A 72,089-nucleotide genomic window follows, 5' to 3' on the forward strand; every position below is an offset into this window, starting at 1 on the left:
CTCTCTCTCTCTCTCTCTCTCTTTCTCTCTCTCTCTCTCTCTCTCTCTCTCTCTCTCTCTCTCTCTCTCTCTCACTTTGATCTTTCCCCAATCATTGTCCATTTCAATGATCGGAAGTTACCACGAGGATCAGGGAGTGAATATCTACAAGTCCAGCGGAACGGATTCTCAAACTTGGGAAATAGGTAAGGGAATCTAGTTAAGTCAACTCTTTAATGATTTTGAACCGTACGAAATGTTTATAGAGTAAGTGTATTTATGTTTTTAGTTCAGGTTTCAAAAATCGACCGTTCAAAAGGTCATTTTTCAAACCTAGGATATATGGTATCCTACTTTAAGTACAAATGAACAGTGGGAAGGCCGGTTTTATGTTTTTAAACCATAAATACTATGTTTTCAGGGTTGCCTATGGGATATGTTTAAAGTACAGAAGATTGCATGGTAGGTGCATAGTATGTATGTATTATGTTATAATTGAAATAATGAATGTTTGTGAAGTACTGAACTGTTTGTGAAATAGACTGGAACTGCTTCTGAAAATACAAGATGATGTTTATGGCCGTGAGGGTCAGGTATATGTTTAATGGCTATGAACTGGGTATGATATGACGATCGAGGGCTAGAAGTTACATGTCAAGTTTTATATGAAATGATTATGAAATATGGTTTTATTATTTAAATTACACGATATGCTTTAGGAACTCCCATGAACCATTATGTCAGAAGCATGGTACCTTTGCTAGGATTTATATATGTGACCATGTGCACCACACTGTACTATAAGAGTGGTGTGGTGGTCTATGTCGATTAGCCTCGGTAGAGGGTGTACCATACATGGAAGGCCGGACTTTCAGGTCACTGTAGGGCAATTAGGGCATGCAAGTATATTGCGGATGCCTGCTTAGTTGGAGTTATGATGCGGATGAATGTTGACTTTGTCTGGGTTGATCACCCCAAACTTAGTCCAGCTTTCGGGTAGTACAACCCTAACCATGGGGGTTAAAACATGGCGTTAGTCCTAGGAGGTGTCTTTTATGCAAATCTATACATTTATGCAAATGATGATATTATGGAATGAATGAAGTGTTTATGTCAGGAAAACGAAACGAGTATTTCCAAGTGTATATGTAATAACCCAAAAAATTAGAAGGGTTCTTGTTAACAAACTCAAGGGATTCGTCGACGAGAATATAAGAGGAGCTTGTCGACAGGGATAGGTTTTGTTGACGAAAAAATACCGAGAGAGGTTTTTGGGCAATCCGAAATTCATTGACGAGGGAGGAAGTTCGTCGACGAAATTCCTTAAGGACTCGTTGACGAGATGACGTGTCTTGTCAACGAATCTGGGGCTATAAATAGTGAAAACTCAGATTTTTTAGTAGAAAACTAGTGTAAAATTTCCTCTCTTTCTTTCTCTCTCTCTCTCAATGCCTCTCTCTCCTTCTCACTTCGATTCCGTGTCCATTTCTTGCTAGATTGAAGATCTGAGACCACCATGACGCTCCTAAAAAAGTTCTTTGCAAGTCTGTTGGAGTTGATCATTGGTGGAGTTAATTTGGAATTCATCCCAAACTCAGGGTAAGGTGTTTTATATAGAATATGCTTTCCATGTAGTTATAGAAAATATTGTATGTAGAAAAATACTGATGTTTTGTTCTGGGGAATGTCATTTTTAGGGTGTTGAGTGGAGAACCCTGTGGGCATAAGGCCAGAGTTTTGTAGAGGCTTTTCAAAAACTAGGTAAAGGAAATATGCTATGCTAAGAGATTTGAATATATTAATAGAAATTTTACAAACATGCATGTATACCAGTTATTATGTAGTTTCTACAGAATATGTGTTTTAAAGTATGTGTGGCCTGAGTAGATAATATTTGATGTAGAACTTTATATAGTTTTTCTAGTATATGAAGTCATACAGAACATACAGATATAACCAGATATTCATAGAGATTATACAGACAGATATATGTGTATACATAGCTTTTATTCAGATAGTTTCACAAACATATATATATATATATATATATATATATACGCACACAAATATGTATATAGGTGTTTAATCAGATTAGTATGCATAGAATTTATAGTATGCCATGTTTTCCTAAATGCCATAACACTCAGAGTATACAGACAGATTATATAGTATAGCATCAAGATGCTACAGTTATACAACAGTATTTATAGTACAGAGTTATAGTGTTATGGTTATTTTGGAAACATGATGAAAACAGTAAAAGCGTATATATGTGTATATATATAGTATCAGATCCCTGTGAAAAGATAACAAACAGATACAGATATGGAATACAGAGCACGGTACTGTTGCTAATACAAATAGAGTGCAATCACATATCTCAGATAGTGTGTGGGTACCGTCAACTGTGCTCGGAGAGTATGCAACTCCCCAGTTCCTTGGGTTGAGGGGGCCAGTTTGTTGAGGTAGCAGCCAATCGTGCGCCTAGGAGAGTAAGCAGTTTGGTCGGGCTGAGGTAGTGTAGAGTTTAGTGACTTATTTGGATGGCCGACCAGATTAAGTCCCGCCTATGGGCTGCACAACCCTGTCATGAGGGGTCAAATCATGACATACAGAGTTCCAAGGATAAAGCATAGTTATGTATATGTATACAGTATTATAGTATTTGATAAATTTAGTATGATATTAGCAGTATGAAAAGTAGAAAAATTAGATGATATAGTTATGTTTTAAACTACGGAAAATGTAAGATATGCTTTACAAATTTATCCTTTATTACAACTCAGATGTTATTTAAAGTATATATAACTTAGTTGCCACACATTAGTAATAGCATATTTCCACTTATTGAGCGTCGACTCACCCCATGACTTTAACATTTTTCAGGTGGGTCAATTAGGCAAGCAGATCAGGCTCGTGGATAGAGAGTTTACTTGGTTACCCTGGTTATAGGGTAAGTTTGTATAGGGTGTTGTGTTTTTAGGATATATATTTTTGGAGAGAGATGTATTATATAACTATCGTTTAGAGATATAGATTTCTAGTTTTGTATGGTATTTACGGTTGTATGACTTATGTTTCCACTGCATAGGTATGATTATTGGATACAGGATTACCCCGGTGCCTTCCGAGGCTCGAGTTTCATAACAAGGGGTATCAGAATAGTTCATATGTAAATATATATAAAAAAAATGGTATAAATTTTGAGTTCGTTACAGTATATGTATGTATAATGTTAAGACATCTATTTTCGGTTATATGAATAATGAATATTTTGTGTAAGCACTAAAAGCATGTTGCCCACACACTGATATTAACTTAATCACCCTGAGAAGTGTCACACCCTAATATAAAAATCATCTTATTAAGAAACTACATGTATTGTGCTTAGCAGGATCAGGGGGTGAAAGTTAGATTAGTTCCTTTTTGAGAGTGTCTATAAGAACTCTGGTGTATGTAAGTTATGTTGCCAAGCTCAGGGCTTGTATTATGGTCGTATGGACCGAACTCGTTGTCCAGTTTTGGTCGGATTGTAATATGGATGCATAGAAACCTTTATGTATAAACGAACTTAGAACTCTGGTAATGTATGTATGGAGAATGTTTCATTACTTCCATTGCATTATTGTTTATGATTGTTGTATCAGGTATGCAGACGTCACTTTATTAGCACCTCGGGCCCACGTGGCATGTCAGGGCATTACAGATAGTATGAGAGCCTAGGTTTGCTAGGTTCTACAGATTTTGTCAGTGATAGTTACCAGAGTATAGGTTGAGATAAGTTAAGGATAAGAATGGGTAAGTTAGGTTGGGCTTTTGTCTGGGAGTTCTAGGATGATGATCTTTCGACGGTCTTATGTGCTTTTCCTAGAATGACGATTTCAGGAAAATCATGGTAAATCCATCAATGGTTTTGGTTCTAGATTGAAGAACTGAGGCTCAGAAATTTAGCTTGGGAACGATAGGATGGAAGAGTATGTATGTAGTGTCAGTGTTATGATTAGGGACCCGTACCTTGTCAGTTCTGCAGTTGAAGTGCATAAATGATTTCCTTTAACTACAAACTCATATGCTATGTTATTTAGTCATTCCATATTTGCATTGACCATGATAAATGTGGAATTTCTAAGTCGATTTCTATCCTATCTTCAGGATGAATCCCAAGGGAAAGGAAGTTATGACAGGAGGGGACAATCATGTAGATACCTCCAATGATGATGATGTTAAGGCCTTGGCCATGCTGCATAGTAAAGCACAGCAGGCTAGGAAAGAATCTCATAGGCATTCTCAGGAACAGAGTCAGCCAGCGGTTGATAGAGGTTGCACGTTCCAAAAGTTTTCTTAGATAAATCCCCTGGCATTCTCGGGAGGACCAAACCCGATTGCGGCAGAAGACTGGATTTAGGAGATGGAGGAACTGTTGGATGTGCTAGAATGCATAAAGGAGCAGAAGGTACGATTTGCCACCTTCAAACTGTTGGGGGAGGCAAAGAGGTGGTGGAGATCAGCTAGGCTAGTGGAGAAGCAGCGTCCAAGGCATGTATCTGTTACTTGGAGCTGTTTCAGGGAGATCTTCTTTAGTAGATATTTCCCTATTGCTACTCTGGAGATAAAGGTAGATGAGTTCTTATGCCTAACCCAGGGATCCATGACCGTTCAGCAGTATGCGGCCTGATTTGTGGAGCTATCCCGATTCGCTCCACATATGGTCCTAGATGAGCAGAAGAAGGGTTGAATGTTTGAGAGGGGGCTGAGATAGGTGATACACGCGTAAGTGGCGACGTTATTTGTCCAGAGCTTTACTGAGATGGTGGATAGGGCTATGGTGGCAAGGGCCAGTATTCAGGAAGGGGAGAGAGAGGAAAACCAGAAGAAGAGGCCCTTATCTCATAGGTCTCAGTTTAGCTTCAGTTAGAGTACATGGAAGCGGCCTAGTAATTTTACGGGTCAGCGGCAGGAGTCAGGATCTCAAGCCTCTCAAGGGAGCTCTCTGAGTGCCATTTGTCCTAGATGCCATAAGAATCATCTGAGCGAGTGTAGGGCTGAAACAGTTGTCTGCTACTGGTGTGGAGTAGCAGCGCATTAGGTTCGAGACTGTCGCGCGATGTTGAAGTACCCACCTCAGTTATAGCAGTATGGGAAAGGGAATCAGGCACCTCAAGGGGGTCACCAGGGGAATACAACCCAGGCACGGGTGTATTCTATGACATCAAGTGATGGCGAACACGTAGGAGATGTTGTTACAGGTATTATTTATGTGTTTTCCCATAAAGCTATTATGCTTGTTGATTCAGGTGCAACCCACTCATTTGTATGTAGGAGGTTTGTTAAAGTATGTGAAATAGAGGCTCAATCGTTAGAAATTAAGTTAAGTGTGACCACGCCGAAAAGGTCGGTTGTTGTATGCAGTAAAGTGGTTAAAGATTATCCAGTGGAGATTCAGGGGAGAAAGTTGTCTGCTAGTCTAATCGTATTCGATATGCATGGGTTTAACGTTATTCTAGGGATGGATTGGCTAGTATCCAGCTACACAAGCATAGACTGTTACAGGGAAGAGGTAGTATTTAGACCTCCAGAGGAGCAGGAGTTTAGATTTATAGGCTTATGTGTGCGCTTTGCACCACAGATCCTTTCTACGATTCAGGCAAGGAGATTTCTCTAGGAGGGTTGCCAGGGGTACCTTGCATATGTGAAAGAAGCACAAAAGGAAGGACAAAAATTGGAGGATATCCTAATGATAAGGGAGTTCTCGGATGTGTTTCCGGAGGACTTACCAGGATTACCTCCTGACCATAAAGTAGAGTTCACCATTGAGTTGACTTCAGGGATGGCGCTAATTTCCAAGGCTTCATACCGAATGACTCCGACTGAATTGAAAGAGCTAAAGGAGCAACTATAGGAACTTCTGGATAATGATTTTATTCGACTGAGCGTATCACCCTAGGGAGTGTCGATATTTTTCATGAAGAAGAAAGATGGGTCGATGAGGATGTGCATCGACTACAGGGAGATTAACAAGGTAACCGTAAAGAATAAATACCCATTACCACGTATTGACGACTTGTTTGACCAGCTAAAGGGTACTCAGGTTTTCTTTAAGATCGATCTGCGATCCGGGTATCATTAGTTGAAAGTGAAGTCTGAGGATGTGTCGAAGACAACCTTTCGAACCTGGTATGACCATTATGAATTTTTGGTTATGCCGTTTGGTTTAATGAATGCACCTGCAGCATTCATAGACCTGATGAATAAGGTGTTGCAAGCATACTTAGACCAATTCGTGGCGGTGTTCATTGATGACATCCTGATTTATTCGAGGAGTTCTATAGAGCATGAGACTCATTTGAGGCTAGTACTTCAGGTACTCAGAGAGAAAAGGTTATTTGCTAAATTCAAGAAATGCGAATTTTGGCTAGAACAGGTTGCATGTCTAGGACAGGTGGTGTCCAAGGAAGGAATATTAGTAGTCCCTGGAAAAGTAGAGGTTGTAGTAAACTGGGCAAGACTGAAGAACATAGATGAGATTAGAAATTTCTAGGGTCTGGCAGGGTACTATCATCGATTTATCGAAGATTTTTCTAGGCTGTCACGTCCTTTGACATAGCTTACGAAAAAGAACAGTAGGTTTGACTGGACTAGTGAGTGTGAGCAAAGTTTTTAAGAGTTGAAGCAACGTCTAGTCACAACCCCAGTGTTGACCATTCCATTAGGGGATGGTGATTACATGATTAGAAAGGGCTCGGGTGTGTTTTGATGCAACAGGGTAAAGTTATTGCTTATGCTTCTCGCTAACTTAAGGAGTACGAGAATAACTACCCTATGCATGACTTAGAGTTAGCAGTTGTGGTTTTTGCATTAAAGATCTAGCAATACTACCTATATGGTGAATGGTGTGAGATCTTTATGGATCATAAGAGCCTCAAATACTTCTTCTCCCAAAAGGAGTTGAATATGAGGCAACACAAATGGCTTGAGTTGATTAAAGACTATGACTGCACCATTAGTTACCACCCAGGAAAAGCTAATGTAGTAGCTGATGCATTGAGTTGGAAGTCAGTGAGTATGTCGATTTTAGAAGTTATGGTACAACATCAGATCATGATGGATCGAGAGAGGTTGGGAGTGGAGTTGGTGGACAAGGATCCATGGGCGTTCATTGCCAGTTTAGTTATTCAGCCAACTTTGCAGAAGAGAATCAACGTTGCTCAGAAGGAAGATGTAGAACTAGTAGAGGTTATGGAAGGGGTTCAGGATGGCTTAAAACTAGATTTCAATATCTCAGATGATGGGGTATTGAGATTCCACATCAGGATTTGTGTATCGAATGACGCCAAGATTAAAAGGTTCATTCTAGAGGAGGCACATCATTTGCTTTACACAGTACATCCGGGAGGTACGAAGATGTACAAGGATCTCTAGGAATCTTTTTGGTGATCTAACATGAAAAGAGAGATTGCGCATTTCGTAGAGTAGTGCCTAACATATCAGTAGGTTAAGGCAGAACACTAGAGACCAGTGGGACCGTTGCAACCACTCCTCATTCCTAAATGGAAGTGGGAGCACATCTCCATGGATTTTGTCATGGGGTTGCCATCAGCACTCCACGGACAGAATACGATTTGGGTTGTGGTTGACAGATTGATGAAGACAACCTATTTCGTCCCAGTGAAAGTCCGTTATTCCATGAATAGGTTGACATAGCTATATGTATAGGAGATTGTACGACTCCATGGCATCCCTGTTTCTATCATTTCAGATCGAGACCCACGATTTAACTCTTATTTCTAAAAGAGTTTGCAGGATGCTTTGGGATCACAACTCACATTCAGTACTGCATTCTACCCACAAACAAATGGTCAGTCAGAGAGGACTATGTAGATATTAGAAGATATGTTATGGGTGTGCGTATTGAATTTTGGTAGTAGTTGGATTAGATAGGTGTCATTGGTTGAGTTCGCCTACAACAATAGTTATCAGGCCAATATAGAGATGGAACCATATGAGGCTTTGTATGGTCATCGGTGTTGGTTTTCATTATAATGGGATGAGGTGGACGAGCGGCATATTTTAGGACCAAAACTGATTCAGCGGACCTTTACAAAGGTCGAGCTTATCAGGGAGAGGATTAGAGCAGCTCAGAATCGATAGAAGAGTTACGCAGATACACGGTGATGGGAGCTAGAGTTTGAGGTAGGTGATGCTATATTCTTGAGAATTGCTCTGATGAAAGGAGTGAGGAGGTTTGGTAGGAAGGGCAAGCTAAGCCCTAGGTATGTTGGGCCATTTGAGATTCTGGAAAGAGTTGGTTCGATGGCATACAAGATAGCATTATCTCCCGCGTTGTCTAGGATTCACAACATGTTCCACGTGCCCATGCTTAAGAGGTATATACTAGATCCTTCGCAAGTGATCAGTTACAAGTCATTGGAACTCGGGGACATATTAGTATATGAGGAGATACCAGTTCAGATCCTAGATCATAGAGAGTAGGAGTTACGTATGGAAAATATTCCTCTAGTAAAAGTATTGTGGTGTAATCACGTAGTAGAGAAGACCTCATGGGTGTCAGAATCAGAGATATTTCAGAAGTATCCTCATTTTTTTAGAGAAACTCAGAGCTAGTCAGATAAGTAGAGCAGTAGGTAAGTGGTTTTATGTATGTATGTTTTGTTCATGTTTAGAGTATGTATGATCTTCGAGAGAGTTTTATAAAAATATTATAATCTCCTGAGACATGGTATGTAACCACGGTATTCCTCCGCTATAAGTGAGGGTAGGTAATAAACTTGGGACGGGCAACTATGTGGGTGGCCATCGACTTTTACTAAAGTCGGCCCAACATATCAGTAGTAATCCAGTGGATGTAATGGGAGTGAGATAGAAAATTCCAAGGATGAAATTTTTATAAGGAGGGGAGAATGTAGTAACCCGAACAATATATATATATATATAAAATAAAATAAAATAATAAATAAATAAATATAATAATAAATATCTTAGAGGAGATATTTTTAGATATTTTTTAGATATTTATATATAAATATCTTGGAGGAGATATTTTAGTTACTTAAGATCTAAGTTAAGTATTTTTTTTATATAACTCTCTCTCTCTCTCTCTCTCTCTCTCTCTCTCTCTCTCTCTCTCTCTCTCTCTCTCTCTCTCTCTAGAACCCACGCCCACTCTTTCTCTCTCTCTCTCTAGAACCCACGCCCACTCTTTCTCTCTCTCTCTCTCTCTCTCTCTCTCTCTCTCTCTCTCTCTCTCTCTCACTTTGATCTTTCGTCGATCGTTGCCCATTTCAATGATTAGAAGTTACCATGTGGATCAAGGAGTGAATATCTACAAGTCTAGCGAAGCGGATTCTTGAACTCGAGAAAAAGCTAGGGTTTGGTTTTTGAGCGTCTCGTGTTGTTTTTCAGGAAATAAGTAAGGGGATCTAGTTAAGTCAATTTTTTAATGATTTTAAACCATACAAAATGTTTATGGAGTAAGTATATTTATGTTTTCAATTGAGGTTTCAAAAATCGACTGTTCAAAAGGTCATTTTTCAAACCTAGGATATATGGTATCCTACTTTAAGTCCAAATGAATGGTGGGAAGGCTAGTTTTATGTTTTTAAACCATAAATACTATGTTTTCATGGTTGCCTACGAGTTATGTTTAAAGTACAGGAGATTGTGTGGCAGGTGAATAGTATGTATGTATTATGTTATAGCCGAAATGATAAATGTTTGTGAAATACTAAACTATTTGTGAAATATACTAGATCTGCTTGTGAAAATACAGGATGATGTTTACGACCATGAGGGCCAAGTATATGTTTAACGGCTGTGAGCCGAGTATGATATAACGGCCAAGGGTCGAAAGTTACATGTTAGGTTTTATATGAAATGATTATGAAATATGGGTTTATTACTTAAATTACACAATATGCTTTAGGAACCCTGATGGACCATCATGTCAAGAGCATGGCATCGTTACTAGGATTTATATATGTGACCATGTGCGCTACACTATATTGCGAGAGTGGTGTGGTGGTCTATGTCGATTAGCCTCTGTAGAGGGTGTACCATACTTGGAAGGCTGAACTTTCAAGACACGGTAGGGCAATTAGGGCACGCAAGTACGTTTCAGATGCCTGTGTAGTCAGAGTTATGACACGGATGAATGTTGACTTTGTTTGGGTTGATCACCCCGGGCTTAGTCCAGCCTTCGGGTAGCACAACCTTGACCATGGGGGTTTATACATGGCGTTAGTCCCAAGAGGTGTCTTTTATGCATATATGTACATTTATGTAAATGGTGATGTTATGGAATGAATGAAGTATTTATGTCAGGAAAACGAAATGAGTATTTCCAATTATATATGTATGTATGATGTTAAGACAACTATTTTCGATTATATGAAGAATAAATGTTTTCTGTAAGTACTAAAAAATGCTGCCCACACACTGATATCAACTTGATCACCCTTACCGAGAAGTGTCTCACCCCAATATACAAATCATCTTTTTAAGGAACTACAGGTATTGTGCTTAGCAGGATCAAGGGGTGAAAGTTAGATTAGTTCCTTTTTGAGAATGTCTATAAGAACTTTGGCGTATGTAAGTTAGGTTGTCAGGCTCAGGGCTTGTATTATAATTGTATGGACCGAACTAATTGTCCAATTTTTGGTCGGATTGTAATATGGATGCTTGGAAACCTTTATGTATGAAAGAGCTTAGAACTTTAGTAATGCATGTATGGATAATGTTTCATTACTTCCGCTGCATTATTGTTCATGATTATGGTATTAGGTACGCAGACGTCACTTTAGTAGCACCCTAGGACCACGTGGCGAGTCGGGGCATTACAAAGTACCTGTCAAAGAACCACTCCTTGAATCGTTCCAAGGTCATTTCCACTTTCACTACCCTCTGTCCCTCTAGCAGCTTCGCAGAAAGCCACCAACGTTTCGCATCTCCAGTTATCTTAAACACAGCATCACGGACCTTCTGCTCGTTAGTGCAGCCAAGTACTTCCATTATCTCCTCAATTTCCTAAACCTAGTTCTCTGCAACAATTGGATCAGGTCCTCCCACAAAAGTTGGAGGGTTCAATCTTAGGAACTCCTTGATGCTACAGCCAGGCCTGCAAATGGACAGTTATGGTCCTAGGTTTCATCCTCATTTCTTCCCTGACTTGATGGGCTATACCCTTCAACATCGTGGAAGTATCAATATCCTCCTCACTTGAAGTCTCCGAGTCATCCCTTCCTACAACCTCTGTTGACCTTATTGGTTGCACCCAGTTTTGATAATGACAAATATTGATATTTGATGTTTGTCAAGTGCTTGTGCAGGCTTAAATCAATATCCCAAAGAAGGACACTTGAAGAAACAAGAAGACCGTGAAGTTTTGTAATTTTGTATTGTAATTCATATCGGTCTGTAATAATGAGGGTCTGTAATAGTAACTTAGGCATGTGGATGTATGCTTATCACTTGCACATCATGCACATAAGATATAGTGTAAGCTCAACTCGACCATAATAAGACCCTAGGCTCCAAGAATCACACACACATTGCATAAAATAAGAGTGTGAAATAATTGTGCTAGAATTGAATATATCTAAGCAAACTAAGAAGGGTCAGGCGACCGAACTTGCGGAGTACAAAACTCCTCGGGCGCCCGAACTTTGAAAGTCAAAAAGTTGACCAAGCCCTAGGGTGACCGAACTATAAATATACGCATCTTCTTCAGGCACCTGAATGCCTCAAAAGGGACCACTCACCAACTCAGGTGACCGAATATTTCAATTCAAATTAGCCCCAGGCAGTAACACCTGAGTTCGAGCACCCGAAATCACGTAGCTTTGCTACTGACTTTGATTCGGGCTACCGAACCAAGACATGGGTGACCGAATCAGCCTAGAACACTTTTATTGCTGTGTTTTCTCGGGCGACCGAACCTAGGTTTAGCCACCCAACCTCCAGTCAGTTAAAATAAATTAATCGCAGTAAAACAAGGTTATTTTGGGCTAATTAAATTTTAATCTTTTGGGACCTTTTTAATAATACCCATTATATCCCAAACAGTTATAATTTTTCACTTGGCTATAAATATACTTTCATTTGCAAGATTAGACATAGATTAGACAAGTGATTAGTAAAAATTCTCTCCATCTTGAAAATCCATTTTTTGCCCTAATACTCTCAAACTTGCATCCTCTTTATAAAATTCGAGATTATGAGAGTTTCATTTGTGTTTGTTTGATTGTTGCTTAGAGCTAATACTCCATTTGTTGTGTTTACTTGATATTTAATTTTTGGGAGCATAGCTTAGGTTTGTCTCGCAGATTTGCTCATTATAAATCTCGTGTGGGATCAAACCAAGAAAGCTTAGGATATTTGCATTTTATTGCAAGTTTCCAAGAGCTTCATTTTTGGTGTGCATAGAATTTTTCAAACAAGCAAATAATCCTTTCAAACTAGCTCTGTTCTTATTTCATTGAAGAAAATCATTTTGAAACTAGTTTGATTATCTGTCTAGTATACTTGGAATATTTTTGTGTTGATTAAGATATTTTGTTTAGATTCCAAGTTATTGCTTGTGTTGATTATTCTTGAGCATCATACTGATTGTATTGCGCAAACACTCTTGAGCTTCATATTGACTATACTAAGTTGAGTATTGGTAGAATACTTCTTGCATCACTAAGCTTACACTATATCCTTGCTTTTGATGCGTATGTGATTGAGCGTATTATTTGGGTACAAATCTGCTTTACATGAAAGCATTATTTCATTGTACCATTTGATTGTAAAATCTAAGTGATTCCAGGCATGGCCTGAGGGGGCGGTAATCCGGTCCGATAAGTATTGTTGTAAAGGTTGAGGTCATCCCTGTGCTAATTGACCTAGCTTGTATAGGTGCTGCTCCACACATTTAAGTGAGCAACTTATTGTGATAATCCCTGTGCTTGTTAGCCAAGGCGGGGACGTAGGCAATTAGCCGAACCTCGATAACATCTTTGCGTGTCACTCCTTCTTTACTTCTTTCTGATATTTGTGTGATTGATTAAATTGTTTTATTTACATTCTGGTATACATTCACTTTACTTACACTAGATTGACCATAGGGTTGTGAATATACTGATGTTAGGAGATTGTCCTAGGGTTCAAAGTTTAAAAATACCAATTCACCCCCCCCTCTTGGGATCATGGTAAAGCTAACAACCTCTACATCTTCACCCCTAGGATCCATCCTGAAAATAGGATAGAAAGGAGTTAAGAATTCCATCATCATAACCTACTCAACATAATCATTAACCTAAAATCCAATATATATCCAAATATCTAGGTTAAGGACCAGTTCCACAACTCAGAAACAAAATCATCTAAGGTTTGCCATGGTTTGTCTAAAATTGTTGACCGCTTTAGAAGAATCATAGAAAGCCGTCAACGTACTTCCGCCTCTAGGCTATAAGACAAAATCCTATAACTCTCAACACGTAACCTACCTATTTCCTATCCCCATTGTCATCTGATCATATACTCTAGTATTAATCATCCTTAAGTTTGCAGGACCTAAAACCTAATGCTCTGATACCAAATTGTAACGCCCCAAACCTGAAACTAGGGTCCGGAGTGTTATTTAAAATATATCTTTGATACCACCTTGTGATGCCCCAAACCTGTTGTTGACCTTATAGGTCATACCTTGTTTTGATAATGACAAATACCATGTTATTTAATGTTTGATGAGTTTGTGTGCAGGATCAATTAGAGGTTTCATTCTGGTGCACATGGACTTAAAGAAAACAAAGACCCAGAATGTTTATTCATTGTAATTTAATTAAGTTGTTATTTGGGTCTGTAATAAGCATTTATTCAAAGGTCTGTAATAATCTGCATATCATGCATGTACTATAAGCTCAAGACCTTAGAAAAGACCTTAGGGATCACCCTTCGGTTGATCAAAGGTCAACTGATGCCGAAATTTTTTGACAAGTAAAATGACCTTAGAAAGACCTTAGGTCCTTGCACTTGCACTTAGGTAGGTCCTTACTTTCATATATGCAAACAACGGAAAAATCTAGCATGAAATTGAACTTAAAATAAAAAAGTGTAAGGTGTTCGGTTGACTGAACCCAACCAAGCTTATTTAGCTTGGTCAACCAAACTGGTAAGTGGTCAACAATTTGACCACAATATGGTCGACTGAACCCAGCCAAGCTTATTTAGCTTGGTCGATCGAACCTCCCTTGGGTCAACAGTTTGACCTTTTGGTCAACTGACTAGAAATGTAAAGCAACGCTCTAGTCAACTGAATCCCCATGTGGGAAACCCCAACATTATGGTCGACTGACCAAACTAGTTCATTTTCATGCTAGTCGACTGAAGTTGGGAATACGGTCAACCGAACAAGTTTTGGTTAACCGAACTGTGGACACTTGGGAATTATCCTAAGTTTGGTCAACCATATATTCAGTTCAAAAATGAGCTAGTCGACCAAACTACCCAAAGTGTTTGACCAAACCTTAAGTACGGTCGACCGAACCTCTTGAATTGGTTCAAATTTTACCGCAATTAAACATGGTTAATTTTCTTAAGCATAATTAAAATATTTTTGAAAATTACCAGCGTGTCCCCAATGGCTAATTTTTCCCCCTTGCCTATATATACACATTCATTTTTCCTAATTAAGTGGGGATTAGAAAGATCATTAAGCCAAAAACTCTCTCAAATATTCCAAACCCATTTTGCTTATACTACTTCTATACACTCTAAAACTTCGATTTTATTGATTAGCTAAGTGTAGTGAGAGTGCTTGTGTATCATTCCATATTTCTTATAACTCTCATAGTGATTGTTTATTGATTTTGTTATTGAGAGTTAAGCATAAAGTTCACCACCGATTTAACTTAATAAATGCTGTGTGTGGAGAACTTTGAGGCTTGTGGGTCTTTGCATTGATATTGTAAGATTCCTTAACCAATATTTTTTGTGTGCAAAATGTTTTTATAAGCTTGCATTCAAATATCTCTTGTGCTAAGTACATAGAGAAAATGTAAGAACCCAAAACGTGATAAATGAGTTTAAATAAATAGGAGAGGGCTAAAATTGGTATTTGAACAGGCTTCGTCGACGAAACCAGAGTTCGTCGACGAAGGCCATGCATCTCTAGTCGATGAAGTTCAGAGGCTCGTCGACGAGGAGAAGCTGAGGAGTTTCGGGAACCGGTGATATCAAGATTCGTCGACGAATTCACCATCTCGTCGACGAGAGGACTATAGAGCCTTGTCGACGAGTACACCATCTCATCGACAAGTTCGCCCGAGTCAAAGGGCTACAAATATCATTTTTCATTGCTTAACCATTAAGAAACTCAAATATATTCTCTCACTCTCTCTAGAACTCTCCCTACACTTCCTCTCTCTAGATTTCTTCACCGATCGTTGCTGGAATCGTGAATCTGAAGTTACCACGAGGATCATGGAAGGATTCTCTACAAGTTCTATAGATCAGAATCCCGTTTCGGAGATTTTCGAGTTTTGGGGTAAAATCGAGATAAGGCTCGGTTTTCAATTCTGATTTGGTAGTTTTACAGGAAACTGTCTTATGAGTATATTCTGTACTGTTGATCATAGGTTTTGGAACTCAGTTCGCTGTTTAGGGGCCTTGGAGTTTGGGATTTGCTATTTGGGGAAAAGGTAAGGGGAACTGTGTTTATATCGGTTATTTTTGAAATCGAACTCAGTGGAACTGTAGTCCACGGTCCTATGTGTGTTTTGGCTACTCATTTGGGGGGATCTAATAGGGAAAACTATGGGTTTTTCATGATTACAATTTTGGGAAAAAGGGGGCGACGGGCTGCATCCCTGATTTTGTTGAAAACTGAGCGTATATGTTGATTTATACTGTGATATTGGGATGACCGTGCCTTGACTTGTTTAAACTGTATTTGATTGGAAAACCATGATTTAGATTACCAAATGGGTGTAGTTTGTTTGGTTATATGAGCATGGATGTATGTGTAATTGTTGAAATGCTAGTAGGAACAGGGTTCCGAATTGTTCTAGGTATTGAGAGTGTCCGGCTCTATATCCAAGGGCGTGTGTTTATAGCCTTCCATGTAGGCAAGAGTGTCTGGCTCTATATGCGAGGGTGTGAGCCTATTCCGGCAGATTAGGACGAAGGGTGTGGATCCACCAGTTAACGCCGGTACGATGCCATGGGAGTCAGGGACTAGCCATGTGCCGGAGGCGCCGTGTTCGGGGGTTGGCTACGGGCCAACACCGTATGTCGCGGACCGGCTTCGAGTTGATGGGTGTGATGACACCAAGATTGCTGATCATGTATATGTGTGCGTGTATGCACTGTGTAAAATTAGTACTGGACTGCATTTAACTGTGTGTATGTTACATCATAATAACACTTAAATGTCACACACCGATATAACTTGTGTTCTTCCTTCTTGAGAGGTGTCTGACCCTTGCTGTACGTACATTTTTACAGGTCTTTCGAGTAACCGAAACTAGCGTCTTGGTGTAGGGAGCGTAGTGGTCGATGTACTGCGGTTAGCGCTTGGGTAAGTGCTAGGACTATATTTTGGTGGGTTGCCATTTTGAGATGTATTTGGGCATCCATTTATACGTTTTGATAGAGTCTGTTTCTGCTCTTGTATAGACTCTAGTATGGTACTGCATATGTATATATAGAATGACCTTTTTCCGCTGCGTATATAATTGTGTTTGGATGTCTTTAGGGTGCCTAGGAACCTCACGGGGTCGGACCATCATCCTTTATAGTATAGGATGATTTGTATGATACATGAACAGGTTAGGTTACATTTTCACCCCTAGGCCCCATTTTAGGGTTTCAGGGCGTCATAGAAAATATTTTTGGGTTTGTTTGAATCATCTTACTAGCATCTTTGAAACCCTAAATTGATATTGAGATTATTTCATACATTATTTCAAAGAAAAGGTTATTGATACACTTTTGTGCTTGACTGAGTATATTCTTTATCTTGAGTGTTGATTGCACACATTTACATCACTGAACTTTTAGTTCCTACACCATTGATGCGCATTGATTATACCGTGTTGTATTGTAGTACATACCCACTTTTGTAAGAAGCATTTCCGAGTACGTAAATTTTCATATATTTTGTATTCCAGGCGTGGGCTCGAAGAGGGAGACTAGCCCTATTGAATAGTCTTGAATTGGCTTAGATCTGGTTAGGAAAGTTAGGTGCACCATTTTGGTAAGGTGCTTCATATCTATAATGTCAAAAGGTATTCTCCCATATCCAGTATTCACAAACATATATAATATATATATATATATATATATATATATATATATACATCTCAGAAAACTTAAATATATAACAACCCCAAAATATACAACTCAAAAATGCTACACCAAACCCAAGCTCATTGAGCTCGATAATGTGAAGGTCTTGAAAAAGATAGAATTCATATCGGGTGAGACACATCTCAGTAAGTCGGAATAGATTAACACCAGTGTGTGGCTATCATGAGGTTAAGTGTACAAAACATAATCAACATTTATAAATTTACCACAATTATGAAACCATTCTCTGTCCCTACTCACATGTAGCATATTTTAATTACGAGAGTTCCCAAAGATTGGGGTGATTAGTCACCCATATAAGTAACACCCCTATGCTCTGACACTTTATGTAACCTATGGTTACAACTGAAACATATCAGGGCACTTACCTTACTCGATAAGCCCTCAGGTGATAAGTTTATCCTATACTCACACACATTCACACAAATATTTACTAGCAGAAGTTCCCTAGAATAGGGAAGATTACCCGCCCATATAAGTAGCTTCCCTATGCCCTAATACGTTATGCATCTCAGTATGGCTATGTCTAATATTAATTAGGGCACTCACCTTTCTCAGTAAGCCCTTAGGCGGAGTGTATGCTTTGCCCCAAATAAATATAATACTAGAATATACAATACATATTTACTTTACTATGTATTTGTTATCTTTGTATTACTCATTTTTTCATGTTCTCAGTATTTCACATTACATAATTCACTTTCATATTTCACATTACATGAATCTCACTTCCACATTGCACATTCACATTTTACATTACTCTGATTTCATGCTACTCTACTTTCACGTTTGCATTCACATGTTTTGTTCTCATATTATTCTCTGGTTTAATTAAACAATTATGCATTTAGAACTCAGTACCAGATGGAGAATCACTGTCATGCTTTCCCCCATGATGGGTTGTGTGGCCTGAAGGCTGGACTTAACCCTGGTCGGCCCACTAGAGTTAAATAAGAAAACAACCTCTTCAATTTGTAAGTCAAATTTGTTTTCCCACACTGGTCTAGACTCTAGGGGGAATCTTTACCCTACACAGCACAATCGACCATCCTATCTCCACACTCTATCTAAGATGTGTGGGTGCACTAATCTCTGTCAAAAATCATATGCAACAGTACTGTGCCTCACTATGGTCCATCAGAATTCTCAAATCAGATATTACAATTTAACATTCATATCCTGCTCTGAGTAACAATACATATGCAATATAATCCCAATACATTTCAGTATTTCCCAACATGTCATACATACATACATATATATATATATATATATATATATATATATATATCACAACTCAACTCAATATTTTCATTTTACTCATGCCACACCATTTAAGTAATATGCATAATTATATCATTTGAAATAACAAAAGCCAACCTATGTTCATCAACCGTTTTACTGAAGATATACATAAAATTATTTCCACAATTTCCATAAAATACATTACTTTAATCATTCCATTTTCATAAATTATAACTATAGCCCTAGGCTCAAAAGCCACAGTTCAAACGTCTGACTTTACTTTAAAACTCACGTGTTAATCATATATATTTATAAACACATAAAATTTCCATTTTAACTTCTGAATTCAAAAAAATTATTGGCTTAATTTATTCTCCTTACTTGGTTTCCTGAATTATGCCCGCAGGGACCCCAAAATGATGCCTGTAGCGCTCACCCCGAACCTTGATTCAATAGCCCCTGTTCAATTAACTCAACCTCAAATAAAATACTATTTGACATTTCCTAAACCCACAAATTCCCAATAAACAATTAAACTAAAAAAAAAAAAAAACCAATTTTCTTAATTCCTTAAATCTCACTCTCGCTTTGGAGTGGTGCCTAATACCTCAAAATTGAAAATTTGTTTCGGCTGACGACAATCGAGACTAGGACCTCGTGGTGGTACCCGATCGTCGATTTAATTGAAAATTTAAGGAAAAATTAGGAAAGAGAGGGAGTATACCTTACCCTAGGAGTGGTACTTACATCGCTTCTATGACAAATCCACTCCGGTAAAAATGTCGGTGGTAGAGATAGAAATCCAGCGATATCTTCCATTTTTTGATTAGCCTAATATTTGCCGAGAAAATGAGGAGAGAGAGGAGGCGAGGAGAGGAATGATGAGAGAGAGAGAGAGAGAGAGAGAGAGAAAATCTCTCTGTAATGTTTTTCCTAAGATGTTATCTTCGAAGATAACTTTCTTTTATACATATATATAAATTTAATTAATAATAATTTAATATAATATAATTTAATTTAATATTTTTTAGGCTCACTACATTCTCCTCTCTTTAAAAAATTTCGTTCTCGAAGTTCGCTGCCCGATAATTTTTCACATTTCCAAAATTTATTAACTCACTATATCTCATACAGTTCAGTATATATCATCATCTGAATTTCTATATTAACTATAATTAAATAAAACTTTCATTACCTTAAACATAAACTCAAACCTGCCCCTTGACAATATTTGTCTCAATCGATATCATCGTGTACATATGTGCTAATCCACCTCCACCTTGCGATACGTATTAGATCTAATTCGGTGTAAGTGTATTAGGCAACAGCACATGACAGTTTCTCGTAATATGCCCGGCTGCACTCGTATCACTTAGGCCCTAGTTCGGCATTCACACCTATTCCTCTTGTTATCTATGGCATAGGTAAAATAAATCAATAACCAGTATACTCCCGATCTCTCGTCACCTGCTCGGCCCACCGTGTCCCTTTCACAGTAGCGTCTGCTACTCTGCGAGAGATCGACGGACAAGTTCATGGCGTTTCGCGCGCTGCAGAGCCACACCTAGCTATTATTCGAACTCCTCTCTCGTTGCCCTAAGTCTCTCTGTCTCTCATAAATGCCGGAATTAGAGTCAGGGCAGTGGCAATGGGAGAACGCGGTCGCCGGCGCCGTTGCCGGATTCGCAACCGTTGCTTCCATGCACCCTCTCGATGTCGTTCGCACCAGGTTCCAAGGTCCTTCATCGCCGCATTTTCTTATTCCACCAATCTTTCATTGTTCTGGCTTTATTTTTTATAATAATATTTCGGAGACTGTTTAGGTTTGAAGCTCGTATTAGTTATTCTTTTGCTTTTAGTTTTTCCGTAGGCCATTATTCGTTTGATTTTATTTGAGTATCAGTTAATGATGGCCGGCTCTCCAATCTTCCCGCCTACAAGAACACGGCACATGCTATCTTCACAATTGCTCGCATAGAGGTCTGTTTTCTTTCTCCACCTTCCACAGTTCTTGGCCTTTCATTAGAGGGCTTTTTTGTTTGCCTTGCATGACAATGCACTTCATGCTTTGATTCTGATCTTCGACCTCACCTGTTGGTGAAGTGAATCTTGCTACGTCCTGAGAAACATCAGTTTTAGTCTTTTTAACCTTTTCAGGTTGTTGCTGTTATTCCTTCCACAATTTTCTACAACACATAGATCATTTTCATTTTCAGTCGTTTCAAAGAATTACAAAATGTACTGCATTGTTTTTCAATTTTCCAAAAACATTTATGTAAGAAACTTGAAAATATCTTTGTAATTATTTTCCAAGTCCTCCTTACAAATGTTTAATATTTGAAAAACAAGGTGATATTTTTATAATTCATTAAAAATTTAAAATGAAAACAAAAATTATTTCGGGCAAAAGACACTTACCTCCTTGAGTTTATTACAAAGATAGGGATCTCCCCTTAGGTTTCAAAAATGACACCCCTTAAAGTTTCAAAAATAACACAGACCTCCCTTGAGATTTGTCAAAAAGACACAAACCTCCCCTCAAAAGACTTGTCTTTTTGCAAAATATAAGGAGAGACTCGTGCCTTTTTGGCAAATCTTAAGTGAGGTTTCTAAAATTTTTGAAACCTCAGAGATGTCCTTGGGAGTTTTGAAACCTCAGGTGAGGTCAGTGACTTTTTATCAAACCTCAGGGGAGGTTAATGTCTTTTGCCCAATTATTTTCCATAACTAAACTAATCCATAGCTTTCTTAGTTATCCATGAGCATACACACCTGTGCAACTTTTTGGTAGCTATTATTTATTTGCTGGTGTTGCTGCCTGCTGGGGGCTCAACATATAGGGTTTGTGTCACTTTTTGTGGTCATAAAACCTTAACATGTGGTGCTGGAGGAAGTAGTTGAAAGGATGAAAGGACCTAGGAGATCAACCTAAGTAATTTGCATAGGATATAATTTTCCATTTTTGTTATTGAGATATTTAAAGAATGAACTTGTCTTTTGCATTGTTTCCTTTTTGGTCCTTGAGAATGCTCATTAAACTAGACTTTGGTTATTAAAAGAATGAGAGAAGGAAGAAAAGAAAGCACTTAAAATGCTTATTAAGGAAAGTCCTTTTAGACCACCTTTATGCAATTCTTTTAGAAAAGGAGGAAAACGCTTTAAAATGTTTTAAGAAGATAGGTCATTTTGGAGCATCTTCATGGAGGTTCCCCTCCCCCCCCCACAAATTTTTTTTTTTAAAAAACCGAATGAATATTCACAAAAGTGTTATCCTTGATCTTTGAAGAGTTGGCAATTATCATTTGCATGCTCTAAAATATTACTTTCCTTCTCTCTATTGGGGACATTTATGTTAGATACTTAATTTCATTGATGGAATGTCATCCATGATTGCATGCTGTTTTGTCACAGGGATTGAGAGGGCTTTATGCAGGTTTCTCTCCTGCAGTCCTTGGATCAACTATTTCGTGGGGTTTATACTTCTCCTTGTAAGTGCTTTAAGGTTGTGTGCAGTCGACAATATACAAGGATTTGATATCTTGTACTAAATTCTATTTGATTAATGCGAGGGCTTTGGTTTGATTTTAAGTGCACTCTTGAATTTGAACTTTATGTAAACAATGGAAAGTTATTATTTTATTTTCTTCCTTGTCATTCTTTGCATAAACACTTTCAGGGACTCCATTTTCGTATCGAATTATTTATTATCTTGCAATATTTTGCATTATTTCCTTGCGGTTAACTTCAGCAATCTTAGTTGTAATGCTCAACTTATTCTCAAAATGCAATGACTTGCTTTTAGTGTGAAAATTGAAATACATAACTCAATAATCTGGAATGTGCTTCTTATTTGATAATATTTTAGATCCTATAGTATTTCGATGGTCCTAGCTATTGTCGAAATTGTAAAATCCATGTATGTTGCATAGATATCCTGATTATATTTATTTGCATTTTACCTGGGAATTTTGGTCTGCCTATTCGTAGTCTTGTACTTATTGGTGGAAGATCAAGGGTTTTTCTTTTGTAATGTGGTTTTCTTCAAAGTATTGAATTCACTTGGAACCTTTAGATTTATTATGATCAATGATATGTTTATCCAATTTGCAATCTAATAAGTATGTTATATCTATAGCTATAGCAGAGCCAAGCAAAGGTATTCCAAAAACAGGGAGGAGAAGTTGAGCCCTGGTCTTCATCTTGCATCTGCTGCAGAAGCAGGAGCCCTGGTTAGTCAATGAGCTTTCAATGTTTTGATTTGGTCCACTTGGATGAAGAGCTATATTAAGGCCTTTCTGTTGAGTAAGGTTTTTGTTCATGGTTGTTCTTATAAGAGTGGCATGCATTTACCCTATGTCATTTCCTTTGCTACTATTGTGTGGCATACTAGTTCTTGCTGGGTCTCCTAGTCATTACCCTCTAGAAAAGAAGAAAACATTGAGGAAAAAAAGTGAGGGTGTGTGCAGGACCTTATTATATAGATTATACTACTGATTTAAAAGACATTGTAAATAAAAATGAGGCTAGAAGGATTGTGTAAGAAAAGAAAGCTTATTTTATTCTACTAGAGGTTTCCTTTATTATTATCTTTTAGATCATAAAACAATTCTATTATAATAACATAATTATAATGAAATGAGGATAAGAAATCTCCCAATTTAAAGCATAAAAGAAAAAAAGAAAAAAAAAAGGGAAAAAATGACAGATTACACCGAAGCTTCTTTCCAATCCCTTTCAATGTCGAACAGCAAAAGACCGCCCAAAAACCCAAAAAGAATGAGTCCAAAAAGATAAAATAAAAATAACTTTCTCCCAAAGCAATCTTGGAGAGGTCATTTGATTTTTAAAAACTCTAGCATTCCTTTTCATCCAAAGTGACCAAAAAATTGTAAAAATAGCGCATTTCCTTCCCCCTCTTGTAAATTCTTTTCCCATTAATATAATTTTCTTTTGTTATATAAAAAAAATTGTAAAAATAGTGCAGTCTCAAAATATCCTCTCTCTCCTTCCCAAAGCCACAAAACTTCACTTTCAAAAAATCTTGAATCTTAGTTGGAGCCACCCAAATCTCACCAGGCCATGAAACAAATTGTTCCACATGCATCTTGCTATCTTACAATGAATGAACAAATGACAAATAGTCTCATTAGACTCGTTGCACATCATACAGATATCTGGAATAAAAGGGCATTGTAGGGCCTCCTTAATTGTAGCATATCGTTTGTATTGATCTTATTAAGAATTAAGGTCCCAATGAAAGCCTGGAGTTTAAAAAGAATCTTTGCTTTCCAAACAGCTTTATGTAAGAGGAAAGGGCTAGGATTTGTGGAACCCTGAAGTGTCCCCAATCCAAAGCCTTGTATCACCCTGCGAAGTTGACATGAACGAATCCAGCACACCCAACAAAAGATATAATCCACCAACCTTTCTCTCATCAAGACTTTTAAAGAAATGAAAATCTAAACAAACATGGCACTGCATCTCCAACGAAGACTCACCAACCCAAATGTCCTCCCAGAATTGAGTTTATCTCCATTACTTGCTTTGAAACGAGTGAGAGGAAAGAAAAGACTAGCAACCTGGTAGACAAACTTCCAAGGACTCGCATGAGTGGTATTACCACTCCGTCTGGAATCCCATCTATTTTTTATGTATTCCTTATTTACTCTTCATTACTCTCTGCCATAGGGAATTAGATTGTAAGAGAAATCTCCATAATTATTTCCCTGTTAACTTTATTAAGGATATGTTCATAGAAACCACATTACCAAGCTCCAACCCCCCCCCCCCCCTCCCCTCTTTGAATTTGGCCTCTTAATAACATCCCAACTAACTAAATGCTCCCTCTTTCTCATCAACATCCGACCACAGAAATCTCTCATAATCTTCTCCACCTTCACTGACACCCCAGATGGAATTTTGAAATGGGATAGAAAATAAATAGCAATATTAGCTAAAGAGGTATTAATAAGAGTGATTTTACCCCCTAGCGACAGACAAGCCCTCTTGCACCCCTCTAATCTTTTCCCTGCTCTCTCAATCACTGGGCCCTAAAGAACATCTGAAAGAGTTACTCCCTAATGGAAGAGCAAGATAAGACAAAGGCCAAGCCAAAGACTCACATGCTGCTAAGGATCTAAAAGTCTCAAGCTCACTGCCACTCAAATTAATGCCAGATATACCACTCTTGGACAAATTATTCTCGAGGAACAAGGTAGTATTGTTAGCAAACTGAAGATAAGACACCTCCACCCACTCCCCTTCTATAGACAATTCATTAATAATCCCCAGGTCCTGGGCATGGGAGATCATTGTACTAAGAACATATAGAACAAAAGTAAACTAGACCGGGGATAAAGAGTCTCCTTGCCTTAACCCTCTTGAAAGTCCCTTGGTCTGCCTATTAACAATCACTGACATATTAACACAGTGGAGACACCCTCTTATCCACTTGCACCATAAGCATGCAGGAACGAATGTTTTGCAAATCAACGCTATGACACACAATGAATGTCACTGTGTATGTACTCTTAGAAGTTAGAATCTATAATATTGAGGCATTTTGATAAATTTTTTCATTTTTATTTTTAAAAACCCTGAAGCTTGCATCCCTAGTGTCTTCGTTAGAAAAGATAAAACAGCACTGTCATCATTATCGATGCTGTCATCATCATAAGCATCGTTATAGTTTTATTATTGCTGCTGTTGTTGTTGCTGTATGCATTATGATGGTTAAAATTTCTATCCTGTTGACTCTGAATTTTTGCCAGGTTTCTCTGTGCACAAACCCTGTTTGGCTTGTTAAAACAAGATTGCAACTTCAGACTCCTCTTCATCATGCCCGACCGTATTCTGGGCTCTATGGTCTGCTCTGCTTATTACACTAACTTGCTCAAATTGAGTTTTTCTGTTGAGTTTTTTGTTTTTTCCTTCTTCGTCTTCTTTCTTTCTTTTATTTTCTGCTCTGCTTATTAACTAAATTGATCAAATTGAGTTGTTCTTTTGTTTTTGTTTTTCCTTCTTCGTCTTCCTTTTTTGTTTTGTTTTGTTTTGTTTTGTTTTGTTTTTTATTTTTATTTTTTATGATCCATGATGATTTTATCATTCTATGTGATCATTGATTGTAAATTTTGATGTATAATTCAGCCTTCCACTCAATTGATCCAGATTTGTCATATATATTTTTTTAATTTATTCTTGGAAATAAGGGTTGTCAATTGTAGATGTGGTGTAATTGTTTATATATAGAAATTCTACACAATAATGTTAAACATTATTTCATTTTGATTTTTGGAATGTTTTATCTTTCTTGTTAGTGATCAACAATAGCCATTGTTTCTGTTTGGGATGTCCAACTTGCTTATTCATAGTTATTAAAACTTCTACTCACCTTTGTATTTACTAGACTTCCAAGTACCTTTGACAATCCTGTGGGACAATTTTGTATTTTTTACTATTATGTTTGATTATTTCCTATTCACTGTGGATTGTCATGGGTGATTAAATATTAGATGCTGTAAGAACCATTTTGAAAGAGGAAGGATGGAGTGCACTTTATAAAGGGATTGTACCTAGTCTTTTACTGGTATGATTATAAGTCTTTATTTTTTCCTCTTTTGATTTTGTTTTCTCTAGGTTTATTGAATTTTGAAATTTCAATATTCTACTTTTTACAAATGCTGTTATTTACTAAATTGAGTATGCATCTTTTTTAATGAGTTGCAAATCTGAAACAAATTGGAGTTTTAATGAAGAAAAATACAGCTCTTAGGTTTACAAAAGGAGAAGACAAGAGAAGAGATTAGAGGGAGAAGACCCAGTCGGCAGTCCCCTGGAGCTTACATACAGCTCCAAATCTGCCCTGTTTATATATTAACAGTAATAGGATGTGAGGAACAAAAATACCCCAGCCCACATGACCTAATTAGTAAAATAAAATATTGTCTTCTAACACTTCGCCTCAAGCTGGAGTTGTATATATATATCACCTAATTCCAGCTTGTTACAACAGTTAGACAAGGAGGTTTTAGATAATTTCTTCGTGAAAATTGAAAAATATTTCCTAACTGGTCCATAACTATCACAATAGTCCTCACTACCTTCTTCAAAACAACATCACTCACAAAACGATAGTCAACTACAATGTGCTTTTTCCTCTCATGAAATTATCGGCTGCTAGTAAATTAAATGGCAGCTTGATTATTAGAAAACACATTTATGGGCTTTGTTGCCAGGACTCTTATTTTTGAAGTAAGAGACCTTGACCATGCAAGCTCACTAACAATACAAGCCTTAGCTTGCTATTCTATTTCAACATTAGATCTTGCTATTGTAGATTGTTTCTTGCTATGCTAGGTAACAAGATTACCACCCAAAAGATGTGCAATATCAAGGACTTGACCTTTAATCTTCAACATAGCCATCCAAATTAGCATGAGTGTATTTCATAATCTCAAAATTTCTATTACATTTATGTATCAACCTCTGAGGAGATCTCTTGTGATATTGTAAAATCCCACAAATAGCATTCCAATGTGGCCCCTTAGGATTTTTTCCTTAAATCAACTCAACATCCCCCACAACAAATGATTTGTGAGGTCTAGTGACAGTCAAGTAGATCAACTCGTCAACCAACTGCCTATATTCAACTTTCGTCTTTGAAGTCCGGTCCAACATCCCTAGACTACACATTGGGATTCATAGGAATTTCGACTGGGTTAGCTCCTAAGGTACTAGTCTCACTTAGCAAGTCCAAGGTGTATTTTCGTTGAGATAGGTTTAATCCTTTCTTGGTTATACAACAGTGTCAAGAAAGTAACACAAAGCACCCAAGTCCTTAGTTTGAAATTTTACTTGAAGTCATTGCTGCAATCCTGATCTAGTCATTGCCATGATGATGTTATTGTTAGCATGAACTTCTTGAAGTACCACACTACAACTTTTTTAATTGAATGATTAGAGTAGTATTGGATAAGACCAGATGCAGGTACTATATTTGACAAATCAGGCTCAAGGAGGCTTCTTAAGACCATAAATGGCCTTATGCAACCTACATGCTTTATCTCTCTCCCATTAGGCAACATATACAAGATATTGCTTCATGTGCACCTCTTCTTGCAATTCCCCACGTGAGAAAACATTTTTTTTATACAATTGGAATAAGGACCAATCAAAATTAACAGGAGAGAAGGTCTCAAAATAATCAATACCCTATATTTTTGTGTACCATAGAGTTGTAAGAAAAATATTTGATGGTGTAGACCCATCGACACCTAACCAACCTCCTTACAAAAAGATCAGCAAAGTCCGAAGTTCCATGCCCCGCAAGTGGTCTAGGCATCCATTTCTACATTGCATGCTTCCATGGTTCCACCTAGGGTTAGCAAGAACTTCAACATGTGAGGAAGGGATAGAAACATGGAAACCGACAAGGCAAAAGAAAATACATAGTAATAGGAAGGTGAAGAACTGAAATATAATGAAGAATAGGATAAGGAAGTAAGGATTGATGAAATAGTTTCCGGTTTATTTCCGATGAGTAATTGGCAAAACCAAGTCACATAGTTGAGAGAGTGAAGGGTGAAGAGGCGACTGCATGGTGGTAGGAACGTCTTTGCTTGCTTTTTTCGTTGTTCATAAACCTTCAATTGTTTCTCTCAGTTAGTAACCAAGGGATTGGGAAGACGAGTGGAAGTTTTCTTAAGAATTGGAATGGGAGAACCAACACATGAGGGAGGGGTGGGACCAAAAATCAGTAATGGACTCAAAGTATATTCATCTAAGGAGGACCTGACACTTCCAAAAATGTTATCCACTCAAAAAGGTGACATCTTTACTAACATAGTTCTTGCGAGTATGGGGATCATAACTTCTATATTCCTTTTGATTTCTTGAGTATCTGGCAAAGGCACATTAAACAACATAAGGAGGGAACTTTTCCTTACTAGTATGTGGAATATGAACAAAACATGTGCACCCAAAGACATGGGCATAATGGTAAACATGGATGTTTTTGGGTACATGATGGAGAAGGGAATTTACCTATTTAGAACAATGTAGAGCAACTTTATAAGCAAAAAACATACTGCAAGGAGAGCGTTAGTCGTAGAAGTTTTAGGAACATGCATATGAAAGAGTAGAGATCGTACTATGTCAAGTAAATGTCTATATTTCCATTCAGTTACTCCATGGGAAGTGTGTACGCACAATGTTTCACCCAAATAATCGCTTTGGCCAAGCCCAAAAAAAAAAAAAAATGAAGCTAATTTTGAACAAATTTAAGTGCATTACTAAATTGAATAATTTGAATACCACAGCCAAACTGAGTTTTTATTTCCAAGTGGAATTGAGTGAATGCATTAAGAAATTCAGACATTTCTTTTACAAGTAGATTGAGGTCACATGCAAAAAATCATTTACAAAGACATAAAATATTGATGACTAGATATCTAAATGAATGATAGAAAACAATGTTTTAATATGAGACTCTACTTTAGATGGAAAAGAAGTCCTAATCTGATTTCCTAAATGATAAGCAAAACACTAAAAAAAAGTAGATTTAAAAATGGGAAAAAATTGTTGTAGTTTTTGTAGGGATGGATGATCCAAATGAGTGGAAAAAACCACATGAGTAGAAATTGAAGTTGTATGACAAGAATTGAATCTATCATTACCACCATCAAAGTACTACTGGCCATCCTCTTCAATCACTCCTGCAATCCTCTTTCTTGTTTAGATTTCGTGAATAGTAAGATGAGAAGGAAAGAATTTTAGGAAGCAGTTATGAGATTTAGTTAAATGAATGATTCATGATAGGCCTTTTAATGGTTATTTGGTCATTTAGCATTATTAGTACGTGTTAAGGGTATTATGGTCATTGCCTTTGTACTTGGCACATATTATAAATAGACTTAACATGCTTTCATTTTGGAAAGAGGATTAAAAAGAAGAGGGGTGGACTCAAAAAAGCAACTACTATGTTAATAAAAATACGAAATTGGTGCACAAAATTCACATGTGCTCACAGTTCACTGTTATAATTCTTGTCCACACATTTAATGAAGCCCCTCCCCTTTTCTACATGACAATGTCGGTACAAACCTGACTTGGAAATTTCTGGGCAGCTGCAGATGCCTGAAGTTTCTAGTGAAAGATTTGGTGTTCTCTTAACAGTTTTTGTCTCCTAAGATTTCCATGTTTCAGTCATTTTTCTTTTGGTTGTGCTTCCTGTGGGGTGCTGCTGTGGGGTTAGGATGACTACTTATCTATTACTGTGGGAAGAGGAGTTGTGGATGTAATTTGTCTAGCGGTTAATAGTGCTGGTAGAGAAAAGAAAAAGAACACTGTCTGGTTGTGATAAATATATATTTTTAGTTCATGTGCATGCAACTGTATGATTGCTAAGTTGTAAATTTCTGTACCAGACATGCTAAGTTATTCCAATTAGCTGCTCACTGATGTTTGTGTTGATTCAGCAGGTTTCTCATGGTTCCATTCAGTTCACAACATATGAGGAACTTCGTAAAGTTGTTGTTAGCTTCAAGTCTAAAGAAACCAACGGGACTCCTCAGAGTGCAGATGAACTGTTGGTTAGCATTCACTTACCAATTTGAATATGCATGTGTGCTGAGCTGCACCGGTTTTATTGAAAAGAAAAAATTGAGTATGCACATATCCTAGAAAACATCTTTGTAAACTTCCATTTGTTTATACAGATTACATGCAAGTCTATTTGGCTGTTTGGGGCTTTTCCCCAGGCTTTGCTATTCATTATCTTGACTAATGGGAAATTAATATAGTGTCAGAATTGAAATCAAATGGATCAAGGAGATGAAAATGAGTTATTGGTTTCTGCATTGCTATGTCAACTGCATGAAAACGTAAAAACCAAGCCCTTGCATAATAGTGGACCTAGTGGTATTATCTTTGTAGTTTGTAGTCTGTTGATTGCTTTCCTTCAGTCCCCTTCATGCAGACATGCAATCCCAATGTAGGCATGGGACCAAAACTCAGTTGTATTGGAGTGACTGTATATATCTCTGTCAAAAATGACATCCTTTCAATGTTATATATGTTTTAATAGTTTGTAAATTCTGTCACAGAATTCAGTTGATTATGCAATACTGGGGGGTACTTCAAAATTTGCTGCTATTCTTCTGACATATCCATTTCAGGTACGTGTTCTTTCCTTGATGGTGTAAAGCTCTTGAATTGTTATGACATTGGTTAGGTGATCTCATTGCTTATCATGTGGTGGTTGACTTCTAATTTTCAGGTCATTCGAGCTCGATTGCAGGTATAACTGTACAAATCTTTCATCCTCTGTCTCTCTGCTTGTAATTGTTGGGTTGTTGAATTTATTCAAGTAGGCGCTGGTGGTTTAGGAAGGTGGAAACAGCAATGCCAATTTTATTTACTTGATATTCTACTGCATAGCTCCTTAGTATAGCGGTTTTATTAGTGGCTATACTTGTTAATCACTGTTTCCTGTGCAGCAAAGACCCAGTAATGATGGTATTCCCAGATACATGGATAGCTGGCATGTGGTCAAGGAAACTGTACGGTGAGATTTAACTTCGGATTGAATTTTTATGAACATTTTCTCATTGCCACTGATTGGAAGCTACAAGTAGTGGGTGCACCTTGCTCTTCTTAATTGCTTGGCTAATGGCTATGCTTGAGAACTTGGTGACTTGGCCTGCCTTTGGGATCTTGTCCATCAGTTACAAGTTTTTTCTGCTGGTAGTGTAGTAGAGCTAGTTTTAAGTTTTGCGTGTACATGATCTTGTCTCTTTCTTCTCAAAATATTAGGATGAGCTGAAGAACACTTTCGGAAGGAAATGATATTTTTATTTCTAAAGTGTGATTCATTTGGTCATGAATGCTATTTGAAAAGTTAACTAGTCCCAAATTCTTAGCATTAAAGGGTGCCATCTCTGCTAAAGGACAATCTGTGCTGTTTTACTAATTGAGATGATACTACTTCCATTATAAACCTTTATGTTATCCCTCCCTTTTATGGTTTTATCTTTTTTTTTTTTTTTTTTGAATTTTGGGCCTGCAGGTTTGAGGGTTTACGAGGTTTTTACAAGGGAATCACACCAAACCTCCTGAAAAATGTCCCTGCCTCTTCAATAACATTTATTGTGTATGAGAATGTCCTAAAAATTCTAAAACTGGCAGGAAGAAATGATTGATTGTTTATCCTTGTCCTTTTCCTCTTTGAAGATGCTGATGGTATCATTTCTCCATCATGACATGCGTGGTTACAGAAAAAAAAGAAAGTAGAAATGACATTTTTGTGGTGTATCACAGAATAATGTAATTCAGTCATTTTTATTTATGGATCATATTTTTCCTACATTAAATAGTGGAGTGGTTCCAGCGTGTTTTTGAATCTAATTATTGCCTATAATGTGCAGTTTATTTATTGAAGCACTTTTGTGATCGGCAAAAGCTTGTAGCATCCTGGATTTTGTGGTTGAACAGAATCGCATGCCACACAAAGCTTGCCTATATGTGCAATTATGGTTTTAATTGAAGAAAGTAGAAATTTCTTAAAAGACTCTTGAATCTCGTTATTGCTTGTGGTATGCAATTTGTTTATTGAAACACTTTTTTGGTTGAACAGAATTGCATGCTACACAAAGCTGGCCTACATGCAAGTATACATCTAATTAAATTAAAAAAAAGAGCATTATTTATTTAGCAGTGTGTTCCTATCTTACTTGGATGGAATTGCAGCATGACCACTTTGCGTTGTATTGTTTTTGGTGGTATGTCTTTCTTTATTTTTGTTTTTGGTCTTGGGGGTTCAAAATTTCTTGCAGTAAACAATAAAAATGAAATTAAAGTTGGTACTGATTCAAGCTCTTTCACATCATTGGAGCTGTCAGGAAACCATTTGGGACTGGATATTGAAGGCCAAACTTGGTGCAATAGCGTGTCCTCATCTTGCTAATATTCCGCTGTGGTTTTGAAAATTGGGAATCAGCCTCTCCAGTCTCCACAAATGGGGGTATGACTGCCTGCCATCCTCTTTTCCATGTTCTATTGTGACCAGGAGTCTGGTGCACTGGGTGGACCTTTTTAATTAAATGTCTCGAGTAGAGGGCTTTAAAGTCTTATTTGGAATCTCTGATCCTACCTGCAATGTTTCCTGGATTTTCGTGATAGAGTGACATCCTGCATTGGGAGCCTTGGGTCCAGTCTTCGTTTCATTTTTTTATTGTTCTTTGTGATGCATGCTGGTTTCTTCACATTCTTCATCAAGGTCATGTTGTAATCTTTAGTCAGCTTACCAGCTAATTTTGCCAAGGCTCTTCGATGGCAAGATCATTGTGTTGTGGTTGTGGTAAAAAAAATTACCTTGAGATTTGTTAAGGCTTGGTATACATTGTTGGTCCATCATCTAACAACTTGAGCTTTTAGGTGAATTGGTAATCTAGCATGGTATCGGAGCTGGTTCCCAGGAGGTCCTGGGTTGTAGTCTTGTTGCCCTGTTTATTGTGTGATGTTCAAAAAATTATTGTATTCCATATCATGGGTGTTCTTTATATCTTCATGTACTGCTTTTAGGTAAAGTGGTAATCTAACAAGAATAAATGCCAATTCAGATGCAGGTTATTCTACTTGAATATCTTTCATCTTCTTATGTGATAAGTTCTGCTAGGTACTGAAAATGATGAACAGCCACAACCTAGTCCAGGGGTTTGAGAATGGGAAGAGGTCCTCTACATTGCTAGAAGGAAACAAAAGTAGCCTTGTTGTATGCTTTGATGCATCATGGAAGGTATGGTCTGACATGAGGCCTGTGTTTATTATTACTGTTTTTGCAATATTTTAGGTGATTATATTTACTCAATACTTATCGTGGTAGAAAAAAATTGTCATAAAATATTTAATGAAGTTACTGTCATTCTTTAGACTCACATAAGTCCATTAGTTTCATAAATTTCCTTGCAGTTACACAAATCACTGTTTCAAAAGCAGCTGCACCTGATATCAAGGACAAAAGTGAAGAATGTAGTTTTTTTTTTAATATATATATAATAGATATAAGTGGGGTTAATTGCAAAAAGAGCTTGAACTTGCACAGTATCTTTGTCTTGTGGAGTGATCTCCATTCAATGGAGAATCACTTTTTTGACCAAATGTAAAATCTTACATGATGTGTTCTTGTGGAAGCTTTTCAAGCACAAATTTAATAAAAATCTGTTGAGGGAATCTTTAACAATACTAATGCAGTTATGCTTTTTGCCTGTCCTGAAAATTTTCCAGGATCCTAACGATTCCAGTTCCTTAAGCATGGTCATGAAAATCAATTCTTACAGAATTTGTATTGGTTTTTTGCTGTTGCTTTGTCCATTCTCATTCCTTTTTTTTTTAAGTGATGAAATAAAGCTGAATGACTTGCAATTGAGGAATTTTCTTGAGGCAGGAACCAAGTCCTAGTTGTTTGATCGCAGTTTCCTTATTACAGCAGTTTGGAACTTTTTTGGCATGGCGATCAAATATCTGCAGAGGTGCGAACATATTGGATTTTTGCTTTTTGAGGCTGCATAGGAGCAGTGATGATGAAATTATAGCTAGCATGTAATAAAAAACATGAAACAAAAAGTGAATATTAAGAAGCAGAATGCAATGCCTGTGTTAGCTTGAATTCTAGAGCTAATCAGAAAAATACTTGAGAGCTCAATGATTTGTAAGCAGTACCTAAGTTATTAATATGGGTTAGATTGATTTGTGAACTTAGTTATATTTGAGAAGAGGCTAAATGATAATATTTTGCAATCTGCTCATAAATTTAATATAGCTATGTCATGATTTGTGCTTCCGAAAAACCATCATTGTTGATGCCTGGATGATTAAAAAGATTTTGTTTGGGAGTGAGCAGGATGCCTTTCTATTCAGTATGTGTTTAATACATTTGTGTTTCTTAGTTAGAAATGTTTACCCAACTTGGTTAATATGCTTCTATTATGACTCGCCTCATTGTTGATGTCAGAAATAGTGCAGGTGCCCACAGACACACGTATTTATCAATAACTTATCATTTAATTGAAAACACAGCAAAATCTGTGAAGGAAAAAGTTGAGTTTCTTTTACTTGATATGGGAATGCTTTACCCTTTAAGAAAATTGACTTCTTTGATTTCTTTTGGATTAGTTAAGTCATTGCTAAATCATGGGGTCTCAATTTGTAAATCAATCTATAGCTCTTGTGGTTGATGATTTCATTCATTTCAGGGAATGCTTTCTTGCAGCAATTCCAAGCTTTCATCTGCTGTTAAACTCTGTAATTGGTGACAACTGCTTCATCCACCTGCATGTAAAGCCGCCACCTTGTTGATAGGAAATGCGGCCTCTAGCCTCTATGCTTCATAATTGGTGACAACTGCTTCATCCACCTGCATGTAAAGCCGCCACCTTGTTGATAGGAAATGCGGCCTCTAGCCTCTATGCTTCATCTCAAGAATGACCAAATACCTCCTTGATCTGCAATGGGATTGATAGCCCTTCTTTGGTAATTTCTTTACTTTGCTGTCGGAGGTATCTTGTTCTCCTGTTTTTGTACCTTCTTTAAGTTTCTTCGTCTATCTAAAAAAATAAAAATGTGGATCCTGGAGAATCCTTTCCAGAACTTTTCTTTTGTAATCTTTTGATATACGTGCCCATGTACCGTGGGCGAACACTTCATATCATGTAAAAGGCTTGTGCCACGCTAGTGTAGCAACGAGCTCTAGTTTGCGGACGGCAAATCATGGATTCACCTCATGCACAAGTTCATAATCATTGAATTTAAATTAAGTGGAAGTAATAAGACATCATGAAAGTAAACATGAGTAATGTGTAAATTGTTAAGTAGCACAATTTGTATTTTCACACTTGGTAACATGCCTTAAGCAAAGAACATATTTAGAATAGTTAGTGACTTTTACAAGATTGCTGGACGCAGACCTTCCTCTAAACAACTTTATATTCAACTCCTACTCTAGCGCGGGGAAACATTGGAGCAATACTCCTTGTCTTCCTTGAGGGGTGTTTGGTTCACTTGACATCTTTCAAGATTTTGGGAATGTGATGTGAATGACATTTTATGTTTTAGCATGGAAATCTGAGATGGGCATTCATGGGAATGCAAAAATTTTCACAAAACATGGGAATCCCATTCTCAGCTCCTCCATGGACAAGTTATGGGAATTCTCTTCCCATAAGAATCTTAATTTTTAGACTAAATTACCCTTCCTATTTTTAACAGGTTGGAGAATGATGCCATATAATATAGTACTAGTAGAGAACTCGTATCATGCAAGATCATGCTATGCACAAGGCATGATTTTAATGACAACTCTTAAAAAATTCATTGAATTTTTATAATACTAAATTTCAATTTCTTGTGTAACCACAACTTTTACTACAATTTTAGATACAAATTTTGTAATTTTGACAACATTTTTCATATATTTCTAACATTTTCCTTAAACCTAATTAGGTGAGAGCATTAGCATTAGAGTGTTTTTGTTTTTTTTGGAAAAAAGTACTTTTAATAGTTTGAAATTGTTCAATAAATATATAATTTAATAAGCTATTAATATTTTGAAACTTATAAATTAAATTATTACTATTTTGAAAATTGAAAATATGTTAGTAATTTAAATTTTGTAAAAGTTAATGATATTTAAAATAACCTTTTCTAAAATCGCTAATTATAATCAAATATGAACATTTTGTAATCGACAATATAAGTTGATATCTATCATATATATTAGATTTTTTAATTTTGTTAACGAAAACATAACTCCTTTCATATCATTATTTTTAAATCACCTTATAAATAAAATGATTAATATTCAATATTAGCTCATAAATTTGTAATTTAGTTTATATAATATTTTAATCATAGTTTAGTTATTATGTAATTGCTAGTGCTTGTAGATATATACCCTCATTAAAATTTTTATTTTACTAATGAGTATACTTTAATTCATAATAATTTCTTTATATTATGAATACAAAAATACATACATATATATATATATATATATATATATATAGGCTATTAATAACATCAATAAATTTGGAGTTTGAAGGATATTTACCGCTAATTACATATAATTAAATTCAAAACGAATGAGATATGGTTTATTTTGTCATGTTAAATTTAATTTTTTTTAGAAAAAAAGTTATAGTATGTTGGGGATAATTTAATTATGTCAGTATTTGTAAAGCAATTTAACCAAATACTTAATTACATATGCGTCCCCCTCAAATTTTTAGCAGTATTTTTCATATATTCAAATATTTTTCTTAAACCCAGCTTTGGTGGAAACCTAAAGTGTTGTACGACTTTTAAAAAAAGATATTTTTAGCAATTTGAAATTGTCAAATAAATTTATAATTTAACACTATGATTGATAATTTGAAACTAATTCATGAATAAAATTATTAGTATTTTAAACTATATAGTAAATTTGTAATTTAATTTTTGTAGTAGCCAGTTATGATTGGTTTCGATTTCCAATTAATCTGCTTGCATAAATTGATATCTACAATTGTTTTTAGTTTTTTTTTTAAATTTTATTAATGGGAGTATAACATTTTAATTATAAATATTATCTAACAAGTACCAAAATAAAATTAAATTTATGTAAGTGCTAATATTGATGTGTTTTGTCCTCATTAGATTTTTTTTAAGAAATTTTATTAATGGGGGTATACTTTTGTTCTAATAAATTTAGAGTTTTAAATATATCACTCATAGTTCTTCTAATAAAATTTAAAATAAAAGATACAAAATTAAAATTTTTTTTCATCACCGTCTAAGTTGAAGTGCTTAGAAAGGGGAAAAAGTTAGTTTAATAATGAAAATGTCTTTGCAAACTAATACTTGTTATACCATAGTAGAAAAAACTTTTCTTAATTAAATAAACATACTACGTTCAAATAAATTATTAATGGTTATAAAAATATGAATTCGGTTGTTATTAGCATTTACGAAAATTAAATTATAAATTTATGAGAAAATTTCAAAATATTAGTCATATTATTTATAAGGGTTTCAAAATATTAATTCTTATATTGATTCATAAATTAATTCATTTCACAGTTGTTATCAAATTTATTAATTTAATTATCAATAATAATTAAAAAAATTAAATTATGAATTTAAATTACAAAATTTTTTTTTTAATCAATGAGTAGTTTGTTAAGGGCATTCCAAGATCAATGCAAATATTCTAAATCAATCAACCCAAGAATTGTAAAGCACTACTATACAAATTCAAGCAATGAAAAACAAAGCCAGAAAAAAAAAAAGGATGAATATTAAATAAAGTTTCATTAACAAAATATAAACATTACACTTTTACCCAAAAAATAAAAAAAAATAAAAAAAATTAATCAATCACATATCCTTCCAAAGCTTATACTATCCAAATGTTATTACTAGAAAATAAAGTTCCACCATTATATCCCTCCAAGAAAGACTGCCATAGTCCTCATGGGCATGGCGTAATGGAAAGGCATCAGCATTTAAGAAGAAGTATCGGGGGTTCAATTCTAGGAAGATACACTCACGGAACCAACGGTATCTATAGATGGTGAGAATTTACTCTGTGAGACAGCGGGGACCGTGGATGATGAGAGTTCGCTTTATGAGCCAGCGAGGACCATGGATGGTGAAAGTTCTCTGTAAGCCAGCGGGAATCGTGGATGGTAATGGAGATGTGTCCCAGGGGTTGGGTTGGCCGAACATCTAATTGATGCACGAAAGCCGTGTCCGTATTCCAGACTTTACCTGATCAGCGAGACCTAGGGGGAGGATACTGATCCGTAGGTTTGGTGCTGCACCAGGAGGTCTGAAGGGCTTGTTGGTGGCTGGAATTCCTATGTAATAAAAAAAAAGAAAAAAGAAAGAAAAAGAAAGACTGCCATAATACTTAGGTGGACATTGTGTTGTTGTAATATTTGGTTGCCTCTGCTATTGTTAAATAAACTAAATTATTTTGCTTGAAAAAAATCATTGTCGAACCAAAAAAATAACAATAGAAATTAATTGTTATCGGAGTAATCATCACCACGATTTCTTAATGTTATTAACCTGGCCATCATCTCGATCTCACAGGTATAATTCAATAACACAAATCACAATTTCATTTATGTTTAGGGATAAAGGAAATGGGGACAAAATTAATGAAGAAACAAATTTGACTTGGTAGTTGAAAAAATAGATAGTAAAAAGAAAGAAAAAAAACTATCAAAGGTATACTTGAACCTATTTAATTTTCAAAAAAAAAGAAAAAAAGAAAAGGGAAAAGATCTCACATCACCTCATGAGCGACTTTGATGTAAGCATGGTTCAATGGAGCTTTCCATTTTCCCACGCCTCCATTTTTCAATGGAGCCAAACATAATCTAAGAAATTGAATGAACAAAATAATTGTTGAGAAAAATTATAATCTAAGTAACATGTAATGTAAATTACTTTAATGAAAAATAATGTAGACTTACATCAGGAATTGATTGGAGCTTTAAAAAGTACACAGATATTTATTTCGATTTTCTTAATGTCTTCACAAAAAAAAAAAAAAGGATTAAAATTGAATACCTAATTACTTAAAAAAATTGAGAGAGAGAGGTTACCCTATTGAAAAAAAAATAGAGAGTGTGTGATTAGAACTATTGAATATCTATACTCAAAAGATTTGCAAGCAATAACACAAAGTAAGTTGAGTATCTAAAAGATTTAAAGTACACAATAAGAAGACAAGAAGACCAATAAATCGTCACCCATATCTTTGATTTCTTGTCTCCCCCATAGACTATTTTAGATACAATGGTCTGCCCAATATCTTTTGGGAGCTGACAACACAAGAACCTACACATCTTCTTTCGTTAGCTTCATTTCAATTTTTAAGCGAAACATTCAGCCCAACTGTAATTATCGACGGTTCCAAAACCCCACAGATTGTTCTTGAGTATAAAATTGGCAAAATCTACAAGTAAATTTTGCATGTGAGAGGGAAAGAGGAGTGAGCGATTGGAACCCAACTGTAATTATCGACAGTTCCAAAATCCTATAGATTGTTCTTGAGTATTGAGTTGGCAAAATCTATAAGTAAATTTTGCATGTGAGAGGGAAAGAGGAGTGAGCAATTGGAAAGAAATAGACACAAAAGGTTGATGAGAGAGAGAGAGAGAGAGAGAGAGAGAGAGAGAGAGAGAGAGAGAGAGAGAGAGAGAGAGAGAGAGAATTGGGGATTGTCAAGCATCCTATTGCTATTAACATAATTTAATAAGCATTCAATTGACAGTACTTGAGTTAAAGGGTCTAAAGATAATTTTAGCCAATGGAAGGCAAAAATATTAGAAATGAACCAATCAAATATTAACAATCAACTAAAAAAATTTGAAATTCTAAAAAAATTAGGATCAACATTTGGAGGCCTATAAGGGGTGGCTGATCTCTTTCAATACTATAATATAAATTTTCACGCTCTATTATTATATTGAAAATGATTATTTTTTAATAAATGAAAGTAATAATATTATTATATTACAATAATGTATAATAATAACGTAATACAATGGCTAATATTTTGACATCATAATGCCCTCATCTATTCAGGTTTAATAACTATTTTTTATTTATGATTTTTGAAAATTTTAGGACATGGATTTTATTAACTACGTAATCTTAGTAGGTAAAGTAATTATTCTTTATATATTGGTGTCGACACCGGATTCTGGTCCAAGGGCGCACCGACGGGTGGGAAAATTGTGTTATGCATAGCGATCCCCAAACAAGATAATAATGGGATAGAATAGACTCAAGGAAACACAAAGATAAAAAATGCGGAGTTGCCACCTTTATAGATTTTTTTATAGGGAAAACAAAGGAAAAACCCTAAAAGGGTCTACAATCCAGAGAAAATGGGTTCAGGAGTAAATTTGTGTGTAGGAAAGGTGGTAGGCCAATCATCAATGGATGCTCCTAAATTGGGCTTAGGGGGAAAACATTAATGCCTAAAGTTGATTTTAAGGTTAGATTTTATGGTGCATAGTGTCCCATGTTTTTGTGACGGACTCCTCTAAAACTGAATTCCATGCAAAAGGATGAAACATGTTACACTTTAGATGTAACAAACGATGCACATTCATATGATTAAGCATACACTAGACAAATCATCAAGAATCATAGGTGACATTCACATGGAGAAGGAAGAAGCCTCTGTCCCACGAGGAATGGATCTCTAGGGTGTGCTTTTGAGGCTCTATCCTAGGGTAAATAACCTAGTGTCTTTATGTGTGTTTCAACTTTATATCTTAAGGATAAAAAGTCTCCAAATTGTTTCTATTGTCACCTATAAATAGGCTTGTAGAGTCTCCAATATTTACCTTAGAAGTTTAAGAAGGCTATAATTTGAGCACGATGTTTCATGGTCCTACATATGCAGAGATTAATGTCTCATAAAAGTGAACAATATTCCAACCCTATCTAATCCTAAGAGACAAGCTAGGTATAAAGCTTCTGAGTGTGTGCATGCCATCTTAGCTTACTAAAGCATATAAGAGCACCTATCCATCCATTCTCCAGCTATATATTAGTTCCCTTAGTGAGCAGTTATTCCATGCTGAAATCATCTGTGTTCCACTTAGAAACATCAATTCTTCTATTCATCATTTCTTTTCTGTGCCCAACTTATAAGCGTACCTCCTTATTTATCTCTCAATCCTAAACTACTAAGTATCATTCATCAACCATGCTTAATGAGTGAGCATGTGCTCGTCCACCCATATGTGATCATCCTGTAAGTATCAAGCCATATATTCATATTTTTATGCTTTATCTATGAGCATACATATTCACTTATTCCTCCATGATCAGCCCAATAGCATTCCTCAGTTCATACTCAACTTGTAAGCATGTGTTATTGCTTATGTCTCCGCACTAAACTAAGGAGTTTCAATTCATTAAGGCATAATGTGCCATACACTCTTCCTAGTTAAACCAATGAGCATCAATTCATCATTGATCCATCGCTACCTAAAAAGCTAGAGTTCATCAGTCAATATGATCATGTGTCACACAAGTTAATCCCTTTAGTCATCCTTCCCATTCTTCAACTAATTCATATAGTAACATCCAACCATCTATAGTTTCATGCATTTATAATCACATGAGTTTATCCTTAGTAGCTTTAGTCCATTCACTCATACATTTATACACTCCATTAATTGGCTTGGTCAAAACATTCATCCATTCATTTAGAGCTTAGGTATACATTAACAAATGTGAGATTCATAGGCCCTGTCTAAAGGAACGGTAGGATATCCATTAAAGGTGGTGACATATGCATAATTTGTGCATCATATGTGTTAGTCACGAAATGTAAAATTATTTTGTTTTTCATCTCATCCTTTTTGCATGTTTCATATGCAAAAAATGGAAGAGGTTTGCATCCTTAAAATGGCAAAGGAACTTTGATCACTTCGGCAAAAGTAAGTTTTCAATTCATAGTTCTAGTGTAATAACCCGGGGAAATTTTTTTTTTTTAAAAATAATTAATAAATTAAAATTATTAATCAATCAATTAGTTAAACATTATTAAATTAATGTATTAAATAAACAAATAAAAAGGAATAGTAGGAAAAAAATTAAGAGTAATTATTAATTAATTAATTAGTTAATTAAATATTATTAAATTGACTTAATTAAATTAAGTAAAATGGTGGTTATATATAATATGATATTGTTATAATATATATAAAGTAAGTAAAAGAAAAAAAAAAAATAAGGAAGCCAGAGGCTTCCTGCGTCTCAGTCAGCCTCTCTCTGGTTCTCCCCGCAATCTCCGTCTCCGTCTCTCTCTCTTTCCTTATTTCTCGATAGATATTCGACTGATCGTGAAACGAAAGGTGCAATTGGATTCCTAACTCCACCACCGACATTTCTACTAGAGCGGATTTGTCATGGGAGCAGCGTAAGCACCACTCCTGGGGAAATGTATATTTCCCCTAATTTCTCAATTTCTCGTTAAATCTTTAGTCAAATCGATGATCAGGTACTACCATGGGGTCTTAGTCGTGATCGTCGTCATTTTGACATAAGTAAAGTTTCAATTAGGGTTTTCTAGACCTCACTCCAAAGCGAGAGTGAGATTTAAAAATTTTGATAATTTGGCTATATTTAAGGGTATATATATTTATTTAGAATTTATGGGTTTAGGAAATATTAAAATAATATTTTATTTAGGATTAATTACATAGAACTAGAATTTTTAATTTTAGGGTTTGGGTGAGCGCCACAGGCATCTTTTTGGGGTTCTTGTTGGCGTAGTTCAAGAAATCAGGTATGTGAAAAAAAATATATTAAATCAGAATTTTTATGAATTTAATAAAAAATAAATTGTGTTACATATACGTGTATATGTTTCGGTATGGGTTTAAAATGCCAACTATTTAAATTATGTTTTTCTGAGTTTATGGTTGTTTATTAGATACGTATAGGCGAAAATGAACTGATGAAAGTGTAAAATATTTTCAGGATAATTATGTAAGAAATGAAAGGTATTTTCAGTATATAAACATTAAATGTTAGTTGACTTATTTTATAGGCAGTATATGAATTTTATTGCTAAATTGTGTGGCATGAATAAATGTACGTTCTGTGCAAATATATGTTAAATGTATGAGATGCAGGTTAAGTAAGTAATGCATTGAAAATGAAATATGATATGAACTATGATGCTTATGTGTGTTATTGCAACCATGTAAATAGTTGAAAGATGTTAGGTAAAATAGTTGAAAGATGTTGGGTAAATGTATGACAGCTGAAAAATGTTGGGAAAAACAGCTGAAAGATGTTAGATAAAAGAGCTGAAAAATGTTGGGTAAATGTATGGCAGCTGAAAAATGCTGGGTAAGATAGTTGAAAGATGTTGGGTATGTAATGAAATGAAATGAAAATAGAAATGAATGAAACGAAAATGAAATGTGAAATGTGAACAATGTAAAATGGAAAAGAGTCACTTAAAGTGAAATGAAATGGAATGTTAAAGTTATGAACATGAACATATGTGAATGGTTGAGTAATGATAGAAAGAACAATATATTATGATACTAGAAGTATCTATGTTTGTAGAACATGTTATGATTGGGTGGGGCGTACTCTTCGCCTGAGAGCTTGCTGAGAAAGGCGAGTGCGCTAGTAACTTCAGATGTAGTACGAGCTACATAACGTACTAGGGTAGAGGAAACCTACTTGTATGGGCAGGTAGATTTCCCTATTCTTAAGGTCTTTGCCGGTAAGCTATTGTTGAACGGTGTGAGTACGAGATTAATTTATTACTTGAGGACTTACTGAGTAAGGTGAGTGTCCTGGTATGCTTTAACTGTGACCTTTGGATTGCCTAAATATCAGAGCAGAGGGGTGCTATTTGTATGGGCGGGTAATTACCCCTATCCTCGGGTAATCTCGTGAATTAAATCTTTTACATTTGTTTGATTAGGATTAGAGAATGATTTCAGAAATTATGTTAAAGATCTGCAAATGTTGAATATTATGTTGATTATAATCTCGTGTTGGCCACACATTGTTTTAATATATTGTTTCTTCCCTTACTGAGATGTGTTTCACCCAAATATGATTATTTTTTTTTCAGGACATCCTCGAGGTCGGGCTTAAAGAGCTCGAGGGATTTTAGACTTTTTGAGAAGTATTAAAAGAAAGGGTAATACTTTGGGGAATGTAATTATTTATATTTTATGTTTTTAAGTTTTAGGGCTGTTGAGTAAGGAATGATTGTGAAAATACTGAAATGTTTTGGGAGTTATGTAGATTTATGGAAATGTAGGTGATGGATGATTACTATGAATTATAGATAGGAATTAGTAAACTCTGGTATTATGATATTATATGTATGGAGATTATATTTACGTTTTCCGCTGCGAATATGTTGATTATGGATTATCAGGGATTTTATCAGGTATAACACGCCGGACCCGGGTTTAAAGGTTCGAGGTGTTATATCTAGTGACCAATAAGCATTTACAAGATTCCCTAGTTCTTGGACCTCTAAAATTGCATCTTTTATCAAGGCAATGACTAAAGAGACACCCCACTTTCATTATATTTTAAAAAAATGGCAACTCATCATTCTAATAACCAAACTAGGCATAAAGATGTGCCTTAAGGAGGTAAAGGAAGCCTATGTTTTAGCAAAAAAAAAGCCATGTTATGTCCCATATTGACTAATCCACCATTTCTTAAAAATTAAACCTTCAACATATCTTGAAAGAAAACGTTTCCTTCCACTAAAAAGGGGCCATTAGCACCATCCGTTCATTGTTTTCTAACCGTTGCTACCATACCCATATTTGCATTCCCTTTTTGGGCAACTATATCTTGAAACTGTTGTGCCGGGCATTTCACTTATGTCAAACACCAATACTACAACTATTGCTATTGAATATATAAGAAACTAAAGTAATGCAGAAACTAATAATAAAACAGTAAAAAGAGCAAGACAAGAAATTAACGAGGTTCGGTATAGAATTACCTACGTCATCGGGCGCCAATGATCAATCCACTACTTCTTGACAAAGTACAACTTTGAGGTGTGTTTTACAAATGGAGAGTTGAGCTCTTTATATAACTTCAACCTCAAGTCCAAAAAACACTTTTCTCCAATGTGGGACAAACAATACAAAAAACATAAAACAACTTTTTATACCAATGTGAAACTATTCTACCAATGTGGGACAAAAAACAACAAATCTCTACTTTAACGATAAATTCAACAAATTTTTCAGTCACCAGCATTTTTTAGAGTTCCACATCATCGGTGCCTTCCAAAAATATTTAGACTTGCAGGATATTGATCAAGTCCAAACAATGTTTGAACTTGATTGTTGTCACACAATCTTGGTCAACATATCTACGAGATTTTCAGTTGTAGCAATCTTCTGAAGAAGTATCTTGCATCCATCAATAATATCTCGTATAAAATGAAACCGAACGTCAATGTGCTTCGTTCATGCATGGTAGACTTGGTTCTTTGCCAAATGAATAGTACTCTGGCTATCATAGAACACAACAATGTGCTTTTGAACAACTCCCAAATTTTCAAGTAAACCCTGCAACCAAATAACTTTCTTAACAGCGTCTGAAGCTACCATTACTCTGCTTCTATTATAGATAAGGCAATGGTAGACTGTAAGGTAGACCTCCAACTCACTGGACCATTAGAAAATGTAAAAACATATCCAATAGTTGATTGACGTTTATCCAGATCACCTGCAAAATCAGAATCCACATATCCAACAACAAGTTGATTAATAGTATTATTTTTCTCAAATACTATACCAACATCAATCGTATTCATAATATATCTCAAAATCCATTTTACAGCTTGCCAATGTCCTTTACCCATATCATGCATATACCTGTTCACCATACTAGCAACTTGTGAAATATCACGTTTAGTACAAACCATTGCATACATTCTACCAACAACACTTACATAAGGAACCTGTGACATATACTTATATTCTTCATCTGATTTAGGAGATAAAGCCGCACTAAGTTTGAAATAAGGAGCAAGATGAGTGCTTACTGATTTTAACTGCTTAGACATGCCAAAAACCCTGTACTACCTTCTTCAAATACTGTTTCTGAGACAAACTAACTCTTCCTCTTATTTTGTCTCTGTGAATCTCCATGTCAAGTATCTTCTTTGCTTCACTAAGATCTTTTATCTCAAACTCTTGATTTAATTGACTTTTCAACTTGTTGATTTCTTCCATCTTTTTTGAAGCTATCAACATATCATCAACATACAAGAGTATATATAACATATAAAACATCCATTTTGTAGTCTGCAAAAAGAAATACAATGATCATGTTTATTTCTGATGTACTTCTAACTCATCACAAACTGATAAAATCGTTTGTACCACTGTCTTGGAGACTGTTTTAAACTATACAACGATTGACCTAGTTTACATACCCAATTTTCTTTTCCAGCAACCTGAAGTCCATCTAGCCGAGTCATATGGATTTTCTCTTCTAAATCACCATGTAAAAATATAGTTTTTACATCGAGCTGAACTAGTTCAAGATCAAATTGTACTACCAAAGCCAACAAAATTTGAATGGAAGAATGTTTAACAACTAGATAAAATACCTCATTATAATCACTGTCTTCCTTCTGGACGTAGCCCTTAGCTACCAATCTAACTTTGAAGCGAACATTATTTGCATATGGAAATCCTTCTTTCTTTACATAAACCCATTTGCAACCAATTGCTTTCATACCTATGGGCAGCTGGGCTAGTTCTCAAGTCTGATTCTGATAAAGAGATTGCATTTCTTCATCCATTGCTCTTTTTTACTTGTCTGATTCAGAGTTCCTTATTGCTTCTTTGAAAGTGTAAGGAACATTATCATCCACAACTGGAAGTGCATAGACCACCATATTAGTATACCAAGCAAGTTTTCGAATTTCTCGTCTTGGCCTTTGAGAAACTATTGATTTTTGTTACTATGAAGATTCTCAAATTGAAATCTCCTCTTCTTGTACACTATTCCCCACCGTAACTAAAGAGTTACCTTGTGTGGTCTCATTTCTCACTAGGTTTCCCAAAATTGTCTCAACCTCCACCTGTTATTGAGTACCACTGGTCTTCTCTTCAACTCTTGACTCCTTGCGTATTGTTTTCTTCATCATTGCAAGTTCGTCAAAAGTCACATCCCTACTTAAAATCATTTTTTTTGGTCTCTAGACACCAAACTCATGCACTTATTCCCAAGAATATTGTTTTCTTGGCTCTTGGATCCAACTTAAATTCTTTAACATGATAATAAGTCATAGTACCAAACACATGTAAAGAATCATAATCACTAACAAACTTTCCAGACCATACCTCATAGGGTGCTTTTCCCCTAATTGCAAATGATGGTAGATGATTAATGAGATGACATGCATATCTAACAACCTTAGCCCAAAACCTTTTGTCTAACCCAACATTAGACAACATACATCGAACTTTCTCCAACAAAGTCCGATTTATGTGCTCTGCCACCCCATTCTGCTGTGGTGTATCTCGATCTGTGAAGTGTCGAGCAATACCTTCATCCTGACATACCTTCATAAACGGGTCACTCGTGTATTCACCACCATTATTTGATTTAAACCGTTAATCTTTCTGCCAGTTTGAGTTTCAACTAATTTTTTCCACTTAAGGAAAATATCACACACTTCATTTTTATGCTTTATAGAATACATCTAAACTCTTTTGGAAAAATCATCAACAAAAGTGACAAAATAATGCATACCACCCAACGAAGCCGTTTTTGTGGGCCCCCATACATCTGTATGGATGTAGTTTAAAATACTATTGGAATTGGTATGATCCCAAGAGAGGGGGGGGGGGAGATGAATTGAGTTTTAAATAATTTTTCGCTAATTTAAATAATTACGCCGATTTACCACATATCATATCCCATTTAATATTAAACGCATGTATGTAAAATGATTAAACTATTGGTTCATGCATACACATGTATCTCATTTAATGTAAATGTGTGCATACAACTAAATATAACAGTAAATAAATAGGTATACACACACTAAATTTAAAGTGTAGTAATTTAAATGAGATAGGGAGAGAGAGACACAAGATTTGTTATCGAGATTCGGCCAAAACCAGCCTACGTCCCCGCCTTGGGCATACCCCCAAGGATTCCACTAAACTTGCTCACTTAACCTGGCGGAGTAAAAGCCTTTTACATCATTTCCTTATGGGGCAAGGAAAACCCCAACTCAATTACTAGGCTGAGCCGAACTAGTCTCACTTACGGGGTTGAGACTCTCCAGTTCAATTTCAGGCTGAGCCGAACTAGTCTTATTTATGGGGCTAAGACTCCCTAGTTCAATTAATGGGTCGAACCCAACCAGTACACGGAAAATATTTTTGTACATGAAAATGCTTCTAAAAATACAAGCTAAGATGTACACGTTTAAGCTCAAATAAATGCACTCTAATATGATATGCAATAATGTTTAAATAGTATTTGCAATCTTTGAAAAGAATGTATATAATAAAGAGCTTCAAAGATTTAAACCCTACAAAAGATTTTCTCCAAATAATATTTTTCAAGAACGAATCGGAGAACCTAGGGTTTTAGTTTCAAATAAGTTTGCACAACAAAATAAAATACAGACATTTTAAAACTATATATGCAAATCAAAATGAATACCCAAACTAAAATGTTCTCTTCAAAAAGTTTTTTCAAAATATTAAGTGGAAGAGAATGGAGAGCATACCAAATAACCCCATAAAAGATTTTGCAATAAAAACATGTTTTGGGAGAACTTTGAATAGGATAAAAATTAGAGAGAAAATGGGTTAATCAAAGTTACTAATCTTGGCTTATGAAGGGGTATATATAGACTCTGGAAAATTTTTGACCGTTGGGGACACGCTGGGTATTATTAGAATATTTTAATTAATTTTTAACCCTAATTACCCCAATTAAAAAATTGCAACCAGAGAGTTTTGGTTGCCCGAGCCATAGGTTCGGTCACCTGAACACTCATAGAGAGGCATTTTTTTAACTTTGGGTGCCCGAGTGCAGGTTCGGTAGCCCGAACAAAAGTTAGAAACTTTCGTTCGTAGGTTCGGGTGCCCGGTGTTAAGTTCGATTAACCAAACTGACCAATTCAGTCACCCGAGCCTAATTTGAACGTGTTGTTTGATTGCTCGAGTTGTTGAAAAGTGCCCTGACACAGGTTCGGGTGCCCGAGGACGATACGTTCAAAACGAGTTCGGGTGCCTGAACGCAAAGTCAACATGTTGACTGGTTCGGTCGCCTGAGCCATTTTACACAACCTGGGTTCGGTCGCCTGAACCCTCTCAATATTTTCAATTAATTTCAATTTTAGCTTTGATTTGAATCCCCTAATATGAAAAGTGATGTTGGGGACTTTGTGCACTCAAGTGTGGGAACCTAGGGTCTATCTAAGGCCAAAAGCCTAGCGTCGGTCGACCAAAGGGTCCCTAAGGTTATTCTACGGTTATTTGGTCATTCAAAACATATCATGCAAGATGTATGTATTATTACAGACCAAATAATAAAAATAAATGCAATACAAATTAAAATCAAGATGTCTTCTTCTCTTGCTCTTCATTTTCAGTGGAATTCGCTAGGAGTGTGTGAGCTTTATGTCCCAGCTGACTTCCATTTTGCGGTATCTTATGTTCGTACTGAAATGACAACCTATTCAAACATTAAACGCACACATAAGATACTGATGGTTTGTCAGCATCAAAACAAAGATCAGACCCAAAAAACCAATAAATACCTTAAGTTTGGTGAATTGCAGTGCCAAATTTCATTCTAGTCTGTTTTCCTAGACTGCAATGCTCACAAAATTCAAGTTTGCACACCTTTGCACCCTTTAACAAACCTTGCTTAACTAATTATTGCAAAGATTTTTCTCCTGCATGAGCTAATCACATATGTCATAACCTGGTTGTATCTGAACTTGCATCTTTCTCAGAAACAACAGCTACTGAGCCAAAACTGTACTATCTTGTAAATAATACAAGTTATTTTTCCTTATTCCTTTCATTACCACCAGTGCACCTGATTTAATCTTTAAGGTTCCATATTTCAAAGTGATAGTGAACCCTTTAGATTCTAAGACACCCAATGAAATCAGATTCTTCTTTAGGTTTGGAACATACCTGGCATCAGTCAAGGTCTTAATAGTTTCATCTTGACATTTCAACTATATTGATCATATTCTAGTTGTTTTACAAGTATTACCATTTCTCATAAAAATAACGCCACCATCTAATTCTTCAAAATTAGAAAACTAGTCCCTATTGGAACACATGTGATAGAAACAACCAGAATCCAAAATCCACTCACCAAAATAATGTGATGCAGATGTTCCAACAAGAGAAAAATCTGACTCTCATCATCATTGACTATATTGGCATTAGAATGTGCTTTGCCCTTATTCTTCTGCTGTAATTTAGGGCAATCTTTCTTCCAATGCCCTCTCTTACGACAAAAGACACATTTATCTTTAGAAGGTCTCCCACAAGATTTACTCCTCCCATGAGGATTTACTCCTCCTTCCAAGCATACGACTCTCACAATGTCCGCTTATTGTTAGTGGTTTTTCTATTTCCTTATGGACCCTCTGATCCTTCTTTCCACATTCAGTACTAATCAATGCAATACAAACAACATCATAAGTAGCTTTATCTTTCTCAAACAATAAAGTAGTGGTCAGATGTTCATAATCATCAAGGAGAGAATTCAGTAACAATATGACTGTATCCTCATCTTTCACCTTTTCATCCAAATTTAATAAATCGGCCAAAATTTTATTGAAAGCATTTATGTGGTCATTAATCGAAATACCTGGTTGATACTGGAAGCAAAACAATTTATTTTTCAAATAGAGCCGATTTTCCAGACTCTTAGTTATAAATGTATCTTCCAATATCTTCCACAATTTCTTTGCAGATAACTCCCTCATAACACAATATTTCTAATTTTTAGTGAGATACAAACGAATCATACCACATGCCTGACTATTGATCTTTTTCCAATTTCTGTCACCCATATCTACTAGTTTATCATCCATAGCAATATCTAATTCTTGCTGATACAAGATGTCCACCTCACATTGCCACATACCAAAATTATTGGTACAATCAAAATTCTCCACCTCAAACCGAGCATTAGCTATTGTCTTCGATGATGATGTCGAAGCCGAAGGGGTTGGAGTTCATGTGGACAGAGTTTCTTCTACTGCTGCGCTAGTTTTTGTCATCTTCTATATATTCAATAACAACCAACAAAGCAAAAGGCCTAGGATGAATAGGTCGACTTTGATTAGGTCGACCTCTAGGGAGCGACTGAACCACAATGATCTCTAAACACTCGCTTGGATAAGGTCTTTCTTAGGCATTAAACGTGAAATCAAGGATTCTAATAGAGGAACACCTCCGTATCAACACTATTCAACCTAGCTCTGATACCAATTGTTGTGCCGAGCACCCCACTTGTACCAAACACTAATACTACAACTATTGCTATTGAATATATAAGAAACTAAAGCAATGCAGAAACTAATAATAAAACAGTAAAAAAAACAAGACAAGAAATTAACGAGGTTTGGTATAGAATTACCTACGTCCTAGAGCGCCGACAATCAATCCATTACTTCTTGATAAAGTACAACTTTTAGGTGTGTTTTACAAATGGAGAGTTGAACTCTTTATATAATTTCAACCTCAAGTCCAAAAAATACTTCTCCAATGTGGGACAAATAATACAAAAAATTCAAAACAACTTTTTATACCAATGTGGAACTATCCTACCAATATGAGACAAAAAATAACAGAAACCATCAATGTAGAACTCGTCCGTCAAATACCATTCTCATATATGGTTTGATACTTAAAGAATTCCAATGCTTCATTAGTTGTGATCTCAAACAAAATAAATGGAGACAATGCCATATAAGTCTGAAGGTTCTTAATATAGTTTTGAAGTCTAAGTAGGTATGCCTAAAGTAAGGAATGACCATTGTTTTGCTACCTTATTATATCATAAGACACCCTTTGCCAACCCTTTTGAGCCTAGAAAAAAAATTGTTTCATACCACCCTAGTCAAGGATCATGACCACCATATTGGGGCAACTACCTTTATCAACATACAAGGTTGAAGTTACCATTTGTACTCACAAAATATTGGAAAAACCAAATAAAGTGAACATTGGGGCATGGACTACTACTTTAGACGTGGACCTTTAATACCTTAAGCATGATTGTCAATCAATGTGGAAGGATACACCACCATCACCATACCCTTTAAGGGTTCACATTGATGAGACTTCAACTCAGTGAACATTCCATGCTATGAAGGTGATGTACCTAAAGAAGTGAGAGTAAAACTAATTTTGAGAAAATTCAAATAACACCATAATTGGAGTTATGATCAAATGATAGGTGGCCTTTAGTGGGCCAACCAGTTCCCCATATATAGCTTGTGCATAATTAAAGTTATTGCTTACTAACTCCTTAGGCTTAAAGTTATAAACTGAATTCTTGTTCTTAAATTAGTTAACCAAAATATACAAAAGGGGTTGGGGCCTTTAACATTTTGTGTCTAATTGAGGTAAGGATGGAAGTCAAAATGAAGAGAGATAATTTTTCAGCTACCATTGCAAAATGTAGAAATTTGTCCTTTGCTAGCCCTTTTGAACTTTATTAACCAGGTCAAGGATCATCCCCTATATTAGGGCAGTTTTGAGTTGAAAAAGAAATAAAGAAGAATGCTACAATATATTTAAAAATGAAAGAAATCAAAGCAACATGTGAAAAGGAAAAAGAAGCAAAGAAAAAAGAAGGAAAGAAGTGAATGAAAGGTATCAATAAAAGATGATCTTGAGCCATTTATAGCCCTTAATCAACAATAATTTTAAGCTTTACAAGATCTTTTCATTCTTCAAATCAAAATCTTAGCCTACATTTCGATTCAATTGAAAGTCCTCTCAGATTAAATATTCTATCCAAACCTTAAGAAAAATGTCAAGGAATAACAAGTTTGAAGTACTTATTGACCTGATCTTGAAAAGGTACATAGGCAGCTTGTAGTATAATACAACAAGTTCGGTTTAGCTCACCTATAGCTAAGGGCAAGCATGGGTGACATGGTTGGATTCTTGAGCCTAGTTTCCCTTCAATATTTCTTTCAACTGATTCCAAGTCCACATTTTGTCCTATATCTTAAGACCATATTAAAGTTATGACTCCAATTTAGGTATTAGATGGCATCCAATTATTATAAAAGCATGAAGTTGGAGCAAATAACCTCATTATTAAACTATTTTCATAAGTCATTAGCATGGTAGTGGTGAAAGCAAACGAAAATGTCTACATGCATGGAAAAAATCATGAGGGTAATATGCATGTAGAGGCAACCTTTGGTGAAAACTAGAAATGGCACCATAAGGGTATACTAGCCGGAGGGGGAAAAAAAGGAAAGAAAACAGTTCAAAATAAGGAAGTTTGATTGAAAATCAAATTAGAGAAGTTAAAAAGCATGTTATGATCCTTGATTTGTTTAAACCCTGATGAATATTTGGGCCTTACATCCATGTTCTTTTTGTTACCCTTAGCCCAAGCCACATTACACGCCTTGAAAAGTACATTCTTATGAGACATAATAGTTAGGTTGAAGAGTTAGTACCAAGTGCACAAAAAGTTTTGCAGACTATTCCTATGAGAGGAGAAGCATTGGTAATGGAACATCAAAATTTGGGGGCAACAACATAATGAGAGGCCAAAGAGAAATTTCAATACCTAATCACTTTTTTTGGAAAAAAATCATCTTAAATTCTAACCAAAATGTCAATTTTTATGACCAACCATAGGCCTAAAAGCTCTAAAATACCAGATTTTGCATCCTCTTTGTATATCGCTTTGTTGATAATTGGAAAATTGGAGGTTGATGTAATTGGTGTAATCCCAAAAGGATGGGGGGGGGGGGGTGAATTGGGTATTTAAAATTAGGTTGATGTAATTGGTGTAATCCCAAAAGGATGGGGGGGGGGGGTGAATTGGGTATTTAAAATTCTTCCTAGGTTAAATTAACATCACAATTAATATTACACAACCTAGGGTCTTTCTAAGCAGACTCAATTCTCCCAATTAATCAGGTATGTCAATATTCAAAATCAATAAGGCGCTCATAACAAATTTAAATATTAACATACATATATCACATCATATCCCATTTAAATATTAATGTGTGTATGTGAAATGATTTACCAATTAATGTGAACATACACGAGTGTAGCATATCTCGTTTAATTCAAATGTGTGCATGCAAATAATTATAATAGTAAATAAACAAGCATACACATATGGAAATTAAAGTGCAGAAAATAAATGAGATAGAGAGAGAGAGACAGACAATATTTGTTATCGAGGTTTAGCCAAACTAACCTACATCCCCACCTTGAACATACCCCCTAAGGATCACACTATCCTTGTTCACTTAAACGAGTGGAATAGAAGCCGTTTATAACCACTCCTTATGAAGCGAGGAATACCCCAGCTACACTTACCAGGTGGAGCTATAACCTAGCCACACTTTACGGGCGGTGCCAAGATCCAACTCAATTACTAGATTGAACCCAACTGGTCTCCCTTATGGGGTAGAGATTTCCCAATTCAATTTACCAGACCAAACCAAACCGGTTTCCCTTACAGGGAAGAGACTCTTCAGTTCAATTTACAGGCTGAACCCAACCAGTCTCCCTTACGAGGCATAGACTCCCCAACTCAATTCATGGGATGAGCCAAACCGGTACATAAAAAATGTTTAAGTAAATATACATGCTTCTAAATACAAGCATAGTTGTACATGTTTAAGCTCTAAAAAATGCACTCACACAAGATATGAATTGAGCTCAAGTGAGTAATGGTGTTTTCCTTAAAATAATATTTTCAATCTTTGAAAGATGATGTATATAATAAATGCTTCACAGATTTAACCCTAATAAAAATTTTCTCCAAAAATATTTTTCAAAGAATAATAGGAGAACCTAGGGTTTTGGTTTTTCAAATGATTTTTGCAAGATGAAAATTTATTTATAAAAGCATAAATGCAAGAAGACTTTTCCAAGCACAAGAAAACTTGAATGTAAAAATGTGTGCTTGAGTCTTTCATAGATAACCAATAATAATTTTCTCCAAGAATATTTATCAACAAAATAACTAGGAGAAATTTAAAGATTACTCTCAAAATGATTTTCTAAAAATATGAGTATAAGTGAGAGTAAGTGCTAAATAAATAAATGCCCAAATAAAATGTTTTCTTCCAAAATAATTTTTGAAATGAATAAAATGAAAGAGAGTTGGAGAGAGTATTAAAAATATTGCCCGATTGAGAGAATTTTTACAATAAGAAATGAGTTTGGGGGAACTTTGATAAAAAAAAATAGGCCAAATAAATTTGAGAGAAAATTTTGACTAATCAAAGTCGCTAATTGAAGTTATGAGAGGGGTATTTATAGTTTTTCTGAAATTTTGACCGTTAAGGGACACGCTCGACCGAACGTTGGACTAAATCAATAAGTTGACTTAAGTTCAGTTGACCGAACCAAATTGGTCGTAGTGTCCTCGGTCAACCGAACGTCCACCTTCACTTTTTTCACCAACTTGGCAGCCCAAACTCTTATGTTAAAAATACCCTTGGGTGACCGAATTGGCAAGTTTGAGTTACCAAACTTAAGAACAGGCGACCAAACCTCAAGTATTTGAAAAATCTCTTGGTTCAGCCACCCGAATATAAATTCGGGCACCTGAACATGGAAAACTCGCTCTTTCCATTGTGTCTGTTCGGGTAACCAAACCTTGGGCTCGTTCGACCAAAAGTCTCGGGTTGACATATTTTTACTATGGGTTAAAAGGGATAAATCAGGGTTAAGTTTTTAATCCTCACTTAAAACGTTTCTAATAATCCCTTGGATGTCCCTAACGGTTCTATTTTTGCCAATGGCTATAGATACTAGTTCATTTACACAATTAAAACAAGATTAGCACCTAGATTATCTTGAAAAACCTTTGAAATTTGAGTGCTCATATTTCATATACCAAGCCAAATACACTATTTCTTTGTGATTCCCTTAACAAACCTAGTTTCTAAAGAGTGTTAGTGTGTGATCTAGATTAGTTACTCTTGCTCAAAACTCTCTTTGATATATATATTGATTATTGTATTCCAGGAGTGGGCCTGAAGAGGGAGACTAGCTCTATTGAATAGTCCCAGATTGACTTAGACCCAGTTACGAGAGCTAGGTGCACCATTCTGGTAGTGCGGTTGTAGGTTGAGGTTAGCCCCGTTAATTGACCTGGTTGTAAACAGTGTCGCTTCACCCGTTAAGTGAGAATTAGTGGAATCCTCGGGCTTGCGAGTTAGAGGCAGGGACATAAGCATAGTTGGCCGAACCCTGATACCATATCGTGCATGTACTTTATATTTTCGTAATTTATTTTTCGCACTTTTATTTTCAGCACATGTATGTTGTATGCTTGATTCATTATATGTTGTACATGTGTTGATTGAGTTTATAATTGCATAGAGAGACCTAGGTGCATATGAATTAAGTTGACTTAAGTTCAGGTAAATGAACCAAATTTATATTTTCGTACTTTTATTTTCAGCACATGTATGTTGTATGCTTGATTCATTATATGTTGTGTGTTGATTGGGTTTATAACTGCATAGATAGACCGTAGGTTGCGTAATACTGCTGATTTGGATAAACCTAGGTAGAATAAAATTTTAAATACCCAATTCACCCCCTCTTGAGAATACACCAAAGCTAACACGCTAAAAATTTTCGGAACCCGAGAGGCTCAATTGATTGACCCTAGTGTTGGTTGGCTAACCTTACACATCAATTTGAGTTTTCAAAATGGGTTCGGTTGGCTGAGCAAAGGGCCTGTCGGCTGTCCTTAGGCGATTTTCCTTTCGTTTGTAGGTTCGGTCGATTGGCCTAAGGTTCGGTCTGTCGGGCTTTGAAGGCCGGTCGGCTGATGCTATTTTGAACTATAATGGTCGGTCGACCGAGGAAGATGAAAAAGCCAAGTTCATAGGTCGGTCGATTGTGAAAGCTAAGTTCAAAATATAGTCGGTCGACTGAGCCAAGTCAAATTTTGACTTTTGGCTTATAGTGTGTTCGGTCGACTGAGGTATTTAACACTGGAATAGGTCGGTTGACTGAAGACATTGAATTCCTTAGTTTTTACTCTAATTTTGACCCTAAAACTATTCCAAAAACTTTGTATGATTTTAATCTTTTGGAAAAAGATTTTTGGTGTAGTTTTTGGGTCCCCTAAGGTCAGTCTATAGTCATTCTGAGCTTAGCAATCATATCATGCATGACATGCATTATTACAGACCAAAAACTTAAATGCATTACAAATAAAATCATAAGTCTTCTTCTTCTTCTTCTTTTACTCTTCAAACTTCATGGAATACGCCAGGTGTATATGCTTTAAGTCCTTCTGGCTTCCATTTCCCTTTAACTTTATGTGTGTATTGAATAGTAAAACACATAAGAACCTTATGCTTTATCAACATCAAAACAGAGAACAGACTCAAAAAGTCAACAAAGATGATGTGAGCAACAATAATATCATGAGACTTCAATTCTTGCCTTTGTAATTTATGTATTTTTTCAAAGGCTTAAGAACTAGGTGTCCCATATTCTATTGAAAATAGAAAATTTTATATGATCATTGACCTTTATGAAGTTAAGAACCTTCAAAATCATCAAGGTATTCTTTTCAAAAAGAGCTTCAATTCATCAAGAGGTTTTAGACATTCATAGGGTTGTTTTAATTAATTTTATGCATATAGTCAAGGTGAACCTTTTTTGACTGTATCTACTTTTACATAAAGTATTTTTCATCATAAAAAATGGGGAGATTGTTGACCTAATTAGTCATATCCCATTTTGATAATGACAAATACACTTGGTACTGATGTTTGCACTAAACTTGCATGCAGGTTCACTCTACGCATGGAATTGAAAAGAAAACTATCATGATGGTGTATGGTGACCTCAAGGAAAGATCAAAGAATATTGTACTTTATTTGTAATTTTATTTTGTATATTCTTCATGATTGGACTGTAATACTATATGGCCTGTAATAACTGCATTATGCATGGTAAGACTGTATGCTCATATTGGCCTTAGATGGACCTTAGGTTCCTACACTTAGTGTACAAGACCCCACTATAGTTCACATGTCATTAGGGGTAAAATTAAGATCAAGTAATGAACCTTATGCTAAATTCATAAGGACTTCGGGCGACCAAACCCGGCAAGTCAAATTGCTTCGGTCGACCAAATCGTAGATTGGTCAAATAGTTGACCTGACTTCGGGCGACCGAATCAAAAAGGACTTCACCATCCTCGGTCAACCAAACTCGCACCCTTACTTCTCCATCGTCCCCGTGTGCCCAAACTTATAGTTCATTTTCACCTTGGACAATTGAACTTGGCAATTCGGTAGACTGAACTTTAGTTTAGGCAACCAAACCTCGGATAGAATGGAAAATTGCCTTGGTCAGCAAACCGAACCTACCTTCAGGCACTTGAAGTTCAAATTCACCTTTTCCTATTATGTTTGTTCAGGCGACCAAACTTATGACTCGGTCGATCGGAACTCTCGGGTTGGCCAAATTTTTACCACAGTTAATTAGGGTAAAATATGATTAATTTCTTAAACTCATTTAAAATTTTTCTAATAATTTCTTGTATGTCCCAAATGGTTGTTGTGGAGCAAGCACAAGACTTCCAAATGATAGTGGCAAAGGTTACATCGGAAGGGAACAAGATTGGAGACAATCTTGTTGTGGCTGGAATTATTGAAAAGTTACCCCCATCTTGGAGAGAATTCCAGAAGAGCATGCACCACAAACAGAAAAATATGTCTCTTGAAGCCTTGATCACTCGAATTCGCATAGAGGAGGAGGCAAGAGGGTAAGATGCAATTATGCAAGAAAGTGGTAATACCAATAACTGTAATATCACAAAGGTAAATTTAATTGCTTCCAAACATAATACTTTGCCCAAAGATCTTTTTGCTAAAAACTCTCAATTAAAGCCTAAGAGGAGAAATATAAAAAGTAACAGTAGACCTCAAAAAATGAATAGGGGCAACCATAATAAAAAAAATTTAAACCAAACACACCCTTACAAGAAAAACAACAATGTTTGTTATGTTTGAGACAAAAGTGGACATATTGCTCGAATTTACAAATTTCGAAAACGTGGGTCTTTTCCTCAATCTAATAGAGTAGAAGAACCTTTTGTGGTAATGCTTACTGATATAAATATGGTCCATAGTATTGAGGGGTGGTGGGCAGATTCAGGTGCTAATAAGCATGTCTGTTATGATAAATCTTGGTTTAAGGTGTATGCTCATTTTAAGGAACCCAAAACTATTATACTTGGTAATTCACATACCACTCAAGTACTTGGAAGTGGTGAGGTTGAATTGAAGTTTACTACTGGAAGAGTATTAGTATTAAAAAATATATACTTTACTCCTTCTATAAGAAAGAATTTGGTGTTAGGTTTTCTCCTTAACGAGGCTGGGTTTAAACAAACCATGGAATCTTACCAATATGTAATTCCTAAAAATGGGATATTTGTGGGCAAATGTTATGCTTGTGATGGGATGTTTAAATTCAACATTGAGAATAACAATATAGCATCTTCAAGTTCTGTTTATATGCTCTCTTTGTTAAGTTTTTAGCTTGCTCGTTTATGTCATATTAATAGTAGATACGTAGGAATCATAAGTAGTTTGGGATTAATTCCAAATGTAGATAAGGATTTTGATAAATGTGAATCATGTAGTAAAGCTCAAATAACAAGAGGAAATACCGAATTATTAGACTTAATTCACACAGATTTGTGTGAATTTGAAGGAATTTTAACTCGTGGAGGAAATAGATAATTTATCACTTTTTTTGATGACTTTTCAAGTTTGCGCATGTGTATTTGTTGAAAAATAAAAGTGACACTTTTGTAAAATTTAAGAATTTCCTTCTTGAAATTGAAAATTAGTTCGGCAGGAAAATTAAGAGAATTAGAAGTGATAGAGGTCGTGAGTATGAATCTTTTGAATTCAATTCATTTGTATATTCCTTGGGAATTATCCATGAAACCTTATTCACCTGAATTAAATGGCACATCTAAGAGAAAGAATAGAACTTTAATAGGTTTGACTAATGTCATGCTAATAGAATCAGGTGCACCTCCTAATCTTTGGGGAGAAGCAGTTTTAACTGTTTGTCATGTATTGAATAAAGTGCCACATAAAAAGAACAAGTTACTCTGTTTGAACTTTGGAAAGGGCATAAGCCTATTTCAAGTTATCTTAGAGTTTGGGGTTGTTTAGCTTTTGTAATGCTCACAGACCCTAAAAGACCTATATTAGGTGCTAAAGCTTCTACTTGTGTTTTTCTTGAATATTCTATTCATAGTACAACCTATAGATTTTTAGGCATTGAGAATAATGTTATCTTTGAATGAGGGGATGCAATCTTTCATGAAGAGAAGTTTTCGTTTAAAACTAGAGATAGTAGGAGTAAAAGTGTTAGCAATATTGTTGTTTTAGAGTCTAGCTCATCTACTCCTAACTTAAAGAATAAAACAAATTTTGAGATTGAACCGAGGAGTAAAAGAGCTAGACTCGAGAAGGATTTTGGTCCTGATTATTATGTCAATGTTTTAAAGGAAAATCAAATTACCTTACAAGATGCATTGACATCATCTGATGCGGTTTTTTTGGAAAGAGACTGTGAATGATGAGATGGAATCTCTAATTTCCAATAAAACTTGGAAATTAGTAGAATTACCATCGGGTTGTAAAACCATTGGGTGCAAATGGGTCCTTAAAAAGAAACTCAAACCGGATGGGTCAATAGACAAGTATAAGGTTCGTCTTGTAGCCAAAGGCTATAAACAAAAAGAAGATCTTGATGTTTTTGATACTTTTTCTCCGATTTCTAAAAGTACGTCCATTAGATTGTTAATTGCGATTGCGGCAATTTATAATCTACAAATTCATCAAATGGATGTGAAAATTGTTTTTTTACATGGAGACCTTGATGAAGAAATTTATATGGATCAACCTGAAGGCTTTATAGAGCTTGACCAAGAAAACAAAGTATACAAGTTAATTAAGTCGATTTATGGCTTAAAACAAGCCCCAAAATAGTGGCATGAAAAAATTAATTCTTGCATGATTGAGAATAGATATAAATCAAATGAGTCTAACAAATGTATCTACTATAAATCTTAGGAAAATTCACATGTTATTATTAGCCTTTATGTGGATGACTTGCTCCTTTTTTGTTCGAATTTGCATGTCATAAATAAAACAAAAACAATGCTCAAAATATATTTTTAGATGAAAAATTTAAATGAGGCGTATATTATTTTAAGCATGAAAATTACAAGATCATCTGATGGTATATTTCTTTATCAGTCGCATAAGATTGAAATTTTTTTGAATAAATATGATTGTAATAATTGCAAGCATGTTACTACTCCTTTTGATTCAAGTATTCACTTGTTTCCTGTTAAGAATGGAAATGAAGTGGTTAATCAAGAGGAATATAATAACATTATTGGTAGCTTGAGATATGCAACTGATTTAACTAGACCTGACATTGCATATGCAGTAGGTATACTTAATAGATTTTCAAGCAAGCCGGGTAAAGAACATTGGAATGCTTTTGAACGTGTAATGAAATATTTAGTTGGTACCAAAAATTATGGTTTATTTTTTTACTAAGTATCCTGCTGTACTTGAAAGTTTTTATGATGCTGATTGGAATACTTTGTTAGGTGATTCTCTTTCTACCACATGTTATATTTTTACTTTAGATGGTGGTGCTATTTGCTAGAAATCTAAAAAACAAACAATAATTGTTAACTCAACTATGGAAGCTAAGTTTATTACTTTAGCATCATCTAGTGAAGAAGCAAATTGGTTAAGAGATATGTTGTATGCAATCCCATTTTGGGAAAAACTAATACCACCTATCCTAATTAATTGTGATAGTACTGCTACAATTGGTAGAGTGAATAACCGTTATTATAACGGTAAATTTAACAGTAAATCTAGACTCATAAGAAGAAAACATAGTACTGTGAGATCATATTTAAGTAGTGGTATAATTAATGTGAGTTATATAAAATCTTTTGAAAATTTTACAGATCCATTAACTAAGTCCTTAGCAAGAGAAATGATCCGGAATACATTGAGGGGATGGAATTAAAGCCCATAAAATCATGAACCACGTATGAGGATACCCAACCCAAGTACCAGAGATCCTGTAATTGGGTTCAATGGGAAGAACGAATCATATGGTAATTGTAAGAAATGCACTATTATCTTTTACTCATCCCTATGGTGTAAGTGTATTTATCCTATAATGGAGGAGATTGAGTTTTAAAACTTTTAATGATAATATGTATCTCTTACGAGTGGGGTGCTAAAGTTACAGGAGTACCCTTGACAAATTTTACCTATGTGAGCATGAGAGTGGAGCCGCTCTTTATGAGAATTGGACTTATTCTTAAATATGCTTATGAAACCGAGATTAGCACAAGCCTGAAACGTGTTGGCTATTAAAGTTCACGTTAGCACTTGAATGATTATGTGTGAGCAACAATACTTTATTTCCATTAAGCAGACATAGTTCAAGTCTGAGACCACTACTAACTCTGCAGTAAAGATTATTATTCGTTAAGTGAAGGTTCAATGCAGAGCACACCTACATTATGCATAATTATTCATCTTTGATTGTTAAACTCTCTACATACATGGTGTCACGCTCCGAACCCGCAGGTGGGTCCCAAGTGGTGAATTAAGTAACTTAACCTGTCTCCATATCAATTTAAAACATACATGATACAACATGAAAAGAGGGTCCGACCCCATGGGGTGAACGGATGCCCGATATACATACATACAAACGTCCATACTCATCAAAATACGCAGCGAAATACGATCTGTTATACACAACCAGTATCATACCAGAGTTTATACAAACTAGGATAACATACCCACAATAAAAAACATACCCAGGTGTCTACAAAACTATCCCGACAACCTGGATACCAAAACTCGTACCTAAAAGGTACTAGCAGTAGCTACGACACTCCTGCTCCCAAACGCTAGGATGCTACTTACCACTACCTGAAAGACCTGAAAAACATTGTACGTACATTCGGGGTGAGACATCTCTTAGTAAGGAAGAAAACAACTTATATCAGTGTGTGACATACCAGTGTCATTTTATATACTTCATAACACTATACATATGATACAGTTTGAAACAATTTGTACAGTTTCATACAATTCCATACAGTTCCAGTATTTTCAGAAAACCATTCCAATTCATACAATACCTAACATACATACATACATACATACGGTCAGTGTCGTCACACTAGTTCGCAACTACACAAGGTCACCTCGTCTCACAGCGATTACATTGCTACATACACAACTATGCTACGACGATCAAGGCCCAATGGTGAATCCATTGCTTCATATGCAACTACACAAGGTCACCTAGTCTCACAGCGATTACATTACTACGTATGCAACTACGAAGATCTACGACTCAGGCCCAATAGTGAATCCATTGCTACATACGCAACTACACAAAGTCACCTAGTCTTACCCCGATTACAGTGCCACATGTACAACTATGCTGCGACGACCTAGGCCCACTGTGAATTCGTTGCTATATACGATGTAAAACACACCCTTTGGTGACCAGCCGAAACATACTAGTGATATTTCACACCCCGGATATAGAGTCGGCCACTTTCGCCCACGGTAGTTAACCGATACATGACTGTTTTTACAAACTCTTGGAATCATTTTGAAACTCACTTTCTTATACATTTCAGCGTACGGTAATTAACTGTCACATAATACCTGAAACAAATACATACAACCATACATATCACACTTATTTGGTTTAGGGCAAATCATATCATTTACAATATCAAGTATACAGTTTATGCAAATATGGATTACAGTCACCTCAATAATACAGTTTTAACACAACCAACATATCTCCAAACAAAATATAGATAATACCTGAAATCCCCAATTTTTTCGAAAACTGTAACTCGAAAATCCCGTATTTTTACCCGATAGATTTTCCCAAATAAGTAGCCAAAACATACATATGATCGTAGCCTACAGGCTTACCGATCATAATTTAGAAAATGGACTAATATAAACAGAATCTCCTTACCTTAATCCGAAATCCAACTACGAACTCTATGGTCTTCAAAACTACGAACCGAGACTCCGAAATCTACAAATCACAGTACAAAACATACTTACAATCCGTACTATTATACATATACTGAATCAGAAATGAAAACCAAGTCTTACCTCGATTTTGGCCCAAAACCCGAAATCCTTCGAAACGAGATTCCGATCCAGTAGAGACGTAGAGAATCCTTTACTAATCCTGGCAGTATCGTTGGATTTACGAATCCGGCAACGAACGACAAAGAAAACTAGAGAGAGAGAGTGTAGGGAGAGTTCTAGAGAGAGAAAGAGAGAGAGAGCTTTTGGGAAAACTTAGTCCCAAAGTAATCCCAAAATATCCATATAAAAACCCTTGACCTGAGAGGCTTCGTCGACGAATTGGTCTCCTCGTTGACGAGGTCTTTAGGGATTTCGTCGACAAGGCAGTGATTTCGTCGACGAACCTTGATATTTAAATTTCCCTGAACTCCTCGGCTTTTTTCTCGTTGACAAGGCTCTGAATTTCGTCAACGAGAATAACAAAGGCCTCGTCGACGAAATTCGGCTTCGTTGACCAACCTGCTCTTTTACCAAAATTTCCATCTCTTTATATATATTAACCCATTATCACAGTTCGGGTTCTTACAATCTCCCTTCCTTACAAAAATTTCATCCTCGAAATTTGCAATCTCTCTTTACAATCTCATTCATACTACTCTATACATACCTACTCTGAGGTGAAACGATGATTACCTACACGCAGTCCCGTCACGATACATACATACACACTCTAGAGAATACGGCGACCATTTATACGCAGCCCCGTTATGATACATACATACACACTCTAGAGAATACGGCAGCCATTTATACGCAGTCCCGTTACAATACATACATACATGCCCTCACTTATGGCGAAGGAATACCGTGGTCACATACATATACGGTCTCGGGAGCTTACAATACCACAAGACTCTCCTAGAGACTAACCACTAAATACAATACGATAACAGAGGTTTACATACATACACACATACTTATACCACCCTGCTATCCAAGTACTACTCAGAACAACTGCTAATACTTCTGACGTATTTCCGTTTCCAGTTCCCAAGAAACTTCCTCAACCTCATGGTTTCGCCATAATACCTTCACCAATGGTATTTCTTTGGTACGAAACTTCTGAACTTTACGATCCAGGATCAGAACAGGTATCGCCTCATACACTAAAGTATTTCCAATTTATAACTATCATAACTAAGAACATGTGAAGGATCCAACACGTACCTTCTCAACATGGATACATGAAACACATCATGGACCCTCGATAGTGTTGGGGATAATACAACTTTGTAGGCTACCAGACCCACTCGCTCAATGACTTCGAATGGTCCGATATACCTCGAGCTCAACTTGCCATTCCTTCCGAATCTCATTACTCCCTTCATCGGAGCGATTTTAAGGAATACCTTACCCCCCACCTCGAATTCCAACTCACGATGGAGAACATCCACGTAACTTTTCTGCCAACTCTGAGTGAATCTAATCCTCTCCCGGATCAAACCTACCTTCTCAGACGCCTGCTGCACAAGTTCACATCCTAAAACCTGACGTTCATCAACCTCATCCCAATACAAAGGAGATCGACACCTCTGACCATACAAAGCCTCGAATGGTGCCATCCCTATACTAGTCTGGAAGCTATTGTTATAGGCAAACTCCATTAGTGGCAGAAACCGAATCCAACTACCACTGAAGTCCAATACACAAGCCCGTAACATATCTTCCAAGATCTGTATTGTCTTCTCCGACTGTCCATCAGTCTGGAGGTGGAACGCTGTATTGAAAGTAGGCTTCGTCCCCAATGCTTCTTGCAAGCGCTTCCAAAGTCAAGAAGTAAACCTCGGATCCCGATCTGAAACAATGGACACCGGTACTCCGTGCATTCGCACAATCTCATGCACGTACATATCAGCTAGCCTACTCAAAGGGTAGCTAACCTTCATTGGTACAAAGTGAGCAGATTTCGTCAACCTGTCCACAATTACCCAAATAGCATTCTGCCCGTGAAGTGCTGTCAGTAATCCAATAACAAAGTCCATGAAAATGTGTTCCCATTTCCACACCGGAATAGACAAAGGCTGCAACGGCCCTACTGGTCTCTGATGTTCAGCTTTCACCTGCTGACATGTCAGACACTGCTCCACAAACCGGACAATATCTCTCTTCATACTACTCCACCAGAAGGACTCGCGCATATCCCAATACATTTTCGTACCACCCGGTGTATACAGAGAACGGTGCGCTTCCTCTAGAATCGTCCTTCTGATTTCCTCGTCCTTTGGAACACATAGTTTGGTCCCAAACCTCAACACACCTCTGTCAGAGATGTTAAAATCTGTAGTTAAACCCTACTGTATCTTCTCTACAATCTCAGCTAACTTATCATCACTAGCATGCGTAGCTTTAATACGCTCATACAAGGTCGGTCGGATCACCAAGCTAACAATGAAAACTTGATGATCACCAGATACCAACTCCACGCCAAGGCTTTCTAGATCCCGTCTAATATGATGCTAAGCTACAACTGCAGATGCTACTTCATGTTCTGACTTCCGAATTAATGCATCTGCTACCACATTATCCTTTCCCGGGTGATAACTAATCGTGCAATCGTAGTCCTTAATCAACTCTAGTCACCACATCTGCCTCATATTCAGCTCATTCTGTGTGAAAAAGTACCCGAGGCTCTTGTGATCAATGAAAATCTCACACTGAACACCATATAGGTAGTGTCGCCAGATCTTTAGAGCATATACTATAACAGCCAATTCCAGATCATGCGTAGGGTAATTCTTCTCATACTCCTTAAGTTGTCGAGAAGCATAAGCTACCACCTTACCTTGTTGCATAAGCACACATCCCAAACCTTTTAGGGACGCGTCGCTATAGATCACAAAACCCCCATTCCCCGAAGGAGTGGTCAATACTGGAGCAGTAACCAGCCGGTGCTTCAACTCAAGAAAACACTGCTCGCAATTACTAGTCCAGTCAAATTTCACTCCCTTCTTAGTCAATCGTGTTAGAGGTCCAGACAATTTAAAGAATCCCTCCACGAACCGACGATAGTAACATGTCAGTCCTAGAAAACTCCGAACCTCCTGCACATTCTTCGGTCTAACCCAGCCGACCAAAGCTTCAATCTTACTAGGATCAATGGAGATACCGCCTTGAGACACCACATGGCCTAAGAACGCAACCTGATTCAACCAGAACTCACACTATTTCAGCTTAGCATATTACTTATTCTCCCGCAAAATTTGTAGTACCAACCTCAAATGGTACTCGTGCTCTTCCGAACTCTTCGAATATACTAGAATATCATCGATGAACACAACTACGAACTGATCCAGGTAGTTATGAAACACCCTGTTCATCAGATCCATAAACACCGCTGACACATTGGTTAACCCAAACGGCATAACTAAGAATTTATAGTGGTCGTACCTGGTTCGGAAAGCAGTTTTAGCTATATCCTCAGACCTAACCCTCATCTGATGATACCCTGACCGTAGATCGATCTTCGAAAAGACATGCGTCCCCTCCAACTGGTAAAAAAGATCATCTATACGAGGCAAATGGTAACGATTCTTCACCGTCACTTTGTTGATCTCACGGTAGTCAATACACATACGCATCAACTCGTCCTTCTTCTTCACAAATAATACTGGAGCTCCTCAGGGTGAAACACTCGGTCGAATAAAACCCTGGTCCAGTAATGCCTGCAACTGCTCCTTCAACTCTCAAAATTCTGTTGGAGCCATCTGGTATGGGGTTTTAAAGATCCGTGCCTTACCAAACAGCAATTCTATCTCAAACTCCACCTCACGATCTGGAGGTAAACCAGGTAGTTCTTCAGGAAACACATCCAAAAATTAGTTGACCACTCGAATGTCCTCGAGTCTCAACACATCCCGCGGCGGTTCCTTCACACAAGCTAGGTACCCCTTATAACCCTCTAAGAGTAACCTCCTTGCCTATAATGCCGATAAAATCTGAGGTGTCAAACGCACACACGATCCCACGAACTCATACTCCTGCTTTCCAGGAGGTATGAACACTACTACTTTCTTCCGACAGTCAATCGCCGTATAACTAGAGAATAACCAATCCATTCTCAATATGACGTCGAAACCCAACATGTCATATACTACAAGATTTGCCAGTAGTAGTCTCTCCTGAATTACAACTGGACAGTTTCTTAACATCTTACTACAAGTCATTACACTCCCAGTTGGCGTAATCACAGACAACATCTCATTCATCACACAGGTTTCCACCCCACATAATTTCACATAACTAGCAGATATGAACGAATGGGTTGCCCCCGAATCAAACAAAACAACAGCTCTATTCGAAAGCAATAACATGGTACCTGTCACCACATTCCCAGCGTGTTCCGCATCTGTTGGAGTAAGTGAATATACTCTCGCCGGAGCCGTGGTTGCCTGGTAGTTCCCTCGAGACATCTGATTACTCCCACGGTTCTGGCTCTGTGCAGACATATCCTTCTTCAGTTCCTGGCAGCTCTTCGCCATGTGGGCCGACTTGCCACAGTTGTAGCAAACACCCCAGAATGGCTGACACTCACCATCGTGCCATTTATGGCACTTGGTGCACGGTGCGAAGGATGAATCCTCTTGAGAACTTAGCCGATCGGTGTTCTGCCGATAACCAGAACTGTAATTCTTCTTCTTCTTCTACTTACTCTGCTAAGGACCATTCTGAGGACCAGAAGATACTGACATTTTCTCCTAAACCTGTACTACCTCATCTCCCCGAAGGTCGGTCTCAACAATGGTGGCTTAATTCACCAGAACAGAGAACTCACGGATCTACAGCCTCCCCACAAGACGGCAGATGTCTTTCCTCATACCCCTCTCGAACATTCGAGACTTCTCGTGCTCATTCGGAACCAAGTATGGTGCAAATCGAGATAACTTGATATATCTGGAAGCATACCTCTGCACCATCAAAGTTTCCTGCATTAGGCCCGAAAACTCATCGGCCTTAGCATCCCGTGTGGAGACTGGAAAGTATTTTTCAAAAAATACCTCCTTGAAGCGGCCCCACGTCAAATCAGTTGGACCAGCTCTCTGCCTCTCAAGTAGGCTCACTGCTGTCCACCATCGCCCTGCCTCCCTAATCAGCTGGAAGGTGGCGTACAAAATCTTCTGCTTCTCAGTGCAGTGGAGAACTTCCAAAATCCTTCTGCTTCTGCTTCTTGAAGAGTGCATGCGTGTGAACCTCTTGATGGTACACCCTGCATCAGTAGAAGAGCTACCACGTCTCCTAACACTCCGCCCAATCTCTCGGATCACCTGTCTCGCCAAACCACGAGATACAGAAGGAGACTCATCACTTGCCATCTCCTCGGAGCCACTCTCCAAGTTATTATCCTTGGGCTCCATACTGAAAACAGAATAAGAATTGATTAGAATTCCTATATCGTACACAGTTAATACAATCATAGACCTAATCATGTCAACTATTATTCTCACAGGTCTAAGTCTATTTCGTTACACTGACACGAAAGTCGTCAATGGTCTGCCCTGCCTTTACTCGAATCGTCATCTCAGGAAAAACACGGAATACCGTCGACAAATCCCAATCTAACAACAAAACAACCCTCGACCAACACTACCCATTTCCTACATCCTATACTCTAGTATGTACACATTAATACTCCAAACCAAGTCTGCAAGACCTAACAACCTGGTTAGCTCTGATACCAAGCTATCACGCCTCGAATCCGCAGGTGGGTCACAGGTGGTGAATTAAGTAACTTAACCTTTCTCCATATCAATTTAAAACATATATGATATAACATGAAAAGAGGGTTCGATCCCGTGGGGTGAACGGATGCTCGATATACATACATACAAACGTCCATACTCATCAAAATACGCAGCGAAATACAGTCTGTTATACGCAACTAGTATCATACCAATGTCTATACAAACTAGGATAACATACCCATAAAACAAAACATACCCAAGTGTCTACAAAACTATCCTGACAACCTGGATACCAAAACTCATACCTAAAAGGTATTAGCAGTAGCTACGACACCCCTGCTCTCAGATGCTAAGATGCTACTTACCGCTACCTGAAGGATCTAAAAAACATTGTACGTACATTCGGGGTGAGACACCTCTCAGTAAGGAAGAAAACAATTTATATCAATGTGTGGCATACCGGTGTCATTTTACATACTTCATAACACTATACATACGATACAGTTTGAAACAATTCGTAAAGTTTCATATAATTCCATACAGTTCCAGTATTTTCAGAAAACTATTCCAGTTCATACGATACCCAACATACATACATAAATACATACATACGGTCAGTGTCGTCACACTAGTTCGCAACTACACCAAGTCATCTCGTCTCACAGCGATTACATTGCTACATACGCAACTACGCTGCGACGATCAAGGCCTAATGATGAATCCATTACTTCATACGCAACTACACAAGGTCACCTAATCTCACAACAATTACATTACTACATATGCAACTATGAAGATCTACGACTCAGGCTCAATAGTGAATCCATTGCTACATACGCAACTACACAAGGTCACCTAGTCTCACCCCGATTACATTGCCACATGTACAACTACGCTGCGACAACCTAGGCCCACTGTGAATCCATGGCTACATACGGTGTAAAACACACCTTTCGGTGACTAGCCGAAACATACTGGTGATATTTCACACCCCGGATATAGAGCTGGCCACTCTCGCCCACGGTGGTTAACCGATACACGACTTTTTTTACAAACTCTTGGAATCATTTTGGACACGTTCCTATACATTTCAGCGTACGGTAATTAGCCGCTACATAATACCTGGAACAAATACATACAACCATACATAGCATACTTATTTGGTTTACAGCAAATCATATCATTTACAATTTCAAGTATACAGTTTATGCAAATATGGATTACGGTTACCTCAATAATACAGTTTTAACAAAACCAACATATTTCCAAACAAAATAGAGATGATACCCGAAATCCCCAATTTTCCTGAAAACTGTAACTCGAAAATCCTGCATTTTTACCCAATATATTTTTCCAAATAAATAACCAAAACATACATACGATCGTAGCCTACAGGCTTATCGATCCTGATTTCAAAAATGGACTGATATAAACAGAATCCTCTAATCTTAACCCGAAATCCAATTACGAACTCTATGGTCCTCAAAACTACGAACCGAGACTCCGAAATCTACAAACCACAGTACAAAACATACTTACGATCTGTATTACTATACATATACTGAATCAGAAATGAAAATCGAGCCTTACCTCGATTTTGGCCCGAAACCTGAAATCCTTCGAAATGATATTCCAATCCAATAGAAACGTAAAGAATCCTTCACTGATCCTCGCAGTATCATTGGATTTATGAATCCAGCAACGAACGACAAAGAAAATTAGAGAGAGAGAGAAAGAGAGAGTGTAGGGAGAGTTCTAGAGAGAGAGAGAGATTTTGGGAAAACTTAGTCCCAAAGTAA

The 72,089-nt window shown here is 36.5% G+C and overlaps 2 protein-coding genes and 1 long non-coding RNA gene across 26 annotated transcripts in view; 1 reads left to right on the forward strand and 2 right to left on the reverse strand.

The window, feature by feature from the left end:
- The first annotated feature begins 19,915 nt into the window (after positions 1 to 19,915).
- Positions 19,916 to 35,011, forward strand: LOC131146909 (folate transporter 1, chloroplastic). Of its 23 annotated transcripts, XR_009134497.1 has the most exons (14): positions 19,947 to 20,325; positions 20,492 to 20,568; positions 22,000 to 22,076; positions 22,724 to 22,817; positions 25,359 to 25,452; positions 26,100 to 26,173; positions 30,063 to 30,176; positions 30,690 to 30,761; positions 30,863 to 30,883; positions 31,083 to 31,145; positions 33,260 to 33,379; positions 33,868 to 33,925; positions 34,028 to 34,112; positions 34,836 to 34,869. XR_009134497.1 is itself a non-coding variant. In XM_058096776.1 (13 exons), the coding sequence occupies exons 1-13, from the start codon at positions 20,208 to 20,210 to the stop codon at positions 34,877 to 34,879; spliced, it is 1,053 nt and encodes a 350-aa protein (XP_057952759.1). In that variant the 5' UTR covers positions 19,947 to 20,207; the 3' UTR covers positions 34,880 to 35,011. The 23 variants fall into 23 exon arrangements, 14 of the variants coding, with proteins under 14 accessions (XP_057952811.1, XP_057952759.1, XP_057952752.1 ...); XR_009134490.1 differs by having other exon boundaries at positions 33,868 to 34,112; positions 34,836 to 35,011; XR_009134492.1 differs by having other exon boundaries at positions 30,066 to 30,176; positions 33,868 to 34,112; positions 34,836 to 35,011.
- LOC131146987 (uncharacterized) lies at positions 32,462 to 35,426 on the reverse strand. Its single transcript, XR_009134526.1, has 2 exons — positions 34,997 to 35,426; positions 32,462 to 34,911 (listed from the first exon to the last, which is right to left on the reverse strand). It is a non-coding gene; the product is annotated as an uncharacterized LOC131146987 (long non-coding RNA).
- Positions 35,427 to 63,210: 27,784 nt separating this feature from the next.
- LOC131146998 (uncharacterized) overlaps positions 63,211 to 72,089 on the reverse strand; it is an 11,707-nt gene continuing 2,828 nt past the window's right edge. Inside the window, exon 5 of one of the 2 annotated variants that reach the window (XM_058096904.1) lies at positions 63,211 to 64,165. The gene's annotated coding sequence lies outside the window, so the exon portion shown is untranslated. The other variant, XM_058096903.1, reaches the window with a different exon arrangement.

Source organism: Malania oleifera, chromosome 1, assembly GCF_029873635.1.
Source record: "Malania oleifera isolate guangnan ecotype guangnan chromosome 1, ASM2987363v1, whole genome shotgun sequence".
Taxonomy (NCBI): domain Eukaryota; kingdom Viridiplantae; phylum Streptophyta; class Magnoliopsida; order Santalales; family Ximeniaceae; genus Malania; species Malania oleifera.

Coding starts and splice junctions, on each gene's coding strand:
- LOC131146909 (XM_058096769.1), top strand. CDS start 20,208: ATGCCGGAATTAGAGTCAGGGCAGTGGCAATGGGAGAACGCGGTCGCC. Junction 20,326..20,491: donor CGTTCGCACCAGGTTCCAAG/GTCCTTCATCGC, acceptor TTTGAGTATCAG/TTAATGATGGCCGGCTCTCC. Junction 20,569..21,999: donor TCACAATTGCTCGCATAGAG/GTCTGTTTTCTT, acceptor GTTTTGTCACAG/GGATTGAGAGGGCTTTATGC.